At 37.5% G+C, this 72,089-nt stretch overlaps 2 protein-coding genes and 1 non-coding gene across 3 annotated transcripts; all 3 read left to right on the top strand.

Moving 5' to 3' along the window:
• Positions 1–11,657: 11,657 nt before the first annotated feature.
• Positions 11,658–45,666, top strand: LOC112734091 (uncharacterized). The gene is made up of 2 exons (XM_025783293.1): positions 11,658–11,816; positions 45,154–45,666. Exons 1-2 carry the CDS (start codon positions 11,658–11,660, stop codon positions 45,664–45,666), a joined length of 672 nt encoding a protein of 223 aa, XP_025639078.1.
• On the top strand, positions 34,290–34,397 carry LOC112738796 (small nucleolar RNA R71). The gene has a single exon (XR_003169747.1). It is a non-coding gene; the product is annotated as a small nucleolar RNA R71 (small nucleolar RNA).
• Positions 45,667–48,295: 2,629 nt separating the features above from the next.
• On the top strand, positions 48,296–52,880 carry LOC140177597 (uncharacterized). Its single transcript, XM_072210727.1, has 3 exons — positions 48,296–51,257; positions 51,612–51,952; positions 52,188–52,880. Exons 1-3 carry the CDS (start codon positions 48,296–48,298, stop codon positions 52,878–52,880), a joined length of 3,996 nt encoding a protein of 1,331 aa, XP_072066828.1.
• The last annotated feature ends 19,209 nt before the right edge of the window (positions 52,881–72,089 follow it).

Below are 72,089 nucleotides of genomic sequence, written 5' to 3'. Positions count from 1 at the left end.
CATTATGGGCATCATTAATTAAGTCTAACACTTCTGTTCTAGCCCAACTTCATTTGACACGCTTTTACCCAACTTAAAATAGGCCAATAAACTTCGGTTTGGACTAATCTCATCATGCACAAAATGTTTTTTTTTCTTATTATTAATAAGTGGAGAAGATGCCCAAAATTTATTTTTTTTCCCATCTCATTTTATAGTTATAACTTATAACTCACTATATTAACTCAACAAATAATAAACTTATTATAAGGCTTTTTATATTATAACTTGGGATTTCATTTTCTTGCTCAATGATGATGAAACTCTTTTAATAAAACAGAAAAAAAAAAAAAATCACGCGAATGTGACTGGTTCATTATTCGGTCTCTTAAGTCTTAACTGAGAAATTAAGAATTCAAAAATAGGTTAGTGTGTTAGACATAAAAAGAATCTATCACTAGATATTTGTTTATCTTTAAATAAATGATAAATAGGCAAATAAAATCCATCTTTATATAGAACTTGTTTTAATGCCATTAAATTATTAAAAAAAAATTGTTTCAATAAAAAATATATTTTCTTTATTTTGTAGTGTGTAACAAAATTTTAATAGTAAAAATAAAAATAATAAAAAAACATCTTTTTTTAGAAGTTACAATTTATATATTTTTTAAAAAAGTTTATTTAAAAAATATTTTAACATAATAAATAAATAAATAATATTTTTATATTGTTATATTCAAATATAATCGTTAAATAAAAAGATATTTTTACATAAAATATCCAAATATAAAATTATTTTTATTTTAATAAAAAAAATTTTAAAATTACTTGAAAAAATTTATTTTTTTAAAAATTCATCCATATAAGCCTATAGAGATAAATATCAAAGTCCAAAACAAACGAGATTACTCTCAAGCCACTCAGTAAGTGGATTAAGGTTGGATCTCTTTCAAAAGAAGTATATATTCTTTTACGACGTTAGATTGTTGTTTAAACACTTGTCCAAAAAAAAAAGTGATTGTTGTTTAAAAACTTGGTTGTCACCATATTGATATTAAATGCCCCTTTATAGCCAAATTACTTTTTGATTATGTGATGCCCTATATATTCCGAATTTCAAATAGTTTTCTTTGTAGTGAAGAAGTTTAACAATCATTGGTATGTATTCTGTGATGTTGGAGCTCCTCCCTTGGGCAGTGGAAGGACTAATCACACTCCCTCAATACCCAACAGTGGCATATGTTTCCCATGGCGACACATTGGTCACCACACAAGAAGTTAGCTCATGTTAATTGGTTGGTGACGTCATCAGCAAGTAATTCCTTGAGCCAAGTCACTTCTGAATTTTATTCATCATTGTACTTGTTGTAACACATGTTTATTTATGAAAACGCTAAAAATTTGAAAAAGAAAAAGAATATTTCCGCAGCCAGGATTTGAACCTGGAAATTCAATCTCAGAATTTTCCAAAGTGCTACTGCGGATGTTGTGTTAATCAACTGCAAAACAATTTTTAAGAGTTCATAGTTGTAGAGTCAAATCCAGTTATTAGTTTGTTACACTTACCCTTCTGAAAATTAAGATGGAGCAAACCACACAAAATGCCATTGGATTATTAAGTAGCTAACAAAATTATCTTCTAGATTTAGTAATTTTGCACCAAATAGATTTTTTTTTGTGATTGTTTTGTTAACAACCAATAATACTTTTAGAAAATAAAAAAAATTATATATATAAAACTTTGGTTTGTATTTTTGTATGTTTTTGGAGTTTGTTAAATACAAAAGTCATTTGTTATTTATAATTTTTTTATTTTTGTTGTATCTCAAAATATTTTGAGAATATTTTTATTATATTTTTAAATAAAAATATTAGAATATTATCAAAATTTATTATTTTTTGCTATTACTTAGTCATTAACTCAATTCTTTTAGTCTAGTTTCTTTAGCCTAGTAATCCAACAATATATTTTATCTCATACTTTTAAATATTAATTACTAACATGGCCAAAAATAATAAATTCTAATAGTCATCTAACATTTTTTTTTAAATATTTCGAAGGCAATTTTGTTATTAAATTTGGAGAATAATTCTGTGACTTAATAATTCAAGGATGTGTGATTTACTAAGTTAAATTGAGGGAATTAGATTATGAGCGGGTTTTGTTAGATTTTAAAAAAATATCTTTTAATCTTTTACTATAAAAAACAGTTTTATATTTTTATAAAAAAATTTAATAAAATCTTCTTAAAATTTTATATTTTAGAAAACAAGATATTACTATTTAAAAAAATCCTTTTAAAACTTTATTCAACACTTTATAATTATAAACATATACTTTTTAAATAAATAAATAAATAAAGCATTTCTTTCGTAAACAAAACCAATTCAAATGGACACTATTTCGTATATCATCGTCATTCGTCAAAATTTCAAAAGGTGTGGACTGTGGAGCATATTGGTTTTGAAAAGGAATATAAGTTCTTTAAAGTATAGATTGCAAAACAATAGCCCAACATCCGCAATTTCCAGGTTCGAATCCTAGCTACAGAAATCATTTTTCCCTTTTTCATTTTTTGCCAAGTATTCCACTTCTGCCCTATATGACACCAAAACGTTAAATGGGTGAGTGATAAACCCAAATTTATTAAGCATACACAAAATCAGAAATTGCATTCTTATCTCATCTTTAAAAAGGGTTGTATGAGTTACTTTCCATTCTGCATATAAATGAACATGTGTTACAAGTTACATCAAGTACAATGACGAATAAAACTAGCAAGCTTCACATCTAATTTGAAGAGATCACAAAGGAGAAGAGCTTGATCGCTGTTTTTACATATATTAATGTCATATTTCAGAAGTTTCGGCATAGGCGAGCTCTTCAAATCCACGATGGTGTCGTCTTTCTCCTTCTTCGGACGCATCAACAGCACTCTACTAGTGCGTGGACTGGTAGACTTGGGGGAGCTGATCACTTTACTCAATAGGGAACTTAGTCGACATCTAGAGTAGTGGGACGCGCGATAGAGAAAGATGTATGTAGAGTTGGAGACACACTACCTTCCGGAGTAGGAGCAGTGGAGATAGTCTCATTAGAGGCATCAGGGAGAGATCACTCGCCTTGAGCAGAGCTTCGACATGCAAAATGCTGATTTGATTGATTTGAAGAGCACCATGAGCGACTTGTACAAATTTGTACAGCCGAAGCAAAGCGGCTCTTACAGTAGTGTACCGATGTTCCATTTAAACATTTGAACCTTCAAAACACTCACACTAGCATGGTTAAACCCAACAATAACATTGTTCTGCATTAAATGATTACTGTCTTGTGTATTATATATATACACACACATAGACACACGCATGCATTTTTTATTAAGAGGTATACTAACTTTTACAAAAAAACTATTGAGTGGTGAGGACACACCTATAAATAGAGATAGGAATCCGATAGTAGAAGGTTTCTAGAAGTATGTACGTTTGTATCATTCATTATATATGTAGCAGTTCTTGCTGCTCTCTTTCAGGCTTTCAACAGCGAAATTCTGAGTTGTTATATTAATTGGATCGATGGTTTGATAAGTGTGATTGATGTTAATTATTTTAAGGGTTATACTACGGTGATGATGTTTATTTTTTTCCTTATGTGATGAACTGAGTTGTCATAGCAATGGAGATGACACCTTTTATGTTTTTTCAAAAGAGTCGGATATAGTTTCAGAAGAATTCGATTCAAATTCCCTTCTAAGAGAATTATACGGTAAAGATGAAGTTGGTATAGAGAGAGATTGAGACAATGAAGAGCTGATAAGTATGGCTGTGAAACTGCTGTTGGTGTCATGGTGTGAGATGAAGCAGACCGAAGGCAGTAACTTGTCGGCAGTGGGCGGCTGGTTCGTTATGAGCCGTGAGCCGCTCTTTGTTAGCTTTTTTTTTTGTCATGCTCCTTGTTGGTTTAAAAGGATGGATCATGGGCCAATGTTTTATGTGGGTCACCAGTTTGATTGGGCATTCAATTTTGCTATTTGGACAATCATTGCTTCAAAAATAAATAACGAGCCTTCAATTGTTTGAAAGATGGGGTAACATCTTTTTTTTATTACTTCTCTAAAAATTGGATTTATGGATAAACCTTTAAATTATGTATAATTAAAAATCAATACATTTTGTACCTAAAAAAATGGGAATGGATCCTCTCAATTGTTAAAAAAAATTGACAATGTAAAGTGTGATCTCTAACCCTTCATTGCTCCCTCTCTCATTTATTCTTAGTCCCACTTATAAAATTAATGGTGAGAGATCACACTTTACTCTCTCAATTGTTAAAAAAATGGAGAGGATCTATTCCCCTAAAAAAATCAACAAGTTGTTATGTGTGATAAAATGAAGATGAAAATTTACATAGTTATAGATAAATGTTATTAGTTTTATTTATTTTCTAAATTATATTTAATTTGAAACAAAGAACCAATCTCAACAGGTGGAAGCAAAACTTCGGGTATGCGGCTACGAAAGCTGGCATATTGTTAACTCTGCAGGAGTGGCAGGAGGACTTGTGCTAGCTTGGAAGGACAGCATCAGTGTTCAAATTATTAGCAGTGGAGAATTCTTTTGGCAGCCGAAATTAAGGAAGTCGGAAGCAGTGAGGTATGGGAGTTCATTGGTGTCCATTTGAGTTGTTCGGAACAAATTCGATCCTTACAGTTTGAGGAGCTTACAACAATGAGCCAACACCTGGAAGGAAAAGTGGTAATAGAAGGCGATTTTAATGCTATAACAAGTCAAGGGGAAAAGGAGGGTGGAGGCCAAAAATCAGCAACCACCATTGCAACATTCACTAATTTTATTGACAGTAACGAATTAGTGGATATTGGAATGGTGGGGCGCCCTTTCACGTGGACAAATCGAAGACAAGGAGAGGATTTGGTGAAGGAGAGGCTTGACCACTATTTAGTTGGGATGTAATGGAAGTTGAAGTTTCCGAATGCAGTGGTGCCAGGCTCACAGAGTCAGGCTCGGATCATGCTCCAATTTTGATGGAAATCGAACCTCAATCCTGGCATAGTAAAAGGCGGTTTAAATACCAGGAATGTTGGTGTGGAGAAGATGATGTTAAGAGAATTGTTAGTGAAGTGTGGAGAATGGAAGTTGTAAGCTCGGCTATGTTCTCTGTGGCCCAAAAGTTGAAAGTTTGTAGACATAGACTAGTTCAATGGCAGAAAACTCACAAAGCAAACTCCCGGAAAGAAATTGAGGGCCTTCAAGCTAAACTAGAGGAGTTGCGGGTGGATGGAATCAATGGGGGATAGGAGGTTATCAGTTTGGAGGAGAAGTTGGAGCTGGCATATTTGAAAGAAGAGAGCTATTGGCAAGAAAAATCTAGAGTCAAGTGGCTAAAAGAAGGAGATCAGAACACTAGATTCTTTCACCAGAAATTTCAATCAAGGATGCGAAGGAACAGAATTTGGAGATTAGTGGGGAGGAACAATAAGATTGCATCGAAACCGGAGGATATTGCAAAGGTAGCTGAAGACTACTTTTGCGATATTTTTACTTCTTCTTGTTCGGCTGATCCGAGTCCATACTTAGAGGATTTGGAGCCTAAGGTTACAGATTCCATGAACCGTAGGCTCCAAAGGCCAGTAACTATGGACGAGGTCAAAAGAGCTACATTTAGTGTTCATGCTCAGAGTGCTCCTGGTGATAACGGGTTTACAGCTAAGTTTTTTCACTTTTTCTGGGATATAGTTGGAGGTGACGTTTTTAAGGCAGTGAGAAGTTTCTTTCACAGTGGCAGAATTCTAAAAAGTTTCAATCATACTCAAATTTGTTTGATTCCAAAGGTGCCAGATGCCAGTGATATGACTTAGGTACGACCGATCAGTTTGTCTTCAGTTATGTATAAAATTATTTCTAAAGTTATGGTGCACCGATGACGAACGGTTTTTCTATCAGTAAAGAAATATAAAAATATGATCGCATTGTAAGTATAGCTTCTAAACCAACAGAAAATCCTTTAGTACAAATGTTTTGGTTGTCACCAGTAACAAACCCCTTTAAAATTGATAACCGAAGTATTTAAACCTCGGGTCGTCTTCTCAAGGAACTGCAGGGAGGTGTTCTTATTATTGGTTATGAGTTTTGTAAATTGGGAGTTTTGAAAGCAAGGAACAAGTAATTTAAATGACAAGTAAAATAAATAAATAACTGTAAAATAAACTCTTGGCAAGGTATAAAAATTCGGAAGTCCTATCCTAGTTACTCCTATGAGAATTGAAGTTAATCCCACTTAGTTAACCTTTACGAAAGCAAGGGAAAGTCAAGTGAACTAATTAGTTAGATTCCCAAGTCCTAGCCAACTCCTACGGAAAGACTAGAGTTAGTGGAATTCCAGTCAATTAGCCGACATAACAATCAATCACGATAAGTTGATAACTCAAGAGCCTCCAGTTAATCAATTAAAGCCAAGAATATAAAAAGCTAAACAAGAATCATAAATCTGAAGCACCTCAATTGCATTAATAAGAGAAAATCAATCTAAACGTAGAGAGTTCATAAGCCAATTTGGCAACATAAGTAATTAAATGAGAGCATTAAAGTATCTGAAGGTAAAAGAGAAATATAAAGTAAAAGAAATATTGAACCTGATGAAGAGTTGAAATCCTAAATCCTGTAAGAGGATCCTAATCCTAAAACCTAAGAGAGAGGAGAGAACCTCTCTCTAAAAACTACATCTAAATCATGAAAAGTGAATAATTGAAGGCCTTCCTATGAATGGATACATTCTCCCACTTTATAACCTCTAATATGTGCTTTCTGTACTTGGATCTGGGCCAAGGGTTTCAGAAATCGCTGGGAGCGCTTTCTGCAGTTTCTGGTGCGTAACGTCTGTCACGCGTCCACGTGGGTCACGCGGTCGCGTCATCTGGGAGTTTTCCTTGTCACGCGTTCGCTTCGGTCACGCGTACGCGTCATCTGCATTCTGCTCAAGGCGCGCGTTCGCGTCAGTCACGCGTTCGCGTCACTTCCTTTTCGCGCTAGGCATGCGGCTGCGTCGTCCATGCGTTCGCGTCGCTGCCAGTTTCTTCAAAAACTCCATTTTGTGCTTTCCTTCCATTTTTGTATGTTTTCTTTCTATCCTTTAAATCATTCCTGCCTTAGGAGATCTGAAAATACTCAACACACAAATCACGGCATCGAATGGTAATAAAAGGTAATTAAAATCATTATTTTTAAAGCATAGGAAACATGTTTTTCACATATATCACATAATAAGGAAGGGAAAGTAAAACCATGCAATTTCACATGAATAAGTGGGTGAAGGATTGAATAAATCACTTAAATTAAGCACAAAATATATCATAAAATATGGGTTTATCAACCTCCCCACACTTAAACAATAGCATGTCCTCATGCTAAATCCAAGATAAAGAGTAAGGTAAGGTTAAAGTGGTGGAATCTCATGCAATGCAATCTATTCTAAATGCAACTACCTAAATGAATCATGCAATTCTAATTGTTATTCACTTGTATATAAAGCTTACATGTAGTTAAATTAATTCATATTCTCAAGGAATCATATATGCATAGCCAAACCTTAGATAATGTTAAAGCACTTTTACAATTGAGATGGGTAAAAATATTTCACAAACTTGCAAGACAATTAACAATTTAAGCAGAGATATATGGTGATGAGCTATTGAACCCTCACTGGATTTTATGTTTACTCTCTAGTCACTCAGTTTTTATTGGGTTAATCACTCTATTCTTTTTCTATCCTTACTTTCTATAACTTTGTTCTTCATATAACCAATCAACAATTATAGAATACAGATATACAAAAATCATGAGGTCTTATTCAAGGTTGTAATGGGGCCAAGGTAAAGGTAAGGGTATATGTATAAGGCTAAGTGAGCTAATAAGCGAATCCTTGATTAGTCTAAGATCTCACCTAACATACATACTTTATAAATCAAAGTTTCTTAAACTATTTGCCCAAATTTTTCCACTTTGTATTGCAAGCGCATGCATTAACTTTAATTTTGTCCCATGTGCATTGATTCTTTTTATTTTGCATTTGGAAAATTTTTTTTGTATCCCCTTATTTAAATACTGGAAAAATATTTATATTTTTTTTATCAATGCACATGGTAATTCAATTGTTTTGATTTCACATGAGCATGCTTCCCAAATTTTTATTTTGAAACATCTTATTCTTTTTAAATTCCTACTTTGTTTCTATCATCCCATGTTCCCATAAAGTTTTCTACACTTAAATAATACACAATTTCTATCTTAAGCTAACCAAGGATTCAACTTGAGATTTTTATTTTATTTTTCTGCTTAAGGCTAGTAATGTGGTTATAGAATAGAAGGAAATTTTAAAAAGCTCAAGGGGGCTAACAAGGGTGATGTAAAAGGTAGGCTGATTTGGGATAAGTGAGGAAAAATTCAAATGATGGCCTCAATCATCTCTTAGCATGTATCTATATTCTATATTGGACATATAGATTAAAACAAAGTAAAGAACATCAGAATGAAAAAGAAGGGCAAAACACACAGGAATGAAATTTATGGTCTGAATGCAACCATACAATTAAGCTCAAAACTCACAGGCTGTGTGTTCTCCAGCTCAAAAATCATATATCAGTTATACATGTCATGCAAGTAAAAATTAAGAGTTCCCATTATTCTCAATGTAAATCTTAGGGTGGCCCTTAAAATCTTAGTGTTGTTCCTTGATGAAATGTTGTTAACTAACTAACATGTAATGCTATATATACAAGGTGTGTGGATTGTTTTAATTTACTAAAGTCTCTAGTTTACTCCTTTTATTTTCAATTAGATCAAACTATTATATGCTAAAAGGGTAAACTATACTAATGAATCCACATATTCTATAATTAATAAGTTTAGAATTGCAAACTAAGCTAAATAGATAAAATATGAACTAAAGTGCAAAATGCGGAAATAAAGTAAAAATATAGCAAAAGAATAATGTATAAGTACTGAAAAATAAAAATAAAAATACAGAAAAATAACAAAATAAGATAAAAGAGTCTGTAGTGGTTCACCAAAAAGATACGCCAGGGATGGCGACCTCCCCACACTTAAAGTAAAGCATTGTCCTCGATGCTCACTCAAGCTGGGTGTGAAGAAGTGCCATCACCGGAAGGATGGGCTGCTGGAGTCTCTGAGGTGGCCTGAAGATCTTCAGACTGGATAAGTGTAGGAGGATCTGTCTGCTGCAGTGGAGGTGCTGACTGGAGACGGATCTCTGGGTCTGCGGCCTGAATCTGATGTGGCTCCTCATGTTGTGGTGCAGCCTGCTCTGGTCCTGCCTGCTCAGCCTCTCTCTGTGCATGTGTCTCATCCTCATGCTCGTCTGCCTCCTCCTCAGATGGCTCTGATGGTGTGTCAGGCTCGGAGGGGATGTTGCCGCCAGATCGGATCATCAACTTGAGGTGCTCATAGCGTTACTTGTTGCAACGCTTAGATCTCTCATATCGCCGCCGGTTGCGGCGCTCCATCTGGTCCAGCTGCTGAAATAAGCGGTGCACGAGGTGGTAAACGGGCTCTGAGGCAGGTGGAGGTGCAATGGTGGTAGCTGGGACAACAGTAGATGAAGAAGGGGCAGCTGAAGGTGTGGCTGTCTCATCAGAAGCGGTGAGGAATGGGGGACTATAACCCAAAGCCTGAAACTTCCTGCTGTGAGGAATAATCTTCTTGCAGTCTGCAGCAGGTGGCTTCTCATCAGCAAGCTCCCAAGGCATGTCAGCTCGACGGCCGAGCTGGGTAATCAGATAAGGAAAAGGGAGAGTGCCTCTGACATGGACCCTGGCCATGTAATACCGGATGAATCATGGAAGATACAGGTCCTTACCCTCCATCACACACCAAAGGAAGGTGATCATAGTAGCAGGCAGCTCCGTCTCATGAGTGCTTGGCATAACAAAGTTGCTCAAGATATGGTGCCAGAGCCGAGCCTCATCATTCAGATACATCAGCTTGATTCCCTTAGGCATTGTTGTGTTCTTTCCCATGACTCATGGGACAGTAGGATCAAGGGCTATCCTCTGCTTGACAGCATCCCAGTCAAATCTCAGAAAGTGCATGTCCTCTTCAGCCTTTTGGTAACCGTCAGGCTGATCTGACTTAGACTGAAGCTGGAGGATATCCTCAATAGCTTCCTCAGTGACCAGTATCTGTTTCCCTCTGAGGTGCACTGCATCCAGGAAAGTCTTGAAATAGTTACAGTAAAACTCTCTGACCTAGGAAGCATTGACCTCTGTCAAGTTTCTCTCTAAGAAGAACCAGCCTCTTTGTTTGATCTGATCGGAGGTGTACTGCTGTAGTTCTTCTGGAATTTTCAGAGTTCTCTCCAGGTATAGGTTCCTGGAGGTGGCAAACACTGGATACTTCAGCTCACAGTATCTGTTTGCAAATTTTACTGGATCATTAGCAGGGAGGAGCTGGTCAGCCTTCTCCTGCGGGGTAAAGTGCTTTTTCCGCCAGGAGTCATCATGCATAATGTCCAGGATAGACATAGAGGATTCATCTCTTTTCCTTTTACCAATGGTTGCCTTGCCTTTTCCTTTTCGTTGAGAGTCAGACATCCTGAAAAGCAGAAATCTAGGATATAAATGAAGAACAAAGCAGGAAAACAGGTAGGCAAATAGAATAATAGCAATATAAGCACATAGTGGCAAAAGAGCAGTAGAATTATGAAATGAGTTAAATAAATGTATATTTTGGATTGTTTCGGAGTTAAAAATCTGAGATGAGAAATCACAATCCAAAATATATTATAAGTAGAATACCTGTTAATTAGGAGAAACAATAATCATGCCATGAGTTAAAAAGTTGAAGGAGTTAGTTAAAAAGCAAAGGGAGAAGTTAAAAAGTTAAAAGTGGGTGAAAGTGAAAAAGAGGTTAGAAAGTGGAAAGCAGTGAGTTAGGAGAAAGAAAGTTAAAGTAAGTGGCATGATAAATGTTTCCTAGGTAACAAGAAATTCACAAATTTAAAGAATAATCAACTCATATTCAAGCAAGGATAACAGGTTGATGATGATTCATATAGATATAGAAATAACAAAAATTGAAATCGAATCATCAAAAGTGCAATTTATGAACCAGGAAATTGAAAGGAAAAAGAATGCTAGCCCGTGCATTCATGAATTGGGTTAGTTGTAGCTAAGTAGTGCAAAATTGAAAATTGCCAAAACCAATTCTTGAATGTAAAAATGAAACAATTTGCAGAAAATTGGGCAGCATTCCGGCTAAAATTGGATGTTCCCGGGAAATAAACAGTAAGAAAAACAGTTCATATGAATTTAAATAAAGCTGCAAATAGACACAGATAACAAGAGCATGAAAGAGCAGTGTAACAGCAGCATGAAACAGTAGAGAATAACATATGAACAGTATGAACACCACAGCCAGATCAAAAGTGCAGAATAAGTAAAACAAGCAACAAGTACGGCACAATTAATAGGCCTAAATCCACTAACCACATCCTAGCTACCTAACCACCTAGAATCCACTACAAACATGCATCTCTAACTAGCCTAATTTGAACATAATCGGAAAAATAAGCAACTAACTATGAAGGAAAGAGAAATGGCGTTCGGTGGAACCTGGTATGCGTATGAACTAAGGTAGGGATCAGAGAGATGGCGGTGGTGAAGTGGCGGTGCTGGGAGGGGGCACGGCAGTGCGGTGGCGGAACAGGGCGGCGCGGTGGTGGAGCAGGTTGGGTTGGAGGGTGGGGTTTGGGTTGGGTGAGGGGTTGTGATGATGGGAGGGGTGGCGCTGGTGGCGGGGTGGGCGGGGTTGGCCGCGGTGGGGGGGGGGGGGGGCAGTGGCGGAGGAGGGCGGAAGAGAAGGAGGGGAGAATGAAGAAGGAGGGGGTGTCGGCGTCGCGGTGGGTCTAGGTGGTTGGGGGTGGTGTGGCGGTCGGAGGTGGTTGAGGGTGGTGGTTTTTCGGTGGGGAGCAGGGGGGGTTGGGGGAAGAGAATAGGGGCGCGATGGGGTTAGGGTTTTGCGTGACTGGGGGTTAGTGGATTTAAACCACGCGAACGCGTGGGGCACGCGATCGCGTGGCTAGGGTGAAATAGGGTTGACGCGGTCGCATGGTTGACGCGATCGCATGGAATGGGTAAAAGATGAATGACGCGGTCGCGGGAGGCACGCGACCGCGTCGCTGGAAATTGTGCTAAACGCACGATTCCAGCGTCGTTTCAGCGCAACTCTCTGTCTCCATTTAGGGGGCCATAAGATCTACGCGACGCGGACGCATCACTCACGCTTTCATGTGGGATGAGTGTTTTTGCAAGTGATGCGTTCGCGTCAGGGACGCGAACGCGTGGGCCGTTTTGTGCTAAAAGCACACTAGCCGCACGATTCTAGCCCAGATTTCTGAGCGTTGGATTTTTACGCCGATTTCCAGATCACGCGTTCGCGTGAGTGACGCGGACGCGTGGGAGGTATGTCGCAACTGACGCGAACGCGTTAGCGACGCGGTCCCGTGGAACAATTTGTGCCAAAGGCACGCCTCCAGCCACGCTTTCACGTGACTTTCTGTTCACTTTCCTTTTCTTCCCAATGCACTTGTGACGCGGACGCGTCAGCGACGCTTACGCGTCGCGTATATATTTTTTTTATGCAATTATGCAATTATGCAGTATGCAATGCTAATGCAAATGCTACGAATAATATCCAGGTTCAATGAAAATAAAACAATATAAAAATAAACAAAATGAAATAAAACTGAAAAAGAAACGACCATACCATGGTGGGTTGTCTCCCACCTAGCACTTTTGGTTAAAGTCCTTAAGTTGGACATTGGATGAGTGATAAACCCATATTTTATGATATATTTTGTGCTCAATTTAAGTGATTTATTCAATTCTTCACTCACTTATTCATGTTAATTGCATGGTTTTACTTTCCCTTCCTTATTATGTGATGTATGTGAAAAACATATTTCCTATGCTTTAAAAATAATTATTTTAATTACCCTTTTATTACCATTCGATGACGTGATTTGTGTGTTGAGTAGTTTCAGATCTTCTAAGGCAGGAATGACTTAAAAGATGGAAAGGAAACATACAAAAATGGAAGGAAAGCACAAAATGGAGTTTTTGAAGAAGCTGGCAGCGACGCGAACGCATGGACGACGCGGCCGCATGCCTAGCGCGAAAAGGCAGCGACGCGAACGCGTGAATGACGCGATCGCGCGCCACGAGCAAAACGCAGATAACGCGGGCGCTTGACCGAAGTGAACGCATGACAAGGAAAACTCCAAATGACGCGACCGCGTGACCCACGCGGGCGCGTGTCAGAGGCCACGCACCAGAAATTACAGAAAATGCTCCCAGCGATTTCTGAAGCCCTTTTTGGCCCAAATCCCAGTCCAGAAGGCACAGATAAGAGGTTATGAAGTGGGAGAATGCATCCATTCGAAAGAGAGTCTCCAATCAGTTACTTTTGATGATTTAGATGTAGTTTTTAGAGAGAGGTTCTCTCCTCTCTCTTTTAGGATTTAGAATTAGGATTTCTTTTGCTTTCAGGATTATCTCTTTTCATCAGGTTCAATATTCCTTTTTATTTATTTTCACAATATTGATTTATGAACTTTTCTATGTTACAGATAATTCTCTTAATTAATGATATTTGAGGTATTTCCATTTATGATTGCTTTCTTTTATTTACATTATTGTTATTTCCAATATGAAGACATTTTTTTTATTATTCCAGCAGATTTATTTTTTTTCCTTTTGGTCTTGGTCAAGAAATCAGTAACTCAGGAGTTATCAAACTCAACGTGATTGATAATTGTTATCTTGTTAATTGAATTGAACTTCAATAATTCCAGTCTTTTCTTAGGGATTGACCAGAACCTGAAGTTCAGACTAATTAATCCACTTGATCATCCTTTGCTTTAGTAAAGGCTAACTAAGTGAGATTAAGACTCAATTCTCATCACCATTGATAAGGATAACTAGGATAGGACTTCTAATTTCTTATACCTTGCCAAGAGTTTATTTTACAGTTATTTATTTATTTTATTTTCCATTTAAATTACTCATTCCTTATTTTCAAAGACCCCAATTTACAATCTTCATAACCAATAATAAGAACATACTTTCCTGCAGTTCCTTGAGAAGACGACCCGAGGTTTAAATACTTCGGTTATCAATTTTAAAGGGGTTTGTTACTTGTGACAACCAAAACGTTTGTACGAAGAGATTTTCTATTAGTTTAGAAACTATACTTACAATGCGATTATTTTCATTCTTTACTGACATTAAATCTCGCTTGTCAAAATGGCGCCGTTGTCGGGGAGCTGCAATCGTGTGCCTTATTATTGGTTATTGTAAATATTTCTCTTTTACTTGTTTATTTGTTCTTATTTTCTTCTTTTATTTTTATTAGCTACTATGAATTCTCACCCCTCTCGCTTTGAGTTTGGTTCTAATATTGTTGAAAGGAGTGAAAGTTATAACAAGAACGTGCATCAAGGTCTGAACAATCAAAGATGGATGGAGCCAAGAGGATCTGATCAACCCTTTAGGCAACAACACCCTCCAAGATATCATGGGCAAAGACCATTTTACAATGGATACCAAGCTAATAGATGTGGTGGACAACCTTATAGTTACCAACAAGCCCCACCCTGTGCTTATAGACCATCCTCTCAACATAACTTCGAACCACCACACTCACAAGATCCTTTTCACCATTCACCACCATATGATCCTTATTTACCCCGATTCCAATCCAATTACTCCCAAACACCACCACTTCCCTATGTACCACGTCCAAATCTATCGCCTCCAGAGTCACAGGTTCGCCTCAAGGAAACAGTAGATCAACTTCAAACAACCCTTCATCAACTGGAGCAAGCAATAAGTCAGTTATCTTCTAGATGTTCGAACATTCAAGGACCTCCCACAGCCCCATGTGGACAATCTAATGAAGAGCGTAGCATGAAGGAGATACTAGAAACTCCAGTGGACAAGACAGAGCATGACTTCGTACTGGAACAAGTAGAGGAAGCTGTCATTATAGAAGAAGAAGAGTTAGTTGAAGACTTAGGAGACGCTGAACTTCCATGGGAATCCAGAGTTGTGGAGAATTCTGTCAAGGACATTACAATTGATGCTAAGGAGGATAGTACACAACCCCCAAGGCAAATCTTTTATGAAGAACTAGACGGAATAATCCAAGAAGCAAGTTTCCTTGATGATGATAATCTCAAGTCAAGTTCTCCCAATAATGAACTTGCATCCGCGAGTGGATTATTTGAGATCGAAGAATCTTCCCTAAGTGAATACGAAGATGATGCGGAGGTAAATTTCTTTTAACCTCCAGTTTATGACTTAAGTGATGAAGAAGACATAGAAGGCTTTGATTAGGACATGGATGCATTTGAAGAATTTTGCAAAGAAGTGGAGAAATTCACAGAAGAGCACAAGGGAGTAGAACTCACAAAACCACTGGAAACACCTATCCCAACGCCATTACCACCCAATACAAGCTTCAAGTGGGTACAATCCTTAACCTTTAACTTTATCTTTCCACTCGAATATGGGTTGCTTGAAACAGATGGCCAGCTTAGAGCTCTCTGCGGCTTTAAGAGTAAGAGGAAAATGGCTCGTACTCAGAGCTGGTGCACAAGGTTCAATAAGGTTCCACACTTCAACTCGAAGTGCACGGATTGGCATCATGATCAATCGAATGGATCTCGGAAAATGTTTGGTCATCTTGGTGAGAACCTAATTTTTAAACCGCCCGGATGGAAAAATATAGATCAAGACAGAGGCGGATCTAAAAGCAAAGTTTGGGATCCTGGAATCTATTCTGACATTCGTCACCCCGGGAGCCTGAGAATATGTTTGAAGCTGCTCAGAAGCTTTACATGCCTAGTTTGGGACCCCGGAGGCCGTTGGCATTCCAAACATTGGTGGAGATTTCTGGACGAGTTTAAGCATAAGCCGCCATAACAGGAAGCTCGCTGATAAACCCATATTTTATGATATATTTTGTGCTTAGTTTGAGTGATTTATTTAATACTTCACCCACTTATTCATGTTAATTGCATGATTTTACTTTCCCTTCCTCATTATATGATGTATGTGAAAAACATGTTTCCTATGCTTTTAAATTAATTATTTTAATCACCTTTAATTCCATTCGATGCCGTGATTAGTGTGTTGAGTAGTTTCAGATCTTCTAAGGCATGAATGACTCAAAGGATGGAAAGGAAACATACAAAAATGGAAGGAAAGTGCAGAACGGAGTTCTGAAGAAACTGGCATCCACGCGATCGCATGGACGACGCGATCGCGTGCCAAGCACGAATCAACAGCGACGCGGCCGCATGACTGACGCGACCGCGCGCCTTAAGCAGAACGCATATGACGCGGTCGCATGGCTGACGCGACCGCGTGGTAAGGAAAAGCTCCGAATGACACGACCGCGTGACCCACGCGGACGCGTGACAGAGGCCACACACCAGAAATTGCAGAAAACATTCATTGCGAATTCTGAAGCCCTTTTTGGCCCAAATCCAAGTCCAGAAGGCATAGACCAGAGGTTATGAAGTGAGGGAATGCAACCATTCACCAGGAGATTCCACTTTAGTTTAGTTTTCATGATTTAGATTTAGTTAAGAGAGAGATTCTCTCTCTCTTTAGGATTAGGATTTAGAATTAGGATTTTTATTCACCTTCAGGGTTATCTCTTTTGATCAGGTTCAATATTCCTTTTATTTACTTCTGTAAGCCACTTTATGAATTCTTTCATGTTACAGATTACTCTTTTATTAATGTTAGTTGAGGTATTTCAGTTTAATATTGATTTCTTTTGTTTATGCTATTGTTGCTTTTACTCTGAAGACGTCCTTATTCCAAGTAGATTTACTTTTCTCCTTTTGGCCTTGGTTAAGAAATCAGTAACTCAGGAGTTATCAAACTCAAACGTGATTGATAATTGTTATCTTTGTTAATTGAATTGAACTTCCATAATCCCAATCTTTTCTTAAGAAATAAATAGGATTCGAAGATCAAACCAATTAATCCCTTGACCTTCCTTTATCTTAGTAAAGGTTAACAAAGTGGAATTAAGATTCAACCATCATCATCATTGATAAGGATAGCTAGGATAGGACCTCTAATTTCTCGTACCTTGCTAAAAGTTTTCTTTACAGTTATTTATTTATTCTAATTACCATTTAATTTACTTGTCATCAATTTAGTCGTTCCTCATTCTTGAACCCCCAAATTTACAATCTCCATAATCAATAATAAGAACATACTTCCCTGCAGTTCCTTGAGAAGACGACCCAAGTTTAAATACTCGGTTATCAAATTTAAAAGGGGTTTATTACTTGTGACAACCAAAACGTTTGCACGAAAGGGATTTTTGTTGGTTTAGAGACTATATCTACAACGCGACTGTTTTTATGACATTCTTTACTGGCAAAAATCTCGCTCGTCAAAAATGGCGCCGTTGCCGGGGAACTGCTAACGTGTGCCTTATTATTGGTTATTGTAAATATTTTTCTTTTACTTGTTTATTTATTTTTGTTTTTCCTTTTTAATTTTATTTGCTACTATGGACTCTCACCCCGTCGCTTTGAGTTTGGTTCTAACTTTGTTGAAGGAAATAGAAGTTACAGCAGGAATATGCATCAAGGTCAGACCAATCAGGGATGGATGGAGCCAAGAGGATCTAATCAACCCTTCAGGCAACAACACCCTCCAAGATATCATGGACAACGACCATTTTAAAATGCATACCTAGCTGAGTAGATATGGTGGACAACCTTGTGACTACCAACAAGCCCCACCCCGTGCCTATAGACCATCTTCTCAACATAACCTCGAACCACCACACTCACAAGCTTCTTTTCACCATTCGCCACCGTATAATCCTTCCTTACCCCAGTTCCAATCCAATCACTCCCAAGCACCACCACTTTCCTATGTATCATGTCCAAATCCACCACCCCGAGAATCAGAGGTTCGCCTCAAGGCAACAGTAAATAAACTTCAAGCAACCGTTCAACAACTGGAGCAAGCAGTAATTCAATTAGTTTCTAGACGCGCGAACATTCAAGGACCAACCATAGCCCCATGTGGACAATCTAATAAAGAGCGTAGCATGAAGGAGACACTAGAGACTCCAGTGGACAAGACAGAGCATGAATTCGTACTAGAACAAGTAGAAAAAGCTGTCATTGTACAAGAAGAAGAGTTGGTTGAAGATATAGGAAATGCTGAACCTCCATAGGAATTCAGAGAGAACTCCGTCAAAGACGTTACAGTTGATGCTAAGGAGGATATTGCACAATCCCCAAGGTAAGTCGTTTATGAAGAACTAAACGGAATAACCCAGGACACAAATTCCCTTGATGATGATAGTCACAAGTCAAGCTCTCTTAGCAATGAACTTGCATCTGCAAGTGAGTTCTCTGAGATCGACGAATCTTTCCCAAATGAATACGAAGATGATGCAGAGGTAGATTTTTCTCAACCTCCAATCTATGACTCAAGTAATGAGGAAGACATAGAAGACTTTGACCAGGGTGATGATGCATTTGAAGATCCTTGCAAGGAAGTGGAAGAATTCACAGAAGATTATCAGGGAGTAGAACTCACAGAACCATTGGAATCACCTACCCCAAGGCCATTACCACCTAATACAAGCTTCAAGTGGGTACAATCCTTAACCTTTAACTTTGCTTTTTCACTTGAATACGGTTTGCTTGAAACAGATGGCCAGCTTAGAGCTCTATGCGGCTTTAAGAATAAGAGGGAAATGGCTCGTGCTCAAAGCTGGTGCACAAGGTTCAATAAGGTTCCACGCTTCAACTCGAAGTGCACGGATTGGTATCAAGCTCAATTGAATGGATCTCGAAAACCGTTTGGTCACTATGGTGAGAATCTACTTTCTAAATCGCCCGAATGGAAAAATATAGATCAAGACGGAGGTGAATTTAGATCCAAGACTTGGGATCTTGGAATCTATTCTGACATTCGTCACCCCGGGAGCCTGAAAATCTGTTTGAAGCTGCTCAGAAGCTTCACATGCCTAGTTTGGGACCCCGGAGGCTGTTGGCATTCCAAACATTGGTGGAGATTTCTGGATGAATTTAAACACAAGCCACCATAACAGGAAGCTCATCTAATGTCCAACTTAAGGACTTTAACTAAAACTGCTAGGTGGGAGACAACCCACCATGGTATGATCGTTCCTTTTTTCAATTTTAACTTTATTTAATTTTGTTTTTGAATTTTATTTTATTATATTGAACCTGGAGTTTTGCATAACATTCATATTAGCATTTCATTCTGCATTTTTTAGTTAAAAAAAAAAAAGCCACGCGACGCGACCGCATCAGCGACGCGTCCGCGTTGCAAGGAGAGAGGAGAAAATAAAAACGAACAGAGAGTGACGCTGGGGCGTGGCTAGAGGCGTGCCCGTGGCACAAATTGTCCCACGCGACCGCATCGCTGACGCGTCCGCATCGAGTGGGAATACTGGCCTCCCACACGACCGCGTGGCCCACGCGGCCGCGTGACTGGGATTTTGACGTAATAATGGTGCACAGCCGAAAGTTGTGCTAGAGTGGTGCAAGACTGGCGCTGGACGCGCAGTCCATCTCACGCGACCGCGTGCCACACGCGGTCGCGTCACATCCTACTAAGTGCCCACGCACGCGATCGCGTGTCCCACGCGATCGCGTCACCCAATATTTGGCAATCAATGATTTTTGAACAGAGAGTTGTGCGAGAGCGAGGCTGTCCTCGCGCCAGTAGCATAAAACGGGTCACGCGACCGCGTCAATCAGTTTAAGCGCAAGCCGCGCGACCGCATACCTCACGCGACCGCATCGCTTGCGCTGCACAGCTTATCCTAATTTGCCAAATCTCTTATCTTTTCTCCCCCAATCCTAATTTTTCCTCCCTCCTTTCTTACTTACTTCTTCTCCCCTTCTTTCCCTTCTCATTCTTCTCATCTTTTATTTTATTTTACTTAATTTATTTGCATATTTTATTCATTGCATCTTTATTTTGTGCATATTTTTATTTTTTTTCTAAATTTATTATTTTCCATTGGTGTTAAAAGTTCTTCTTCAACTGTTATATCCTTTCTGGTATTATCTTGGTGCTTCATGACTTGTTTCATTCTAATTGGGTATTATTATTCATAAGTCAAATGCTAATTTTTATAATACTGATATTCCTTTTGCATTGATATGTACTTACACTATTTTGCATTACCCACACTCTCTTCTCCATTGTTGCAAATTGTTGCACTCTTGATTTGCCATGTACTTCTATTATTTTCTCACTTGTATGTTGTAGCTACCATGTAATTGAGACCCTTATTATTTGGCATTAACCAACCCATGTTTTATTTGTTTTTTATCTTTGTTTTGGGTTACTTTTCTTCCCTTTTTCTTTCAGGATGGCCACCAGGAAGAGAACCGGAAGACGTTTACATGGGAGAGACAAACAAGTTCCTACGCACATTCCTCGATGAGAAAAGCATTAGTTGAAGCAACCCGTCCACTTGCACATCTTAGCATGCACTGAGGACGGTGCAATCTTTAAGTGTGGCGAGGTCGATACCGATCTCCATGGGTTAGTACCTTTCTGTTTCAACACCAATGTTTAAATTTTCTTTGTTAAATTAGTTGTTGCATTTGCATATTTAATTGCATGTTTATTTGATTTTGTGCATTTAAGTTACTACTTGGTTGAAGTAATATTTTCTTTTTCAAGAAATTTTTATAGTATTTCACTAATTTAAATTGAAAAATTTTTGTTAAATTTGCTTGAAGTTGTATTTGGAACATGGTTTTTGAGCCAAAGAATACACAACCTGTGAGATTTGAGCTTATTTATATGGTTACATTATTTAACCATAAATTTTTATTCTTGTGTGTTTTCTTCTCTATGATTGTAATCTATATTTTGTTCCAATCTATATGTCCATTATTTAGTGTATTTGCATGCTTGCATATGATTGAGGCAATTATTTGATTTTAGCTCACTTATCCCAAATAAGCCTACCCTTCAAATCACCCTTATCAGCCACTTTGAGCCTTTTAATCTCCATTTGTTCTATATTTTACCACATCACTAGCCTTAAGCGGAAAACAAATTAATTATCCCAATTGAATCTTTGGTTACCTTAAGATATAGATTGTGTATCAACTAAGTGTGGGGAAATTGTGGGAACATGGGTTAATAAGGGAATGTAACATATTTCTAATTTATTAGAATATTAGGAATTTGGGAACCTACTCATGAAAAACCAAAATAGAAAAATAATAGAAAATCCATGTGCATTGATAAGTTATGTTTATTTCTCTACAAAATAAAAATAAAAAAATTAAAAAAATTAAAAAAATTAAAAATTAAAAATTAAAAAAATTAAAAAAAAATAAGTAAATAAATAAGGGGACAAAATTACCCCAATGCTAAGTTAATGAAAATATCAATGCACATGTGACAAAGTAAAAAAATATCAAAAATTTGGTACATGAGTATGGGAATCATACAAAAGTGGGAATTATGGGTAGCTAGGTATGATTTTAAAGTTATATAGAGTATATGTATGTTAGGTGAAAGTTTAGGTTAATTAAAGATTCAAATTATAAAGCTCACTTAGCCATATATATACTTTTACCCTTACCTTAGCCCCATTACAACCATGAAAAAGACCTCATGATGTTTGCATTTGTATGCTAAATATTTGTTGATTGGTGAGATGAAGAACAAAGTTTAGAAAGCATGATTAGAGAAGAGTAGAGTGATTGACCCTAAACACTTGAGAGTTAGAGTGATATACACTACCAGTGAGGGTTCAGTGCTTGATTCTATGTTCCCTGCTTTTATGAGCTATCTTCTTACAAGTTCACTTGTCTTTTATTGTATAATTTGAATTAGTGAAATCTGATTTATGTTTGTCTTGAAAAGCTTATTTACTTTTGACCAAGTAGGTAGAAATATTTTGCATGTAGTTGCATTTTAGTATAGGTTACATTGCATGACATTCCATCACTTTAACCTTACTTATTACCTTGGATTTAGCATGAGGACATGCTATTATTTAAGTGTGGGGAGGTTAATAAACCCATATTTTATGATATATTTTGTGCTTAGTTTGAGTGATTTATTCAATACTTCACCCACTTATTCATGTTAATTGCATGATTTTACTTTCCCTTCCTCATTATATGATGTATGTGAAAAACATGTTTCCTATGCTTTTAAATTAATTATTTTAATCACCTTTAATTCCATTCGATGCCGTGATTAGTGTGTTGAGTAGTTTCAGATCTTCTAAGGCATGAATGACTCAAAGGATGGAAAGGAAACATACAAAAATGGAAGGAAAGTGCAGAACGGAGTTCTGAAGAAACTGGCATCCACGCGATCGCATGGACGACGCGATCGCGTGCCAAGCACGAATCAACAGCGACGCGGCCGTATGACTAACGCGACCGCGCGCCTTAAGCAGAACGCATATGACGCGGTCGCATGGCTGACGCGACCGCGTGGTAAGGAAAAGCTCCGAATGACACGACCGCGTGACCCACGCGGACGCGTGACAGAGGCCACACACCAGAAATTGCAGAAAACACTCATTGCGAATTCTGAAGCCCTTTTTGGCCCAAATCCAAGTCCAGAAGGCATAGACCAGAGGTTATGAAGTGAGGGAATGCAACCATTCACCAGGAGATTCCACTTTAGTTTAGTTTTCATGATTTAGATTTAGTTAAGAGAGAGATTCTCTCTCTCTTTAGGATTAGGATTTAGAATTAGGATTTTTATTCACCTTCAGGGTTATCTCTTTTGATCAGGTTCAATATTCCTTTTATTTACTTCTGTAAGCCACTTTATGAATTCTTTCATGTTACAGATTACTCTTTTATTAATGTTAGTTGAGGTATTTCAGTTTAATATTGATTTCTTTTGTTTATGCTATTGTTGCTTTTACTCTGAAGACGTCCTTATTCCAAGTAGATTTACTTTTCTCCTTTTGGCCTTGGTTAAGAAATCAGTAACTCAGGAGTTATCAAACTCAAATGTGATTGATAATTGTTATCTTTGTTAATTGAATTGAACTTCCATAATCCCAATCTTTTCTTAAGAAATAAATAGGATTCGAAGATCAAACCAATTAATCCCTTGACCTTCCTTTATCTTAGTAAAGGTTAACAAAGTGGAATTAAGATTCAACCATCATCATCATTGATAAGGATAGCTAGGATAGGACCTCTAATTTCTCGTACCTTGCTAAAAGTTTTCTTTACAGTTATTTATTTATTCTAATTACCATTTAATTTACTTGTCATCAATTTACTCGTTCCTCATTCTTAAACCCCCAAATTTACAATCTCCATAATCAATAATAAGAACATACTTCCCTGCAGTTCCTTGAGAAGACGACCCGAGTTTAAATACTCGGTTATCAAATTTAAAAGGGGTTTGTTACTTGTGACAACCAAAACGTTTGCACGGAAGGGATTTTTGTTGGTTTAGAGACTATATCTACAACGCGACTATTTTTATGACATTCTTTACTGGCAAAAATCTCGCTCGTCACTCGCCATATGTCCAACTTAAGGACTTTAACTAAAAGTGCTAGGTGGGAGACAACCCACCATGGTATGGTCGTTTCGTTTTCAGTTTTATTTCGTGTTATTTATTTTTATTCTTTTTCAAATTGAACATGAATATTATTCATTAGCATTGTATACTGCATAATTGCATGATTGCATTTCAGTTTAAAAAAAAAAGAGTAGGCCGTGCGACGCGATCGCATCAGTCATGTGATCGCGTCAGTTGCGTAAAACACTCCCCACGCATCCGTGTCATTCACGCGGCCGCGTGACCTGGAGATCGGCGTAAAGATCCAACGCCCAGAAAGTTGGGCTGGAATCGTGCGGCCGTTGTGCGTTTAGCACAAAACGACCCACGCGGTCGCGTCCTTGACGCGATCGTATCACTTGCACAACACCCATCCCACGCGAAAGCGTGAGCGACGCGATCGCGTCACGTGGATTGCACAACACCCCAAAAGAGACAGAGAGTTGCGCTGAAACGACGCTGGAATTGTGCGTTTCGCCCAATTTCCAGCGACGCGGTCGCATGCCTCACGCGATCGCGTCATTCACCATTTTTTCCATTCCATGCGATCGCGCCACCCACCCGATCGCGTCAACCCCCATTCCACCCCAACCACGCGACCGCGTGCCCCACACGATCGCGTGGGTTCAAATTTATTATCCCCCTCAGCCACGCGAAACCCTACCCATTTGCGCCCCCCAACCCCCTTCTCCTTTCTCTCTTCTCTGCAACCCTCCACCACCCAACTACCATCATCACTCCCAGCCACCACCTCCGACCGCTGCACCGCCAACCCCCCCAGACCCCATCGCAACGCCACCTCCCCCTCATTCTTCCTTCTTCTTCTTCCACCCCCTTCCCTTTCTTCCACCGCCGCGGCCAACCACCGACCACCGTACTGTTACCGCCGTGCCTCCGCGCCAGCCACCACCACCCTCACCCCCTCCCATCCTTCCTCCTTAACCCCTACCCCCATTACCCTACCCGAAACCCCCTGCCACCGGACAGCCGTTCACCGCCGCGCCAACCGCCTCAACCGCCGCATCAGCCACCCCCGCAACCACCCCTCCAGCCATCTCTCTGCCCCACTTTCATTCATTCGCCTACCAGGTTCCGCCGAATGCCACTCTTTTTTCCTTTCGCAGTTATTTGAATTTTTTTCCGCTTATGTTCAAAATTAGGCTAGTTAGATTTGCATGTTGTAGTAGATTCTAGGTGGTTAGGTAGCATAGGATGTGGTTAGTGGATTTAGGCCTTATTAATTGTGCTGTTCGTGCTACTTGTTTTATAATTTTTGCAATTCTGATGTTGCTGTGATCTAAGTATTGTTCATATGTTGTTCTTACTGTTCATGCTGCTATTGCAACTGCTCTTTCATGTTCAAATTATTTATATCTTTTTGCAGTTTCTTTTAATTTATATGAACTATCTGCTTGCTGTTTATTTTCCAGGACCATCCACTTTTAGCCGGAATGCTGCCCAAATTTCTGTAAACTATTTTGATTTCATTCATGTTTTGGTTTTGGCAATTTGAATTCTGCTTTACTCAGCTTTTACCAAACCAATTCACGTATGCACGGGCAAGCTTTCTTATTCTTTTCGATTTCTTGGTTAATAAATTGCCTTTTGGATGATTCAATTCCACTTTTTGCTATTTACATATCTATATGAATCATCATCAACTTCCTTGTTTGAATGTGAGTTGACTGTAGCTTCTAATTGTAAATTCTTGTTACTTAGAAAATGATCATCAGACCACTTACTCTAACCTTCTTTTTACTAACTCACTGATTTCAACTTCCTAACCTCTTTTTCATTCCTAACCAACCTAACTTTCACAACATCTCTTCTTGGTTTTTCACTATTCTCTTTAACCTTCTAACCAAGGCATGATGATAATTTTTCCTAATTAACATGAATTCTATTTATATCACATTTTGGATTGTGAAATTTTTCTCAGATTTCTAACTCCTATACAATCCATAATGCACATTTACTCAACTCATTTCATTATTCTACTGCTCCTTTGCCACTATGTGCTTATTTTGTTATTTGCCTACTTGTTTTCCTGTTTTTATTATATCCAGGATTTCTATTTTTCAGGATGTTTGACACTTAAAGAAAAGGAAAAGGAAAGGCAACAACTGGCAAACGGAAAAGAGGAGAATCCTCTATGTCCATCCTGGACATCATGCACGATGACTCCTGGCGGGAGAAACACTTTACCCTGCAGGAGAAGGCTGACCAGCTACTCCCTGCTAATGACCCCCATCAAGTTTGCAAACAGATATTGCGAGTTGAAGTATCCGGTGTTTGCAACCTCCAGGAACCTGTACCTGGAGCGGACTCTGAAAATTCTAGAAGAACTCCAGCAATACACCTCTGATCAGATCAAACATAGAGGCTGGTTCTTCCTGGAGAGAAACCTGACAGAGGTCAATGCTTCTTGGGTAAGAGAGTTTTACTGCAATTACTTCAAAACTTCCCTAGATGCAGTGAACCTAAGAGGGAAGCAGATACTGGTCACTGAAGAGGCCATTGAGGATATTCTGCAGCTTCAGCCTAAATTCGATCAGCTTGATGGTTACCAAAAGGCCGAGGAGGACGTGCGCTTCATGAGGTTTGACTGGGATGCGGTTAAGGCAAGGATAGCCCTTGACCCGACTGTCCCCTGGTTCATGGGTCAGAACACCACCATGCCTAAGGGAATCAAGCGGATATACTTGAATGATGAGGCTCGGCTCTGGCACCAGTTCCTGAGCAACTTTGTTATGCCGAGTACTCACGAGACTGAGCTATCTGCCGCTATGATCACCCTTATATGGTGTGTGATGGAGGGTAAGGACCTGTACCTGCCACGATTCATCCGGTACTACATGGCCCGGGTCCACGTCCGAGGCATTCTCCCCTTCCCATATCTGATTACCCAGCTCGGCCGTCGAGCTGACGTGCCTTGGGAGGATGCTGATGAGAAGTCACCTGCTGCAGAATGCAAGAAGATTATCCCTCATAGCAGGAACTTTCTGGCTTTGGGCTACAGACCTCCATTCCTCACTGCTACTGATGAGACAGTCGCACCTTCTGTCGGACCTTCTTCATCTACAGCTACCCCAGCTATCACCACTGCACCTCCACCTGCCTCAGAGTCTGTTTATCACCTCGTACACCGCCTGTTTCAGCAGCTAGACCAGATGGAGCGCCGCAACTGGCGCCGATATGAGAGATCTGAGCGTCGCAGCAAGCGACGCTATGAGCACCTAAAGCTGATGATCCGTTCTGGTGGCGACATCCCCTCCGAGCCTGACACACCATCAGAGCCATCTGAGAAGGAGGCAGATGATCATGAGGCAAAGACCCATCCACAGAGAGAGGCTGAGCAGGCAGGCCCGGAGCAGGCTGCATCACAGCAGGAGGCCCCGCATCAGATTCAGGCTACAGACCCAGAGGTTCCTATTCAGTCAGCACCTCCTCTGCAGCAGACAGATCCTCAGACGACCACTACAGAGACTCCAGCCACCCATCCTTCCGGTGATGACACTCCTTCACACCCTGCTTGAGTGAGCATCGAGGTCGATGCTTTATTTTAAGTGTGGGGAGGTCGCCATCTCTGGCGTATTTTTCTTGGTGAACCACTACAGACTCTTTTTATTTTATTTTGTTATTTTTCTGTATTTTGATCTTTATTTTTATTTCTCAGTACTTATACATTACTCTTTTCATGTATTTTTACTCTATTTTTGTATTTTTCACTTTAGTTCATATTTTAGCCTTTTAGTTTAGTTGTAATTCTAACTTATTAGTTATAGAAAATGTGGATTAATTAGTATAGTTTACCCTTTTTAGCATAAGATAGCTTAGTTCGAATTGAAAATACAAAAAGGAAGTAAACTAGAGACTTGAACAGAACAGAAACAATCTACACACCTTGTATATATAGCATTACATGTTAGTTAGTTAACAACATTTCATCAAGGAGAAACACTAAAACTTTAAAGCCACCCTAAGATTTACATTGAGAATAATGGGAACTCTTAATTTTTACTTGCATGACTGGTGCACGAAATTGTGATGTCTAGGCTCAAACAATCCCTGGCAACGTGAGCAACTTGGTACGCGCAATCGTGATTACACTTTGATTATGTAAAATTTACGGCTCTTTCTTTCCCTGGAAATGGCGCCAAGAACATGGTGCCAATACCATGGTTCACAACTTCGATACAACTAACCAGCAAGTGCACTGGGTCGTCCAAGTAATACCTTACGTGAGTAAGGGTCGAATCCCACGGAGATTGTTGGTATGAAGCAAGCTATGGTCACCTTGCAAATCTCAGTTAGGCAGATATAAATTGATAATGGTGTTTTCGAATTTAATATAATAAAATAGGGATAGAAATACTTATGTAATTCATTGGTGAGAATTTCAGATAAGCGAATGGAGATGCCTTCGTTCCTCTGAACCTCTGCTTTCCTGCTATCTTCATCCAATCAGTCTTACTCATTTCCATGGCTGGCTTTATGCAAGGGCATCACCGTTGTCAGTGGCTACATGCCCTCCTCTCAGTGAAAAATATGCTCACATGCTCTGTCACAGCACGGCTAATCATCTGTCGGTTCTCGATCATGCTGGAATAGGATTCACCCTCCTTTTGCGTCTGTCACTAACGCCCAGCACTCGCGAGTTTGAAGCTCTTCACAGTCATTCAATCATTGAATCCTACTCAGAATACCACAGACAAGGTTTAAACTTTCTGGATTCTCTTGAATTCTGCCATCATTCTAGCTTACGCCACAAAGATTCTGGTTAGGAGATCTAAGAGATATTCATTCTAGCTTATTTCATGTAGAACGGAAGTGTTTGTCAGGCACGTGTTCATAGGGGAGAATGGTGATGAGCGTCACACATAATCATCACCTTCATCACGTTCTTGGGTGCAAATGGATATCTTAGAAGCGAAATAAGATGAATTGAATAGAAAACAGTAGTACTTTGCATTAATCTTTGAGGAACAGCAGAGCTCCACACCTTAATCTATGGAGTGTAGAAACTCTACCGTTAAAATTACATAAGTGAAAGGTCCAGGCATGGCCGAGATGGCCAGCCCTCAAATGTGATCTAAGATAGCATACAACTGATCAAAGATCGCATACGACTGATAAAAGATTCCTAATACAATAGTAAAAGGTCCTATTTATAATAAACTAGCTACTAGGGTTTACATGAGTAAGTAATTGATGCATAAATCCACTTCCGGGGACCACTTGGTGTGTGCTTGGGCTGAGCTTTGAGTGTTACACGTGCAGAGGCCATTTGTGGAGTTGAACGCCAGGTTTTGATCCATTTCTGGCGTTCAACTCTGGTTTTGGATCCTTTTCTGGCGCTGGACGCCAGATTTGGGCAGAGAGCTGGCGTTGAACGCCAGTTTACGTCATCTATTCTTGGCCAAAGTATGGACTATTATATATTGCTGGAAAGCCCTGGATGTCTACCTTCCAACGCAATTGGAAGCGCGCCATTTAGAGTTCTGTAGCCTCAGAAAATCTACTTTGAGTGTAGGGAGGTCAGAATCCAACAGCATCAGCAGTCCTTCTTCAACCTCTAAATCTGATTTCTGCTCAAGTTCCTCAATTTCAGCCAGAAAATACCTGAAATCACAGAAAAACACACAAACTCATAGTAAAGTCCAGAAATGTGAATTTAACATAAAAACTAATGAAAACATCCCTAAAAGTAACTAGATCCTACTAAAAACATACTAAAAATAATGTCAAAAAGCGTATAAATTATCCGCTCATCACAACACCAAACTTAAATTGTTGCTTGTCCCCAAGCAACTGAAAATCAAATAGGATAAAAAGAAGAGAATATACTATAAATTCCAAACTATCAATGAAACATAGCTTCAATCATATGAGCGGGACTTATAGCTTTTTGCCTCTTGAATAGTTTTGGCATCTCACTTCATCCATTGAGGTTCAGAATGATTAGCATCTATAGGAACTCAAATTTCAGATAGTGTTATTGATTCTCCTAGTTCAGTATGATGATTCTTGAACACAGCTATTTTATGAGTCTTGGCCGTGGCCCTAATCACTTTGTTTTCCAGTATTACCACCGGATACATAAATGCCACAGACACATAATTGGGTGAACCTTTTCAGATTGTGACTCAGCTTTGCTAAAGTTCCCAATTAGAGGTGTCTAGGGTTCTTAAGCACACTCTTTTTTTTGCTTTGGACCTTGACTTTAACCGCTCAGTCTCAAGTTTTCACTTGACACCTACACGCCACAAGCACATGGTTAGGGACAGCTTGGTTTAGCCGCTTAGACCAGGATTTTATTCCTTTAGGCCCTCCTATCCACTGATGCTCAAAGCCTTGGGATCCTTTTTATTTGCCCTTGCCTTTTGGTTATTGGCTTTTTCTGCTTGCTTTTTCTTTTTCTTTCTATTTTTTTTTTCGCCTATTTTTTTTTTCTCTCTCTTTTTTTTTTTTTCTGCAAGCTTTGCTCTTTGCTGCTTTTTCTTGCTTCAAGAATCATTTTTATGATTTTTCAGATTATCAAATAACATGTCTCCTAGTCATCATTCTTTCAAGAGCCAACATATTTAACAATCTTAAACAACAACTTCAAAAGACATATGCACTGTTCAAGCATACATTCAGAAAACAAGAAGCATTGTCACCACATCAATATAATTAAGCTAAGTTCAAGGATAAATTCGAAACTCATGTACTTCTTGTTCTTTTGAATTAAAACATTTTTCATTTAAGAGAGGTGATAGATTCATAGGACATTTATAACTTTAAGACAAAGTTACTACTACTAATGATCATGTAATGAAGACACAAACATAGATGAGCACATAACATAGAAAACAAAAAACAGAAGAAATAAGAACAAGGAATGAATCCACCTTAGTGATGGTGGTGTTTCCTTCTTGAGGAACCAATGATGTCCTTGAGCTCTTCTATGTCTCTTCCTTGTCTTTGTTTCTCCTCCCTCATTGCTTTTTGATCTTCTCTTATTTCATGAAGCATGATGGAGTGCTCTTGATGTTCCACCCTTAGTTGTCCCATATTGGAACTCAATTCTCCTAGGGAGGTGTTGATTTGCTCCTAATAATTTTGTGGAGGAAAGTGCATTTGAGGCATCTCCGGGATCTCATGGAAATGAGCTTCTTGCACCTCTTGAGCTCCATGACTGGGCTCTCTTGCTTGCTCCATCTTTTTCTTAGTGATGGGCTTGTCCTCTTTAATGAGGATATCTCCCTCTATGTCAATCCCAGCCGAATTGCATAGGTGGCAAATGAGGTGAGGAAAGGCTAACCTTGCCATGGTGGAGGACTTGTCAGCCACCTTGTAGAGTTCTTGAGGTATAATCTCATGAACTTCCACCTCTTCTCCAATCATGATGCTATGGATCATGATGGCCCGGTCTATAGTAACTTCAGACCGGTTGCTAGTGGGAATGATTGAGCATTGAATAAACTCTAACCATCCTCTAGCTACAGGCTTGAGGTCCAATCTTCTTAGTTGAACCGGCTTGCCTTTGGAGTCAATCTTCCATTGAGCTCCTTCCACGCATATGTCCATAAGGACTTGGTCCAACCTTTGATTAAAGTTGACCCTTCTAGTGTAGGGGCGTTCATCTCCTTGCATCATGGGCAAGTTAAACGCCAACCTCACATTCTCCGGACTAAAATCTAAGTATTTCCCCCGAACCATTGTAACATAGTTCTTTGGATCCGGGTTCTTACTTTGATCATGGTTTTTGGTGATCCATGCATTAGCATAGAACTCTTGAACCATTAGGATGCCGACTTGTTGGATGGGATTTGTTAGAACTTCCCAACCTCTTCTTTGAATTTCATGTCGGATCTCCGGATACTCATTTCTTTTGAGTTTGAAAGGGACCTTAGGGATCACCTTCTTCTTGGCCACAACATCATAGAAGTGGTCTTGATGGGCTTTGGAGATGAACCTTTCCATCTCCCATGACTCGGATGTGGAAGCTTTTATCTTCCCTTTCCCCTTTCTAGAGGATTCTCCGGTCTTAGGTGCCATCAATGGTAATGGAAAAACAAAAAGCTTATGCTTTTACCACACCAAACTTAGAATTTTGCTCGCCCTCGAGCAATAAAAGAAAGAATAGATGAAGAAGAAGAAGAAATGGAGGAGAGGGAGAAGGTGAGTATTTCGGCCAAGAAGGGTGTAGAGGGGTGTGTTGTGTGAATTTGATGAATAATGGAGGGCTTTATATAGGGAAGGGAGGGGGGTTAAGGTTCGGCCATATGGGTGGGTTTGGGTGGGAAATTGATTTTGAATTTTTGAAGGTAGGTGGAGTTTATGAGGTAGGTTTATGGGGAAGAGTGGATGGATGTGAGTGGTGAAGAGGTGATGGGAAAGAGTGTTTGAGGTGATTGGTGAAGGGTTTTTGGGGAAGAGTGTTTATGGGGTTGTGTGAAAGAAAGTGGTGAGAAGAAGTGAGTGGAGGTAGGTGGGGATCCTGTGGGGTCCATAGATCCTGAGGTGTTCAAGGATTTACATCCCTGCACCCATTAGGCATGAAAAAATGCCTTTGCACACAACTCTGGGCGTTCAGCGCCAGGTTGGTGGCCATTTTAGGCATTCAACGCCCATTTGTGTGCCATTTCTGGCGTTGAACACCAGAACCATGCCTGTTCTGGCGTTCAGCGCCCAGAAGCTGCCCATTTTGGGCGTTCAGCGCCAGCACCATGCTTTGTTCTGGCGCTGAACGCCAGACAGATGCTCCTCCAGGGTGTGATTTTTCTTCTGCTGTTTTTGATTCTGTTTTCAATTTTTATATTTATTTTGTGACTCCACATGATCATGAACCTACAAAGACATATAACTAAGGAAAATATAGTTAGATAAATAAAAATTGGGTTGCCTCCCAACAAGCGCTTCTTTAATGTCAATAGCTTGACAGTGGGCTCTCATGGAGCCTCACAGATGTGCAGAGCTTTGTTGAGACTCTCCAACACCAAACTTAGAGTTTGGATATAGGAGTTCAACACCAAACTTAGAGTTTAGTTGTGGCCTCCCAACACCAAACTTAGAGTTTGACTGTGGGGGCTCTGGTTGACTCTGCTTTGAGAGAAGCTTTTTCTGCTTCCTCTCCATGGTTGCAGAGGGAGATCCTTGAGTTTTAAACACAAGGGAGTTCTCATTCCATTGAAGGACTATTTCACCTCGGTCAACATCAATCACAGCTCTTGCTGTGGCCAGGAAAGGTCTTCCTAGGATGATGGATTCATCCTCTTCCTTTCCAATATCCAGGACTATGAAATCAGCAGGGATGTAAAGGCCTTCAACCTTTACTAACACGTCCTCTACTTGTCCATAAGCCTGTTTTCTTGAACTGTCTGCCATCTCTAATGAGATTTTAGCAGCTTGCACCCCATAGATTCCCAGTTTCTCTATTACAGAGAGGGGCATGAGGTTTATTCCTGAACCAAGGTCACACAGAGCCTTAAAGATCATGGTGCCTATGGTATAGGGTATTATGAACTTTCCAGGATCCTGTCTCTTCTGAGGCAATGTCAGTTGATCCAGATCACTTAGTTCATTGATGAACAAGGGAGGTTCAACTTCCCAAGTATCAATGCCAAATAATTTAGCATTCAGCTTCATGATTGCACCAAGAAACTTGGCAGTTTGCTCTTTAGTAACATCCTCATTCTCTTCAGAAGAGGAATACTCATCAGAGCTCATGAAGGGCATAAGGAGGTTCAATGGAATCTCTATGGTCTCTAGATGAGCCTCAGAGTCCTTTTGTTCCTCAGAGGGAAGCTCCTTATTGGTCACTGGACGTCCCAGGAGGTCTTCCTCCTTGGGATTCACGTCCTCCTCTCCCTCATTGGGTTCGGCCATTTTGCTTATGTCAATGGCCTTGCACTCTCCTTTTGGATTCTCTTCTGTATTGCTTGGGAGAGTACTGGGAGGGATTTCAGTGATCCTTTTACTCAGCTGGCCCACTTGTGCTTCCAAATTTCTAATGGAAGATCTTGTTTCATTCATGAAACTTACAGTGGCCTTAGACAGATCAGAGACTAAGTTTGCCAGATTAGAAGTATTTTGTTCAGAATTCTCTGTCTGTTGCTGAGTGGATGATGGAAAAGGCTTGCTGTTGCTAAACCTGTTTCTTCCACCATTATTAAAGCCTTGTTGAGGCTTTTGATCCTTCCATGAGAAATTCGGATGATTTCTCCATGATGAGTTATAGGTGTTTCCATAAGGTTCACCTAAGTAATTCACCTCTGCTATTGCAGGGTTCTCAGGATCATAAGCTTCTTCTTCATGAGAAGCCTCTTGAGTACTGTTGGATGCAGCTTGCATTCCATGCAGACTCTGAGAGATCATATTGACTTGCTGAGTCAATATTTTATTCTGAGCCAATATGGCATTCAGAGTATCAACTTCAAGAACTCCCTTCTTCATAGGCGTCCCATTACTCACAGGATTCCTTTCAGAAGTGTACATGAACTGGTTATTAGCAACCATGTCAATGAGTTCTTGAGCTTCTGCAGGCGTTTTCTTTAGGTGAATGGATCCACCTGCAGAAGTGTCCAGTGACATCTTTGATAGCTCAGATAAACCATCATAGAATATATCTTGGATGGTCCATTCTGAAAGCATGTCAGAAGGACACTTTTTGGTCAACTGTTTGTATCTTTCCCAAGCTTCATAGAGGGATTCACCTTCTTTCTGTCTGAAGGTTTGAACATCAGCTCTAAGCTTGCTCAGCTTTTGAGGAGGAAAGTACTTGGCTAAGAAAGCCGTGACCAGCTTATCCCAAGAGTTCAGGCTGTCTTTGGGCTGAGAATCCAACCATAATCTAGCTCTGTCTCTTACAGCAAAGGGAAAAAGCATGAGCCTGTAGACTTCAGGATCTACTCCATTAGTCTTAACAGTATCACATATCTGCAAGAATTCAGTTAAGAACTGAAAAGGATCTTCAGATGGAAGTCCATGAAACTTGCAGTTCTGCTGCATCAGAGAAACTAATTGAGGTTTCAGCTCAAAGTTGTTTGCTCCAATGGCAGGAATGGAGATGCTTCTTCCATGTAAATTGGAATTAGGTGCAGTAAAGTCACCAAGCATCTTCCTTACATTATTATTATTTTCGGCTGCCATCTCCTCTTCCTGTTCGAAAATTTCTGAAAGGTTATCTCTGGATTGGTGTATTTTAGCTTCTCTTAGTTTTCTCTTCAGAGTCCTTTCAAGTTCTGGATCTGCTTCCACAAGAATGTTCTTATCCTTGCTCCTGCTCATATGACAAAGAAGAGGGCACAGAAATAATAATAATAATAATATGGATCCTTTATACCACAATATAGGGATCTCTTTGTGAGTGGAAGAAAAGAGGGAGACAAAGAGTGTGATGTAAAGAAAGAAACACAACTGTGAGGATGGCAGAGATGTGAGATGAGATGTTAGTAGATGAATAAATAAATAGAATAAGATGAGAGAGAAGGAATTTTCGAAAATAATTTTTGAAAAAGAGTTAGTGATTTTCAAAAATGGTTTTTGAAAAAATGTTAGTATTTTTTCGAAAATTTTTAAAATCAAAAATAAAAATAATTAGTTAATTAAAAAAATTTTTGAAAAAGAGGGAAGATATTTTCGAAAATTAGAGAGAGAGAGTTAGTTAGGTAGTTTTGAAAAAGATAAGAAACAAACAAAAAGTTAGTTAGTTAGTTGAAACAAATTTTGAAAAGATAAGAAGTTAGGAGGTTAGAAAAGATATTTTGAAACCAACTTTTTGAAAAAGGTAAGATAAGAAGATATTTTAGAAATTAGTTTTGAAAAAGATTTGATTTTTAAAATCTCAATTAATGACTTAATTCATAAGAAATCACAAGATATGATTCTAGAACTTAAAGTTTGAATCTTTCTTAACAAGCAAGTAACAAACTTCAAATTTTTGAATCAAAATATTAATTGATTATGTTATTTTCGAAAATTTGGTATAAAAATAAGAAAAAGATTTTTGAAAAATATTTTTGGAATTTTCGAAAATAACTAAGAATTTTGAAAAAGATTTGATTTTTGAAAAAGATTTTGAAAAAGATGAGATTTTCAAATTGAAAATTTGATTTGACTCATAAGAAACAACTTTGATTTTTAAAAATTTTTGAAAAAGTCAACTCAATTTTCGAATTTGATGAGAGAAAAAGGGAAAGATATTTTTTTGTTTTTTGAATTTTTATGATGAGAGAGAAAAACAACAAAAAGACTCAATGCATGAAAATTTTGAATCAAAACAATGAATGCATGCATGAATGATATGAATGTCAAGATGAACACCAAGAACACTTTGAATGTCAAGATGAACATCAAGAACATATTTTTGAAAAATTTTTGATGCAAAGAAAACATGTAAGACACCAAACTTAGAAATCTTTCATGTTTAGACTCTAAGAAACGAAAAATGCACATGTAAAACAAGAAAAGACACAAAACAAAAATTCATCAAGATCAAACAAGAAGAGTTACCAAGAACAACTTGAAGATCATGAAGAACACTATGAATGCATGGAAATTTTCGAAAAATGCAAGATGCATATGCAAGTGACACCAAACTTATGACATGACTCATGACTCAAACAAGAAACACAAAAAATATTTTTTATTTTTATGATTTTCTAATTTTTTTGGATTTTTTTCGAAAATTATATGAAAAAGAAAAATAAGGATTCCAAAATTTTTAACATGAATTCCAGGAATCTTGCATTCTTAGTCTAAAGCTTCAGTCTAGGAATTAGACATGGCTCACTAGCCAGCCAAGCTTCCAATGAATGCTCCGGTCCAAAACACTAGACATGGCCAATGGCCAGCCAAGCTTCAGCATGTAATTCAAACATGACACGCCTGACATACTCATTCCCAAAGGAATTAGACATGGCTTTACAGTCAGCCAGGCTTCAACATGCTTTATGAAACACTAGAATTCATTCTTAAAAATTTTGAATAAAATTTTTGAAAACATTTTTTTTATTTTCAAAAACAGATGAGAAAATTTTAGAAATATTTTTTTTTTGAAAAAATTTTTTTTTGAAAATAAAATAAAAAAAAATTACCTAATCTGAGCAACAAGATGAACCGTCAGTTGTCCAAACTCGAACAATCCCCGGCAACGGCGCCAAAAACTTGGTGCACGAAATTGTGATGTCCAGGCTCAAACAATCCCTGGCAACGTGAGCAACTTGGTACGCGCAATCGTGATTACACTTTGATTATGTAAAATTTACGGCTCTTTCTTTCCCCGGCAACGGCGCCAAAAACTTGGTGCACGAAATTGTGATGTCCAGGCTCAAACAATCCCTGGCAACGTGAGCAACTTGGTACGCGCAATCGTGATTACACTTTGATTATGTAAAATTTACGGCTCTTTCTTTCCCTGGCAATGGCGCCAAGAACATGGTGCCAATACCATGGTTCACAACTTCGATACAACTAACCAGCAAGTGCACTGGGTCGTCCAAGTAATACCTTACGTGAGTAAGGGTCGAATCCCACGGAGATTGTTGGTATGAAGCAAGCTATGGTCACCTTGCAAATCTCAGTTAGGCAGATATAAATTGATAATGGTGTTTTCGAATTTAATATAATAAAATAGGGATAGAAATACTTATGTAATTCATTGGTGAGAATTTCAGATAAGCGAATGGAGATGCCTTCGTTCCTCTGAACCTCTGCTTTCCTGCTATCTTCATCCAATCAGTCTTACTCCTTTCCATGGCTGGCTTTATGCAAGGGCATCACCGTTGTCAGTGGCTACATCCCCTCCTCTCAGTGAAAAATATGCTCACATGCTCTGTCACAGCACGGCTAATCATCTGTCGGTTCTCGATCATGTTGGAATAGGATTCACCCTCCTTTTGCGTCTGTCACTAACGCCCAGCACTCGCGAGTTTGAAGCTCGTCACAGTCATTCAATCATTGAATCCTACTCGGAATACCACAGACAAGGTTTAGACTTTCCGGATTCTCTTGAATGCCGCCATCATTCTAGCTTACGCCACAAAGATTCTGGTTAGGAGATCTAAGAGATATTCATTCTAGCTTATTTCATGTAGAACGGAAGTGTTTGTCAGGCACGTGTTCATAGGGGAGAATGGTGATGAGCGTCACACATAATCATCACCTTCATCATGTTCTTGGGTGCGAATGGATATCTTAGAAGCGAAATAAGATGAATTGAATAGAAAACAGTAGTACTTTGCATTAATCTTTGAGGAACAGCAGAGCTCCACACCTTAATCTATGGAGTGTAGAAACTCTACCGTTAAAATTACATAAGTGAAAGGTCCAGGCATGGCCGAGATGGCCAGCCCTCAAACGTGATCTAAGATAGCATACAACTGATCAAAGATCGCATACGACTGATCAAAGATTCCTAATACAATAGTAAAAGGTCCTATTTATAATAAACTAGCTACTAGGGTTTACATGAGTAAGTAATTGATGCATAAATCCACTTCCGGGGCCCACTTGGTGTGTGCTTGGGCTGAGCTTTGAGTGTTACACGTGCAGAGGCCATTTGTGGAGTTGAACGCCAGGTTTTGATCCATTTCTGGCGTTCAACTCTGGTTTTGGATCCTTTTTTGGCGCTGGACGCCAGATTTGGGCAGAGAGCTGGCGTTGAACGCCAGTTTACATCATCTATTCTTGGCCAAAGTATGGACTATTATATATTGCTGGAAAGCCCTGGATGTCTACTTTCCAACGCAATTGGAAGCGCGCCATTTCGAGTTCTGTAGCCCCAGAAAATCTACTTTGAGTGTAGGGAGGTCAGAATCCAACAGCATCAGCAGTCCTTCTTCAACCTCTGAATCTGATTTCTGCTCAAGTCCCTCAATTTCAGCCAGAAAATACCTGAAATCACAGAAAAACACACAAATTCATAGTAAAGTCCAGAAATGTGAATTTAACATAAAAACTAATGAAAACATCCCTAAAAGTAACTAGATCCTACTAAAAACATACTAAAAACAATGTCAAAAAGCATATAAATTATCCGCTCATCAATGACATACATAACTGATATATGATTTTTGAGCTAGAGAACACACAGCCTGTAAGTTTTAACCTTAATTGTATGGTTACATTCAAACCATAATATTTTATTCCTGTGTGTTTCGTCATTCTTTTTTATTCTGGTGTTCTTTACTTTGTTTTAATCTATATGTCCGATTATAGAATATAGATACATACAAGAAAGTGATTGAGGCCATTGTTTGATTCTAGCTCACTTATCCCAAATTAGCCTACCTTTTACATCACCCTTGTTAGCCCCCTTGAGCCTTTAAAATCCCTCCTGTTCTATAAACCACATTACTAGCCTTAAGCAGAAAAACAAAATAAAAATCCCAAGTTGAATCCTTGGTTAGCTTAAGATAGAAATTGTGTAATTGTTTAAGTGTGGGGAACCTTATGGGAACATGGATGATAGAAACAAAGGTAGAAAGTTAAAAAGAATAAAAATATTTCAAAATAAAATTTTGGGAAGTATGCTCATATGAAATCAAAGCAATTAAATTACCATGTGCATTTAAAAAAAATTATATATTTTATTTCAATACCCAAATAAGGGGATACAAAAGAATTTTCCAAATACAAAAAAAAAAAAAAAATAGCGATGCACATGGGATAAAAATTAAAATTAAGGCATGAGCATGTAACATAAAAAGTAGGAAAAATTAGGTAAATAGGTAAAGAAACCTTTGAATTACAAAATATGTATGTTAGGTGAGATCTTAGACTAATCAAGAATTCACTTATTAGCTCACTTAGCCTTATACATATACCCTTACCTTTACCTTGGCCCCATTACAACCTTGGAAAAGACCTCATGATTTTTTTATGCATATATTCTATAATTGTTGATTGGTTAGAGGAAGAACAAAGTTATAAAAAGTAAGGATAAAAAGAAGAATAGAGTGATTAACCCAATAAACACTGAGTGACTAGAGAGTAAACACAAAATCCAGTGAGGGTTCAATAGCTCATCAACATATATCTCTGCTTAAATTGTTAATTGTCTTGCAAGTTTATAAAATATTTCTCTTTCCCATCTCAATTGTAAAGGTTATTTATCATTATCTAAGGTTTGGCTATGCATATATGATTCCTTGAGAATGTGAATTAATTTAACTACATGTAAGTTTTATATACAAGTGAATAACAATTAGAATTGCATGATTCATTTAGGTAGTTACATTTAGAATAGATTGCATTACATGAGATTCCACCACTTCAACCTTACCTTACTCTTTATCTTGGATTTAGCATGAGGACATGCTATTGTTTAAGTGTGGGGAGGTTGATAAACCCATATTTTATGATATATTTTGTGCTCAATTTAAGTGATTTATTCAATCCTTCACTCACTTATTCATGTTAATTGCATGGTTTTACTTTCCCTTCCTTATTATGTGATGTATGTGAAAAACATGTTTCCTGTGCTTTAAAAATAATGATTTTAATTACCCTTTTATTACCATTCGATGCCGTGATTTGTGTGTTGAGTAGTTTCAGATCTTCTAAGGCAGGAATAACTTAAAGGATGGAAAGGAAACATACAAAAATGGAAGGAAAGCACAAAATGGAGTTTTTGAAGAAGCTGGCAGCGACGCGAACGCATGGACGACGCGGCCGCATGCCTAGCGCGAAAAGGCAGCGACGCAAACGCGTGAATGACGCGATCGCACGCCACGAGCAAAACGCAGATGACGCGGGTGCTTGACCGAAGCGAACGTGTGACAAGGAAAACTCCAAATGACGCGACCGCGTGACCCACGCGGACGCGTGTCAGAGGCTACGTACCAGAAATTACAGAAAACGCTCCCAGCGATTTCTGAAGCCCTTTTTGGCCCAAATCCAAGTCCAGAAGGCACAGATCAGAGGTTATGAAGTGGGAGAATGCATCCATTCGAAAGAGAGTCTCCAGTTAGTTACTTTTGATGATTTAGATGTAGTTTTTAGAGAGAGGTTCTCTCCTCTCTCTTTTAGGATTTAGAATTAGGATTTCTTTTGCTTTCAGGATTATCTCTTTTCATCAGGTTCAATATTCCTTTTTATTTATTTTCTCAATATTGATTTATGAACTTTTCTATGTTATAGATAATTCTCTTAATTAATGATATTTGAGGTATTTCAGTTTATGATTGCTTTCTTTTATTTACATTATTGTTATTTCCAATCTGAAGACATTATTTTTATTATTCCAGCAGATTTACTTTTTCCCCTTTTGGTCTTGGTCAAGAAATCAGTAACTCAGGAGTTATCAAACTCAATGTGATTGATAATTGTTATCTTGTTAATTGAATTGAACTTCAATAATTCTAGTCTTTTCGTAGGGATTGACCAGAACCTGAAGTTCAGACTAATTAATCCACTTGATCTTCCTTTGCTTTAGTAAAGGCTAACTAAGTGGGATTAAGACTCAATTCTCATCACCATTGATAAGGATAACTAGGATAGGACTTCCAATGCCTTATACCTTGCCAAGAGTTTATTTTACAGTTATTTATTTATTTTATTTGCCATTTAAATTACTCATTCCTTATTTTCAAAGACCCCAATTTATAATCTTCATAACCAATAATAAGAAAATACTTCCCTGCAGTTCCTTGAGAAGACGACCCGAGGTTTAAATACTTCGGTTATCAATTTTAAAGGGGTTTGTTACTTGTGATAACCAAAACGTTTGTACAAAGGAATTTTCTGTTGGTTTAGAAACTATACTTACAACGCGATTATTTTCATTCTTTACCGACATTAAATCTTGCTCGTCAATGAGCTTCCTGTTATGGTGGCTTATGCTTAAATTCATCCAGAAATCTCCACCAATGTTTGGAATGCCAACAGCCTCCGGGGTCCCAAACTAAGCATGTAAAGCTGTTGAGGAGCTTCAAACAGGTTCTCAGGCTCCCGGGGTGACGAATGTCAGAATAGATTCCAGGATCCTAAACTTTGCTTTTAAATCCGCCGTTGTCTTGATCTATATTCTTCGATCCGGGCGGTTTAGAAATTGTATTCTCACCAAGATGACCAAACGTCTTCCGAGACCCATTCAATTGAACTTGATACCAATCCTTGCACTTCGAATCGAAGCGCGGAACCTTATTGAACCTTGTACACCAGCTCTGAGTACGAGCCATTTCCCTCTTACTCTTAAAGCCGCAGAGAGCTCTAAGCTGGCCATCTGTTTCAAGCCAACCATATTCAAGTGGAAAGGTAAAGATAAAGGTTAAGGATTGTACCCACTTGAAGCTTGTATTAGGTGGTAATGGCCTTGGGACAGGTGTTTCCAGTGGTTTTGTAAGTTCTACTCCCTCGTATTCTTTTGTGAATTCCTCCACTTCTTTGCAAAATTTTTCAACTGCAACTGCATCCTGATCAAAGTCTTCTATGTCTTCCTCGTCACTCAAGTCATACGTTGGAGGTTGAGAGAAATCTACCTCGACATCATCTTCGTATTCACTTGAATAAGATTCTTCAGGCTCAAAGAGTTCAGTTGCGGATGTGAGTTCGTGATTAGGAGAGCTTGATTCATGATCATCACTGCCTATGGAATCAACCTCTTGGTCTGTTCCGTCCAATTTTTCACAAGGTATATGCTTTGGAGGTTCTGCACTGTCCTCTTTGGCATTAATTTCGAGCTTCTCAGCAGAATCCTTTATAGCTCTCAATTCCCATGGAGGTTCAGCATCTCCTAAATCTTCAACCACTTCTTCCTTTACAGCTATCATGGCTTTCTCTACTTGTTCTAATACAAAGCCATGCTCCTCATTGTCCACCGGAGTTTCTAGTGTTTCCTTCATGCTACGCTCTTCTTTTGATTCTCCACATGCAGCCATGGGAGTATTTTGAGCGCTCAGATGTCAGGAGGCTATTATATTTACTACCTCAGTTAAGGCAGTAGTGAGTTCCAATACGCCCTTTTGCATCCTCGCTTGCCCTTGAAGAAGAACACGAAGTTTGTCATTCATTGGAGGTTGGGGTGGGTATGAGGGCTCATTGGTTGGGAGAGAGGGTTCAAAGTAAGAATGTGGTGGTTCTTGGGAGTAATCGAATTGGGATTGTGGTGGATAAGGGTCATACGGTGGTGAATGGTGAAAAAAAACTTGTGAGTGTGGTGGTTCAAATCTACGTTGAGAGGATGGTCTATAAACATAGGGTGGGGCTTGTTGGTAATTACAAGGGGGTCCACCATGTCTATCAGCTTGGTATGCATTGTAGAGTGGTCCTTGCCCATGATATCTTGGAGGGTGTTGTTGCCTAAAGGGTTGATCAGGGCCTCTTGGCTCCATCCATCTTTGATTGCTTAGACCTTGATGCATATTCCTGTTGTAGCTTCCACTCCTTTCAACAAATTTAGAACCAAAATCAAAGCGAGAGGGGTGAGAATTCATAGTAGCTAATAGAAATAAGAGGGAAAAACAAAAAAAAAAACAAATAAACAATTAAAAGAAAAATATTTACAATAACCAATAATAAGGCACACATTTGCAGTTCCCCGGCAACGGCGCCATTTTGACGAACAGTTTTTCTATCGGTAAAGAAATATAAAAATATGATAGTGTTGTAAGTATAGCTTTTAAACCAACAGAAAATCCTTTCGTACAAACTTTTGGTTGTCACCAGTAACAAACCCCTTTAAAATTGATAACCGAAGTATTTAAACATCGGGTCGTCTTCTCAAGGAACTGCAGGGAGGTGTTCTTATTATTCGTTATGAGTTTTGTAAATTGGGGGTTTTGAAAGCAAGGAACAAGTAATTTAAATGACAAGTAAAATAAATAAATAACTGTAAAATAAACTCTTGGCAAGGTATGAAAATTCGGAAGTCCTATCCTAGTTACTCCTATGAGAATTGAAGTTAATCCCACTTAGTTAACCTTTACGAAAGCAAGGGAAAGTCAAGTGAACTAATTAGTTAGATTCTCAAGTCCTAGCCAACTCCAACGAAAAGACTAGAGTTAGTGGAATTCCAATCTATTAGCCGACATAACAATCAATCACGATAAGTTGATAACTCAAGAGCCTCCAGTTAATCAATTAAAGCCAAGAATATAAAAAGCTAAACAAGAATCATAAATCTGAAGTACCTCAATTGTATTAATAAGAGAAAATCAATCTAAACGTAGAGAGTTCATAAGCCAATTTGGCAACATAAGTAATTAAATGAGAGCATTAAAGTATCTGAAGGTAAAAGAGAAATATAAAGTAAAAGAAATATTGAACCTGATGAAGAGTTGAAATCCTAAATCCTGTAAGAGGAATCCTAATCCTAAAACCTAAGAGAGAGGAGAGAACCTCTCTCTAAAAACTACATCTAAATCATGAAAAGTGAATAATTGAAGGCCTTCCTATGAATGGATGCATTCTCCCATTTTATAACCTCTAATATGTGCTTTCTGTACTTGGATCTGGGCCAAAAAGGGTTTCAGAAATCGCTGGGAGCGTTTTCTGTAGTTTCTGGTGCGTAGCGTCTGTCACGCGTCCGCGTGGGTCACGCGGTCGCGTCATCTGGGAGTTTTCCTTGTCACGCGTTCGCTTAGGTCACGCGTACCCGTCATCTGCGTTCTGCTCAAGGCGCGCATCTGCGTCAGTCACGCGTTTGCGTCACTGCCTTTTCGCGCTAGGCATGCGGCTGCGTCGTCCATGCGTTCGCGTCGCTGCCAGTTTCTTCAAAAACTCCATTTTGTGCTTTCTTTCCATTTTTGTATGTTTCCTTTCTATCCTTTAAATCATTCCTGCCTTAGGAGATCGGAAAATACTCAACACACAAATCACGGCATCGAATGGTAATAAAAGGTAATTAAAATAATTATTTTTAAAGCATAGGAAACATATTTTTCACATATATCACATAATAAGGAAGGAAAAGTAAAACCATGCAATTTCACATGAATAAGTGGGTGATGGATTGAATAAATCACTTAAATTGAGTACAAAATATATCATAAAATATGGTTTTATCAACCGATTACAAGGTATTATGAATAAAATTATAAGCCCAAATCAGAGTGCGTTTCTCAAAGGTAGACTTATTTCAGATAATATTCTAATTGCCCACGAATGTATGCACTATTTGAAAAATAAGAGAAGTGGGGCAGAGCATGAGATGGATATTAAACTAGACATGAGCAAGGCTTATGATAGGGTTGAATGGTATTTTTTATGGTATATTATGGATAAGCTGGGTTTTGATGCTAAATGGATTAACTGGACTAAGGAATTGGTAACGACTGTTTCTTACTCTGTCGTTGTGGAAGGTCAACCTTTTGGCTATTTTAGGCCAAATAGGGGCATCCGATAGGGTGACCCCCTATCTCCATATCTCTTTCTTTTTTGTGCAGAAGGGCTTTCCTTCTTGCTACACAAGGCAGAGCAAAACAGATTAATTCAAGGAGTTCAAGTTAATCGAAGATGCCAAACAGTTAATCACCTTTTATTTGCTGATGATTCAATCCTTTTTTGCAAGAGCGCACCTAATACAAGCCAAAGTATTCTAGAATTGCTAGAGATCTATGAGGGTTTCAGTGGACAAAAAGTCAATTTGAATAGGTCGGCTATCTTTTTCAGTCACAACACACCTCAGAACACAAGACTAGCAGTTGCTCAGACACTAAATATTGAACATATCGGAGCACAAGACAAATACCTGGGACTGCTCTCTATAGTTCAAAAATCAAAGAAAGCAACCTTTGGAGCTATCAAGGATAAAGTTCAGAAGAGGATTATGGGTTGGAAAAGAAGTCTATTGTCATCAGGTGGCAGGCACACGCTATTGAGAGCAGTGGGGGAGGCGATTCCTATATATACACTCTCTTGTTTCAAGCTCCTGGACACGCTGTTGACTGAGATTCATAGCATGCTCTCGCAATTTTGGTGGGGTCAAAAAGACGCAGAACGAAGAATGGTTTGGATTAAATGGGACACAATGACGAGACCGAAGAAAGATGGAGGGCTGGGGATCAAGGACCTAAGGGCGTAAAATTTGGCTTTATTGGGCAAGCAATGTTGGCGTCTAATGAAATACCCTAATTCAACTCTATCAAGAATGCTCAAAGCTAAATATTTCAGATATACAGATTTCCTACATGCAGAAATAGGAAGCGTACCGTCGTGGGGCTGGAGAAGTGTTCTTGAAGGGCGCAAGGTGATCGAGAAAGGCTTGTTATGGAAAATAGGCTCTGGCACTAATGTTCGCATCTTCCATGACCCCTGGCTCCCATCACCAGTGCCTCTTAATGTCCCTCAAAATACACTCACAATCCTGCCAAATCTGCAAGTGTATTACGTTAGTGCGTTACTAAATCCTGATAGAACTTGGAATAGAAATCTGATTGAGTCGATTTTTTTAGTTGATATATGCAATAAAATTTTTTCAATCAAACCAACAGAGGAGGAGGATGAAGTTAATTGGTGTTGGACAAAATCTAGTATATATGAAGTTGGGTCAGGATACAAAATTGCTTATGGATTCTTTTATTCTCCTACTTCATTGAGGCCCTAGAACATACACAGCAGAGTCTGGAATAGCATTTGGGAGTTGAAATTACCACATAAAATTAAGATTTTTCTATGAAAAAGTCTTCATGAGAAGCTTCCGGTGTTGCAACAAGTTCAAAGCCGGTTCGCATCCACTCCTGCCACTTGTCCAAGATGCATGTTGAAGGCTGAATCAATTTCTCATGCTTTGTTCCAATGCCCCCTGTCTTCAATAATATGGAGTCTAAACTTAATAACCCCTGACCTATGGATGAGAGAAGAAGAGACCTTTTTCAATTGGTGGCAACGAGTCTTATCCTGGGCAGCGGCTCAATTCGACGGTAGACAAAAGACCCTCCTCATAGCGGCGCTGTGTTGGAGCACTTGAAAAGCGAGGAATCGGTGTATTTTTGAGAAGGTAATAAGCCCGGCACCAGAGATAGTGAAAGAAACTAGCAATTTAGTGCGTGAACTCGTGAGCCATACCTGATAGATGCTGCTAATTTTCTTTACTCTTATTTTACTCTTCTTTAAACTCTTAATCTTTCAGTCACAGTTGGTGATAAATGGGAATACCTAATTCTTTTGTACTTCCTTATGGAAACACTTTTATTTTATATTAATAAAATAACATTTATCTTTGAGAAAAAAACTATATTTAATTTGAAACAAATATAAAAAATTATAAATCAAAAACTTTTGATGACTATGAATAATTTTCTTAGATAAAAAATTACTTTTTCTATAAAATTAAGTTATTTTTTCATTATTTTTTCAAATTTATTAATGTTATTTTTATTAAATTTCATATTAGACCATTTTTTTTTATTATTATCATTTGTTAATACACAAATTTTACTACAACTAAAAATTAATATATAATTTATTACTTGATTACCACAAATTTTTTCTATATGTTATAATTTTTTAAATTTTTAAATTATTTTTAATTGTCTCTGTCCATTCAAGAGTTTCTACTAACACTATCTTCTAATTAATTTTAATGATGAATTTGATTAATAACCTCTATTCTAACTTAGAACTGGATTTCGAAATATAGTTCGTCCATATCGAAAAAGGGTTCCTGCAATGCCTCTTTCATGTGTGTTGTGCTATGAATTTCTCTTTAGTCCGACCAGTGCGTGAAATTTGTAAAAAAGACTACGATGCTCAAGTTAGTGTCAAACCTCAGAATGTTTAATCTCTAAAGTCAGAGTGTTTTCTTTTTTTTATGAGTATTGTTATATGTGATGCTCCTCTATAACTCGCATGAGTCTTTATTTATTGTCATCTTGCGGCAATCAATTTATTTACGTAGTCCGAGATTTATGTACTACCATAGAAGTGTGAAACGACCTTTTGTTTAAACCGGTTTTATCTCGAAATTTGAATAAGTAGTTCTGAAGTATAACATTGTACATCCCAAAATATTTTAAATCTAATTAATAGTTGAAGTAAAAGTATAAAAAAAAATATAAATTGTTGGATTTAAAATACAATTAGTTTATTTATTAATACTATGGTATTAAAATGGTCACATATTTAATTTTAAATAATACCAACTAAAAAAAGAAGTTAATTTCAGTATACTATCAGTATAAAATAATGGTTTAATTACTCTGTTGGTCCCTATAGTTTCACCAAATTTTTAATTAGGTCCCTATACTTTTTTTCCTTTCAATTGGATCCCTACACTACTATAATTTTGTAATTAAGTCCTTCCTAGTGTAAAAAATATTAGAGTTAACTGAATATTTATTCTCAAAACGGCACAACAAGAAACCGACAATTTATTGCTGAAAATATAAACGGATGGAAAGCTCTCCATATAAAGGAGGGAAAAATATCTCGTTAAGGTAGGTTTTATTGAATTCCGAATACTGACTTAAGCATCGGAGTGCCTTTGCAGGTACACTCCCCCCCCCCCCATTTTTCATTGCCCGCACTCTCACATAACAACAACCGCAAGAAGCTCGGATTCCAAGGGACGGACGTACAACTTTGGGGCATATAGCTCGGTTGATTCCAAGGAGTTGAAGCCGACCTCTTTCCCAGGCAAGACCAATTGGCGCCCACCGTGGGGCCGAGGAAATCGTATTTTTTCTTTTGGTCCCATCACCTCCTCTGCATCCATGGCTGACGTACCGCCTCCCTCACTGTCCGAACTTATGCGAATGGTAGCCGAACTACAACAAGCCAATCAGCGAATGGCCGACGAAAACCAAATAATGGCTGCCCAAATTGCTGAACTAAATCATGCTCGGATCGAGCACAACGATGCTCATCGCCAGCAGGCAGAAGATGAAGAGCATCAGTCCCAACCAACTCATGTTTCGGAGACCGCTCGAGGCGAAGAACAGCAGCCCGAAGATGAAAAAGAAGAGTCCGACGACCCTGTAGGTCCCTTCATAGAAGCAGTGATGAACTTCGAACTGCCGAAGAGGTTCACTCTGCCGTTGACCCTCATGCCTTATGATGGACTCGGAGACCCGAGAAAGTTTCTAAAGAAGTTCCGATCAATAATGATCGTCAATGGTGCATCAGATACAGTTTTATGTCGTTGTTTTTCGAATTATCTAGACGGCCCTGCACTTGATTGGTTGTGTGCTTTGACTGCAGGTTCTATTTCGCGGTTTCACCAGTTGGCGAAGTTATTTGAAGAGCATTTCGCCGGATCCGCAATTTACTTGCACGATTCTGATTACTTGAACACTATCAAGCAAGGACCAAATGAAAGCTTAAAGGACTACATGACCCGATTTACCAAGGTCGCGATCAACATACCAGACCTCCACCCCGAGGTCCATCTACACGCAATTAAAAGCGGCCTCCGACCCGGAAAGTTCCAGGAGACAATCGCAGTAGCCAAGCTGAAGACTCTAGCAGAATTTTGGGAGAAGGCAAAAGGACAAATTGACATTGAAGAGCTCAGACAAGCTCGGAAGTCTAACAAGTCACACTTCCGCGAAGAAGATAAGAGCTCAACCACTAAGAAAAGTTTTAAACTAACACCTCGATTTGATTCTTATACGCAGTTTAACACTAAGAGAGAAGACATAATCAAAGAGATCTTGAACTCAAAACTAATCAAGCCACCAAGAAAGGTAGGTACATACCAAGATGCAAAGAACGTGGACAAATCGAAATACTGCGCTTTCCACCAGAAACACGGCCACAATACTGACGATTGCGTGGTTGCCAAAGACCTTTTAGAACGACTAGCTCGACAAGGATACCTCGACAAATACATTAGTGGTCACATCCAAAAGCGCGGCCCAAGCTCCACAACAAACGACCTCTCTGAACAAAACCGAGAAAAAGAGAAGACATCTTCAAGCCAATATGAAAGACCACGAGGTATAATCAACTGTATTTCAGGAGGATACGCCAGTGGAGGATATTCAAATTCGGCAAGGAAAAGATCGTTCAGAGCCATATGTTCGGTAAACGGACCACAACAAGGTGAAGCAATCACTAATCCACAACCAGAAGTCACTTTCACAAACGGCGACTTCAACTCCAGTATACAAAATTTGGACGACCCTGTGGTGGTCACCCTTCAGCTAGGGGATCTATTGGTGAAAAAAGTGCTCTTAGATCCCGGGAGCAGCGCCGATGTTCTATTTTACTCCACATTTCAAAAGATGAAACTCAGCGACAACATGCTACAGTCAACAGGAGGAGATCTGGTCGGCTTCTCAGGAGAACGAGTTCCAATACTCGGATCAGTGTGGTTACAAACCACACTGGGTGAGCATCCTCTTTCAAAAACTAATGATATTCAATATTTAGTAGTTGATTGTTTCAGTCCATATAACCTAATTCTTGGCCGACCTTTTTTAAATAAGTTCGGCGCCATTGTGTCTACCGTTCATCTCTGTGTAAAGTTTCCACTGCAGGGTGATCAGGTTATAACAATCCATGGAGATCATAAAGAGGCACGACAGTGTTACAACATCAGCATGAAGTTCCAAAATCACTCAACTCAACAAGTCAACAATGTCGACCTCAAACAAAAGGGGGACACACTGGCCGACCTGGACCCAAGAGCTGATTTTCTCGAGCGCCCAAAACCATCCGACGAGTTACAAAAAGTATATTTCAATAATGACCCTAACAAATTTACATATGTAGGTACATCAGTCAGCATAGCCGAGTTACAGGCCATAACGACCTTCCTGCAAGAACACGCCAATCTTTTTGCTTGGACACCTTCAGACATGCCCGGCATCGACCCACAAATTATCAGTCATAAACTAGCAATAAACTCGGCAGTCCGACCAGTGCAGCAGAAGAAACGAAAACTCGGCGAAGAAAAAAAGAGAGCGTCACTAGAAGAAACACAAAAGCTCATCAACGCCGACTTTATCAAAGAGATCAGATTCACTACCTGGTTAGCCAATGTGGTAATGGTAAGAAAACAAAATGGTAAGTGGCGCATGTGCATCGACTTCATCGATTTAAACAAAGCATGCCCAAAGGATTCCTACCTCCTACCCTCCATAGACTCTTTAGTAGATAATGCATCAGGCTACACTACTTTAAGTTTTATGGATGCGTATTCAGGGTATAATCAAATACTCATGCACCCCTCCGATCAAAATAAAACAGCTTTTATCACTGACTTCGGTAACTATTGTTTTAAAGTTATGCCATTTGGATTAAAGAACGCAGGTGCAACTTACCAACGCCTTATGGATAAAGTGTTCGCCAAACAGATCGGCAGAAATATCGAAGTTTATGTCGATGATATGGTCGCCAAAACACAAATCGGACATAATCACATCAGCGACCTTACAGAAATCTTCGGCCAGATCCGCCAGTACAACATGTGCCTCAACCCCGAGAAATGTGCATTCGCCGTTCAAGGGGATAAGTTTCTGGGGTTTCTGCTAACATGCAGGGGAATAGAGGCAAATCCAGACAAATGCCGAGCAGTGCTGGACATGGCAAGCCCTAAAACAGTCAAAGAAGTTCAGCGCCTCACAGGACGACTTGCCGCACTTTCCAGATTTGTTCCTTGCCTAGCCTCAACTTCTATTCCTTTTTTCCAAACAATTAAAAAGAAAAACATATTTGAATGGAACGACGATTGTGAGAAAGCCTTTTCGAAATTAAAAATAACTCTCTCACAACCACCGATTTTACAAAAACCCCTACAAGGGGAAGATTTATTTCTATACCTATCAGTTACTGATTGGGCGATAAGCTCGGCCCTTGTTACAGAAAGAAACAAAGTTCAGAATCCGATATATTTTGTCAGTAAGACTCTCCAGCATGCCGAGCTCAATTATCCGAGGATTGAGAAGCTCGCACTGGCACTAATATTCTCGGCGCGACGTCTCCGACCTTACTTCCAGAGCCATGTTATCCACGTCAGAACCGATCACCCACTAAGACAAGTGTTACACAAACCAGAAATTGCAGGATGACTTATAAAATGGGCAGTCAAACTATCTGAGTTCGATATCAGGTACCAATCCAGAGGGCCGATCAAATCTCAATTTCTGGCAGATTTCATCGCCGAGCTTACCATACCATCAGAGGAAGATCATGCAAAACAATGGACCTTATATGTAGACGGCTCTTCAAATAATGGGGGCTGTGGAGCAGGAATACGTCTGGAGGCCGATGATGGATTCATACTAGAACATTCAATACACCTAGCCTTCAAAGCCAGCAACAACCAATCCGAATATGAAGCACTAATCGCCGGATTGCGACTTTGTCTAGACCTCCAAATCTCGGCAATCAATGTATATTATGATTCATTATTAGTGGTACAGCAGGTAAATGACCTTTTTCAGGTAAAAGATCCACTACTCTCTAAATATCTGCTATTAGTCAAGAAATTATCAAACAAAATTTGCCAAATTTGATATACAACATATACCACGCGAACAAAATCAAAGAGCAGATATCTTATCTAAACTCGGCAGTACACAGTCCGAGTTATCTACACTACAACAGTTTACAATAACATCACCCATTGTTACTCTGACAAACATGTTGAGTGTTACACAGGGAAAAGATTGGAGGGACGACTTTATACACTATCTACAAACAGGTGCTATACCAGAAGGGGTCGAAAACAATAAAAAGTTTCGACGACAAGCATCCTACTTCACAATACTCAATGGAAAACTGTATCGACGAGGTTATACTCGGCCTCTACTCAAATGTCTCAACAGGTCAGAAGCTGACATAGCTTTAGCAGAGGCACATGAAGGAATCTGTGGAACACATACAGGAGCTCAAAGCCTAACATCCAAGATCCTCCGAGCTGGATTCTTCTGGTCAACTTTGAAACAAGACAGCCAACAAAAAATCAGGTCATGCAACAATTGCCAAAGACATGCACCACTGATACACATACCTGCCGAGCAATTACATCATTCCGACATTAGTTGGCCATTTAACCAATGGGGTTTAGATATACTCGGGCCGTTCCCTACGGAACCGGGCCAGGTAAAATTTCTTATTGTCGGCATTGATTATTTCTCCAAATGGGTGGAAGCCCAACCTTTAGTAAAAATAACATCACAGCAAATGATTTCATTCGTTTGGAAGAACATTATTTGCCGTTTCGGCATACCTCAACATATCACAACTGACAACGGTCGCCAGTTCGCCGACCAGAAATTTCAAACTTTTTTGCAGAATCTCAAAATAAAGCAAAACTTCGCCTCTGTTGAAATCCTCAAACGAACGGACTAGCTGAGGCTGCGAACAAGGTCATCCTGCATGCACTAAAGAAGAAGCTAGATGACGCCAAAGGACTCTGGGCCGAACTAATACCTGAAGTCCTTTGGGGGTACAACACCACCCCACAAACATCAACAAAGGAAACGCCATTCAAGACGAAGGCCATGATACCCCTGGAGATCTCCCAGAACTCCATCCGAACTTACATCGACAATCAAGACGAAGCTCGGAGAACCGAGCTCGATGTCATCGAAGAAATAAGAGACATCGCCACCTTGAAGCAACGTGCAGCACAGCAAGCAATCGCCCGACAGTACAACAAGTCGGTTAGAAGCAGATTATTTGTGAAAGGAGACTTAGTCCTCCGCAAAACCGAAACTGCTCGGAAACCACCCTCACATGGGAAGCTCGCTGCAAACTGGGATGGTCCATACCGAATATCAGAAGTACTCGGCAACGGAGCATACATACTCGAACTAATCGATGGTAAAGTATTACCCAATACCTGGAATGTTTCATCCCTAAAGAGTTTTATAGTTAAAAATCAGGGACAGGCTGGTACTCTTTTTCCTACTACCAAGTTTTTGTCCCAAAGGGTTTTACTTGGAGAGGTTTTAACGAGGCTAGCCTACCTGAAAGTCTGTATTCAAACAATTACGAATTTATAATCAGCATCATCTCACTCTAGTCAATTATGCAATTTATATTTCCCACCATTATCAATTCTCAATATAACTCGGCAAATGGCAATGCTCGCCTAAATATACAACCTGCCACTACCCGGCAGTATCTCCAAAAACACAGGAATGACAACTCACCAAAATCATTTCTGTCAATCAACAAAACGCTTTGCCCCAAAAGGAAAGCACTGACTTCCAATAACGTTCAAACAATACGACAATTCAAAAGCAAAATATCAAAGTTCAAATATCTACCAAGTTACAAAATAAAACAACAAAATACCAAACAAAGTAACAAACTAAACATTTTCTGCTTGATCTTCAACATCACCATCATCCTCAACCATCTTGCCATCACGTACAACTTTCCCAGGATCCATGCCGGAAAGATCAGCTTCTGGTGCCAAAAACTTTGCTTGCAACAACGCCCCTTCAAATCCCTCAACAAAAGAATCCAGAATTTCATCAGCCTTTTTCTTCTGCACATCCTTTAATTCGGCAGTTACCTCAATAAGACGAGTTTGTACGCTCGCCAGATCACTCTCCTTCTTCTTCAAATCCTCCACATCCCGAGCATAACTATCTTTCGTCTCCTTCAGTAACTTCTCGGCGTCAGTTAACCGTACCTGGAGCTCGGCAGCAACACTTTTACTCTTAACTAACTCTTCCTTTAGAACAGAAACCTCGCCTCTCTCCGCAGAAACTTTCTTATATTTCAATTCTTGGCTACGCCCAAGACTGGCAAGACGCAGACCAACAACCTAGACAAAAGAACACAAGAAGCTTGTAAGAAATTCACAAAAACAACAAATGAGGATAAAAGGGTCACCCTTTACCTGCATATACTGACGAATCACCATGTCTCCAACCTCCTTCGCAAGCGAAACATCGGCCGACGATTGACAATACTCGTCCACTACAGCCATATAAGGATATTCTCTCCCCCAAACAGAAAACCCCTCACTTTGTTCAGAAATTTCATGAAGCCTTTTTTGATTACCCATAAAAGCTTGTATTTCCTCGACAGGAACCCCAAAGGACTTCTCCTCGGAGTCATCAGACAATTCAACAAGATCGGACTTCCTCTTCCTTTTAGCAATGACCTTCCTCCGACCTTGCCGAGGATGGGTAACCTCACCAGTCCCAGCAACTTTCTCAGCATTAGAAGACGAAACCTCCTTCTCCAAGTTCTTATTCTTGAAACGCATCCTCAAGGACGCAGCTGAAACACTAGGATATTTACCACCTACAAAAATAAAGAACATCAGATATCTGAAAAGAAAAAGCAACTACATCACAAACAACCCTACCACTCACCTAAATACTTTAAAACAGCATCTTTATCCTCTTCCCACTTCAGAAGCTCATACATTGAAATCAGGTCTCCCCGACCGATGTTCTCAATAAGAAACTCAATCAAACAGGCATTTCTCGGAGGAATAACTTCTGGTCCGAGTATATTCTGAGGTTCCGAGCACCAATACAATGGGAACTTCTCAGCCAAGTTTTCATCTACGAAAAATGGAAAATCCTTTTCCAAACCCCTAACCTTAAAATACATCTCTTTAAAATCTTTGAAAGAAGATTTATACAACCTGAAAATGCCAAATCCAGTGGTGCTGTTGAAATTTATCCAACCTCCTTTCCACACCCCTTTGGCTTGAAACAGTGAGAAGAAAAGGTCAACAGAGGGTACCTCTTCCAGAAATTCCATTAGAATTTCAAAAGAACGCAAGAATGCCCACCCATTTGGATGAAGCTGCGATGGAGCACAGTTCAACTGTTTCAGGATCTGACACTCGAAATCTGTAAAGGGTAACATCACTCTCAGTTCCTCCAGAACACAGCTGTGCATGAAGAAAAATTCAAAACCACTCCTACGGTGGTAAACCCTATCATTAACACTACATGGCAGTAACTCAATCCCAACTCCAGAGCCCCGCCTCACTACCTTACTTACATCCACTTCCCTCACGGCCGCCTCATCACAAAATAACGACACCCGAGACCTCACATCATCCCCAACCCAGTCGTAAGACCAATCTACTTTATCTTTCTTCTCCCTCTCAAACCCCATCAAAAAAACAACAAAACAAACATGCAACCAAGAAACAGAAAAAGGAAGAGGGAAGACAAAAATCACAAATACACAGACATGGCCATACCTCTCTTGCTCATTCTTCACAGAGAAGGAGAAAATCAAAATGCCCAAGTTCCAATAAGTAAAGGTTATTGATCAAAATAAAAACGTTTGAAATATCACCATTGCATCAATCACACGAAAAGACGAACGGCACATTGGAAACTAACAAAACATTAATGAAGCATCCACTCATTCTCTCTCTTCAATACAAAACAAACACGTTGTCCAATGTGGCAAAAAAAGTCCCTTTAATGAAGTACGTTGAACTGGGGGCCCACTCAGGCATCCACTCAACCAAGTTATAACTCATCACAAAAAGCTCAACCTGCTTCATTAAAAAACTTTCCTCAGGCTAAGCTTGGGGGCTGTGATATGGTCATCATTAATACGAGTTATAACTCGGTCTCCTGACCGTTATCAGCAGGCATCATAACTCGTCATTATCCGTTATTACTCGGACTTAATGAGCTATAACTCGGTAACATCAGTATTTTTATCATAACCGACGTCTCAAAACGGCACAACAAGAAACCGACAATTTATTGCTGAAAATATAAACGGATGGAAAGCTCTCCATATAAAGGAGGGAAAAACATCTCGTTAAGGTAGGTTTTATTGAATTCCGAATACTGACTTAAGCATCGGAGTGCCTTTGCAGGTACACTCCCCCCCCCCCATTTTTCATTGCCCGCACTCTCACATAACAACAACCGCAAGAAGCTCGGATTCCAAGGGACGGACGTACAACTTTGGGGCATATAGCTCGGCTGATTCCGAGGAGTTGAAGCCGATCTCTTTCCCAAGCAAGACCAAAACTATTAACAGTTATCCATTTGAAAAAAAAGTCATTAACAGTTTGGTCAAGCCATTGCGCTGCGCGGTTTCCTAGCAAATCTGACTCCTGAAAGAAACAATTCAGACCACGTGTTGCTATTCTGATCATTGGTCATATCATTAGTGTTGGATTAATAAGGGTGTATGGCCAACAAAATACTATCATGAATTATCATTATTATTATTATTATTATTATTATTATTATTATTATTATTATTATTATTATTATTATTATTATTATTATTATTATTATTATTATTATTATTATTATTATTTTATAAGAATAAACTTTTATAATTGATAATAGTGTCTTTAATTAAAATTAGAAACGAATAATTACGATAGGAATTATAATACTGAGATATACGTTTTTTGAGTACTTTTAATTTAAATCGTTCTTAATCGTAGAATCACTAAAATTGGGACATTAGTGATTCGAGTAGATTAATATATATATATATATATATATATATATATATATATATATATATATATATAAAGATATAACCATTGAACTGGCTCACTCTAAGAATTCCTAATGGTTAAAGTTACCGTATATTTGTCAATAGGATATGCTTATGATGAACATAATATTAGAATTTTTCTTTGACCTACGACTATCATAATAATTGACAATATATTTATTATATTTTGATTCTGGACACCTAATACCTTACGGTGCTAATTGAATGGACATTGAATATGATTTAAATACTTGTAAAATTCATAATTAGTCAATTTAAAATTCATCAACTATGGTAATGAGTTTGATCTCTACGATTATAATGAATGAAATAAACAATGCCTTGGCCAACGGGTTTGAATGAATTAAGAAATGAATTTCTTAAGACATTCATAATTCATTATAATAATGGTAACAAGTTAGAGTTTGACAATCAAACCGTACTCTAAAAGTTAGCCAAGAGCTGAAAAGATGGAAGGAGTTATATTTTTTATTCATTGTCGGGCGAAAAAATGCCGATTAAGAATTTATAATGGAAATAACGTTGCAAGTACAGTTCTTAACCGACGAAAATTCTACTTATCAATTTAAAAAGAGTTGTCACAATTTAGAATCAATTAACTGGGAGTAGAATTTTCAGGTCATCTCCCAACGAGTTGACAAAAGAGTGCAATTTATTGGTCAGGAATTTTCTGAGAAATTTTAGAGTTGGGAATAGAGAAATAAATGACTATCAATTAAAGCAATAAAAATTAACAAGAGATTTTATATAATTAAAATAAAAGCCTTGACTAGGAGAAAATTAATCGGAATTTCTATCCTTGTTGAATGTTCCCAAGTATAATAGTAAAAGGGTTGTTGCTTCTACTTAGTTATCCCCTAACGAATAAAGAAAAGTCAAGTAACTAAACCAACTCTAGTTCACAAGTCATAATCCCTTCCTAGAGAAGGATTAGAGTTAGTGAATAGAGAATCAGCCAACAACTTCCAATTACAGATTAACACTTGAGTATTCCAACTCAAGGGTTTCCTGTTAATCAACTCCAAAGTCAAGTTGGGAGTCTACTCCATTGACATGGATGCCATTTTCGCAAACATGTAAAGGAAGTAGAAAGGAGACATGGTAATTAAAATTAATTTAGTAAAAGTAATTTTCGAGCTAATAAATTAATTGGAGATAATCAAACAAATAATGGAATTAAATGTAAAAATAACTCTTTGCATTAATAAATTCCAAAATCAAAGATATCCATATATGACTCTAAACAAACTGAATGGAAAACAAAAGAGTAAGGAAATAAGAAAGCAAACTGTAGTGACAAAGACTTCAATTGAAGGTAGTAACTCTCAAGATCCAATCCAAAAGCATAAAACTAGAAATCTATGAATGTGAAGAACCCTAGAGGAAGTAGTGTTTTCTCTCCCGGATTCCAAAGTAAAACTAAAACTGAGTAAATGTGAATGTGTGTTGAGTCTCTGCTTGTCTCCTGACTCTAGTCTGTCTTTCTGGGCCGAAAACTGGGTTCAAAACCAATCCAAAATCGCCCCTAGCGTCTTCTGTAGTTGCAGCACGTGACGCACGTCACGCGTACGCGTCAGTCACGCGTACGCGTCTCTGTGAAAAAGCTCCAAGTCACGCGCACGCGTGAGCCAGGCGTGCGCGTCGATTCTCGCTGGTCATCTCCTTTGTTTCTTGTGTTCCTTCCACTTTTTGCATGCTTCCTTTCCATCCTCTAAGTCATTCCTGCCCTATAAAGCCTGAAAACACTTAACACACGGATCACGGCATCGAATGGTATAAAGGAAATTAAAAATTAGCAAATTTAAGGCCAAAGAAGCATGTTTTCAATCATAGTACAAAATTAGAAAGAATTTGTAAAACCATGCAATTTGTATGAGTAAGTGTGTGAAAAACTGATAAGAACCACTCAATTTAGCACAAGATAAACCGTAAAATAGCGGTTTATCAATCTTCCCACACTTAAACATTAGCATGTCCTCATGCTAAGTTCAAGGAGACCAAAAGAATGAATGGGAGAAAGTAAGACTCATGCAATGCAACCTATGTATATGAATGCAACTATATGCTAAGATGTGTCTATCTACTTAGTTAAAAGTAAACAAGTTCTCCAAGACAAACATATATTCCAATTCTTAGTGAAGAATTGCTAGTGCAAGGAGTTGTCGAAAGTTTCTCAATTAAATCCATTGGTTAAAGAATTGACAACAAGGATCAGTTTTGGTATGGATACTACTATCGAATGAGAAAATTTTATTCACTGAGGTACTCAGGTATTGGCATCTGACCCATCTTATTGAAATAAAATTTTAAGCACAAAATAGATAAATAGGATTACTTTATTACTTCCGTCGCGTGTTATGAACACATGTAATCCTATAGTGGTATATGAATCATGGCCCTTTTATGTTTAAAATTTTATTGCCAAAAATTACAAATTAATAAGATTAATTTAAGTTTTATTATTATAGTGAATGTGATTCGTAATCCATGGTATGAGATGCTATTGTCAAAATTATAATTTTATATGGGATAAAATTATATGTATGTTAAGGAACATACTATTATTTTTATTTTTATTTATTTATGAAATAAAGTTGAAAGAAAAAAAAGATAAATAAATTTTATACTTTGTTTACGAGGCTCTACCTGACAATTAGGAGATTCGTACTCAAGAATAAAATTTATATATGTATTTGATACATGGAATGAATTAATTTTTACTTAAACTTAGACAACCTAGGAGTATAAAATATAATTCAATTAAATAATAACCTGACAACCAGATAATTGTTTGGGATTAAAATTGTATATGATAAATTTAATCATCTATTTAAAAAAATGTATGAGTAATGACTTGACACCAAGACACTCATTCATGATTTTTTTAAGCCAAAAATTGTATATGATTTTAACACTTAATTTAAGAAATAAAGATTTTTTTATTTTTTATAATCTTAATTATTGTGAAAAGTGTTATTTGTATGTGTGATTACGTACTTATATTTATTTTTTGGTGCACGAAATTGTGATCTCAACGGCGCCAAAAATTTGGTATGCACTTTCATAATCTCAATTCTTTTTCACAACTCCGCACAACTAACCAGCAAGTACACTGGGTCGTCCAAGTAATAAACCTTACATGAGTAAGGGTCGATCCCATGGAGATTGTCGGCTTGAATCAAGCTATGGTCATCTTGTAAATCTCAATCAGGCAGATTCAAATGGTTATGAGGTTTTGATAATTAAAATATAAATAAAATATAAAATAAGATAGAAATACTTATGTAATTCATTGGTGAGAACTTCAGATAAGCGTATGGAGATGCTTTGCTCCTTCTGAATCTCTGCTTTCCTACTGTCTTCATTCAATCATTCATACTCCTTTCCATGGCAAGCTGTATGTTGGGCATCACCGTCGTCAATGGCTACCTCCCGTCCTCTCAGTGAAAATGGTCCAAATGCACTATCACCGCACGGCTAATCATCTGTCAGTTCTCACTCATGTTGGAATAGGATCCGTTGATCCTTTTGCGTCTGTCACTACGCCCAGCACTCGTGAGTTTGAAGCTCGTCACAGTCATCCCATCCTGGATCCTACTCGGAATACCACAGACAAGGTTTAGACTTTTCAGATCTCAAGAATGGCCGCCAATAATTCTAGTTTATACCACGAAGACTTTGATCTAAACCAGGAGCCCAAGAGATAAACGCTCAAGCTATTGCAAATAGAACGGAAGTGGTTGTCAGGCACGCGTTCATAGGCGAGAATGATGATGAGTGTCACGGATCATCACATTCATCAGGTTGAAGTACGAGTGAATATCTTGGAATAAGAATAAGCTTAAATTGAATAGAAAAACAATAGTACTTTGCATTAATTCATGAGGAACAGCAGAGCTCCACACCTTAATCTATGGGGTGTAGAAACTCCACCGTTGAAAAATACATAAGTGAAAGTGGTCCAGGCATGGCCGAATGGCCAGCCCCCTAAACGTGTACAATATGATCTAAAGATTAACAAAAGATCTAAAGATTTTCCAAAAGATCAAAATACAATAGTAAAAAGTCCTATTTATACTAAACTAGTTACTAGGGTTTACAGAGATGAGTAAATGATGCAGAAATCCACTTCCGGGTCCACTTGGTGTGTGCTTGGGCTGAGCATTGAGCTTTTATGTGTAGAGACTCTTTTTGGAGTTAAACGCTAGGTTGTAGCCTGTTTCTGGCGTTTAACTCCAGAATAGGGCAGAAAGTTGGCGTTTGAATGCCAGTTTGCATCATCAAAACTCGGGCAAAGTATGGACTATTAAATATTGCTGGAAAGTCCTAGATGTCTACTTTCTAATGCAATTAAAAGCGCACCAATTGGGTTTCTGTAGCTCTAAAAAATCCATTTCGAGTGCAGGGAGGTCAGAATCCAACAACATCTGCAGTCCTTCTTCAGCCTCTGAATCAGATTTTTGCTCAAGTCCCTCAATTTCAGCCAGAAATTACCTGAAATCACAGAAAAATACACAAACTCATAGTGAAGTCCAGAAATGTGATTTTTATTTAAAAACTAATAAAAATATACTAAAAAGTAACTAAATCATACTAAAAACTATGTAAAAACAATGCCAAAAAGCGTATAAACTATCAGCTCATCATTTTTCCTTTTAGATTCATGAATAACATGTCTGCACTATCACTGTGTGGCATACTTGAAAATAACAAATTAGATAGAGCCAATTACGATGACTAGTATTGCAATTTGAGAATTGTTCTCATGCATAAAAGGCTAATTGATATGATCGATAAGCCTGCTATTACAGTCCCAGTTCCTAAAGAGGATGGAAGTATTGATAATGAGGCAACCAAGGCTTATGAGAAGTACTTGAAAAATTGTCTTACTGCCAAATGCATCATTTTGGCATCCATGTATTCTAATATTCGGAGGCAACATCAGGATATGGATCCATCAACTATTGTTGAACATCTTAAGAAGATGTATAGTGCGCAAAGTAAGACAGTTCGATATCAATTGTCCAAAACTTTGTTTAGATCCACACATGATGTGGACTCTCCTGTTGGACCCCATGATTTTAAGATGATTGATCTTATTGAACAATTTGAGAGGTTGGGATGCAAATTGGACGAAGAACTTTTACAAGATTTGATCTTGCAATCTCTTTCAAAAACTTTTTTACAATTAATTGTTAGCTTTAATATGATTAAAGTAAGCTGTGATCTTTATAAAATGCTCAACAATCTAATTGATTATGAGAATCAAATTACATCTGAGAAAAAAAAAAGTTGCTATGGTAGTTGACAAATATTATAAGAAGAAAGAAAAGTGGAAAGCAAAAGAAAATGGAAAGAATAATTCTAAAAGAAAACCCATGGCACCTAAGGGTGGTGTGACCAAATCCAAGGGCAAGCAAGAAAAGACTGACAAAAATGATGCTGAATGCTTTTATTGTAAATGCAAAGGTCATTGGAAAAGAAACTGTAAGGAGTACCTTGCTTCTTTAAAAATCAAGGAGAAAGGTGAGACATGCTTGAAAATTATTTTCATGATTTCTTTATCTACTATTAATTCTTCTATATGGGTATTAGATACCGGAAGTTCTCATAATATTTGCAATTTGTTGTAGGGACTACGAGTAAGTAGATGGTTGAAGAAGAGAGAAACTTACCTTCAAGTCGGGAACAGAGCAAATGTTACTGCTGTAGCTATAGGATCTATTTCTTTAGCAATACTTACGGGCAAGACATTAATGTTGGACAATTGTCATTATGTTTCTAATTTTATTGCAAATGTTATTTCTATTTCTATGTTTGATAAATGTGGTTTTTATTTTAATATTAGAAATAGCATTTGTGCTACTTATTATGGTGATGACTTATACGCAAATGACTATCTCCAATATGGCATTTATATTCTTCCCGATTTAAATAGTAATTCTATCATGCATGTTTCTACTCTTAAAAGAGAGATGAATAATCAAGTAAATGAATCATATCTTTGGCATTGTAGACTTGGTCATATAGTAAAAAAAGGATTTCTAAGTTACATAAAGAAGGTTACCTTAACAAATGTGATTATGAATCATATGAAACTTGTAAATCCTGCCTCAAAGAAAAAATGACCAAAACTTCATTTATGGGACATGGAGAAAGAGCTACAGAATTATTGGGACTAATACATATAGATATTTGTGGACCCATAAAAATTCAAGCCAAAGGAGGATATTCTTATTTTATCACTTTCACTGACGATATATCTATATAGGAATTTGTGTATCTTATGAAACACAAATCTGAGTCATTTGAAATGTTCACAATTTTTCGCAGTGAAGTTAAAAACCAAACAGGTAAAAACATTAAGGTTCTTAGATCTGATAGAGGAGGAGAATATCTAAATGATAATTTTCTTGAGTACTTAAAGAAGAATGGGATTCTTTCTCTATGGACACCTCCTGGTACTCCACAACATAATGGTGTTTCAGAAAGGAAGAATCAAACTTTATTAGATATGGTTCAATCCATGATGGGTTTTACTAATCTTCCATTGAATTTATGGGGCTATACTTTAGAAACAGCAGCATATTTGCTAAATAAAGTACCCACTAAAGCAGTTTCTTCAACACCATATGAGATATGGAAAGGACGAAAACCAAATCTCAAACACATTAGAGTTTGGGGATGTCCAGCATATGTTAAGAAATTGCAAAGTAATAAACTTGATGCTAGGTCCGATAAATATAGATTCAATGATTACCCTAAAGAAATAATGGGTTATTATTTCTATCACCCTTCTGACCACAAAGTGTTTGTGGCAAGAGGTGGAACCTTTTTAAAAAAGAAATTTCTTTGTGAAGGAAGACAAGGTGAAGAAATAGAACTTGATGAAGTTCAAGAAACCAATGAAATAGTACAAGCTCAAGAATATGAAATTCAAGTTGAGCAACCAACTTTGGATGTACTCAAACTAACACCAAATTTATCATCTTCAAGAATTGAGGATAACGAACCGATAGTAGTTCAAAGAGAGGTTAATGAACCTATTCTTGAACTACCTTTGGAACCGGTTCAGCAACCTCCAAATTTGGTACAAGAACTACCTCTTCGACGGTCTACATGAGAACATCGTCCACCATTGAGGCTAAACCTAATGGTGCAAGATGATGTGAAAAATGGGATCGATTATGATGATAATGATCCTAAGACTTATGAAGAGGCAATGCAAAGTTCCGAAAGTCTAAAATGGCAGAGTGCCATGGAATTTGAAATAGAGTCTATGAGGATCGAAAATGTTTAGACTTTGGTTGAACCCTCAAAGAATATAAAATCTATTAGTTGTAAATGGGTTTACTAGAAAATGATTTGAGTTAATGGTAAGGTAGAGACCTCTAAAGCCCGTCTAGTTGCAAAGGGATACTGTCAAAAGGAGGAAATAGATTATGAAAAAATATTTTCTCCTGTGACAATGCTAAAATCTATTCGGATTCTTCTTGCTATAGCAGCATACTATGATTATGAAATATGGCAAATGAATGTGAAAATAGCTTTTCTTAATGGAGAACTCAAAGGAAAAGTGTACATGACACAACCTGAAGGTTTCACACTCCAGTCTGATCATAGCAAAGTTTGTAAGCTGCAACGTGCCATTTATAGGCTAAAGCAATCTTCTAGAAGTTGGAACATTTGTTTTAATAAGACGATCGAAAAGTTCAATTTTGTCCGGTGTGAAGAGGATCGTTGCATCTACAAAAAATTTAGTGGGAGTACAATCATTTTCTTAGTACTCTATGTTGATGACATATTACTAATAGAAAATGATACACCAGCATTGCAAAATACCAAAACTTGGCTATCTCAACAATTCTCCATGAAATATTTGGGAGAAGCAACCTATATTCTAGGAATAAAGATCTATAGAGATCGATCTAAAAGGTTGTTCGGACTCTCATAGTCTATGTAAATTAATACCATATTAAAAAGATATAACATGAAAAATTCTAAAAAAGGCTATTTACCAATAGGTATTGGAATTATTCTCAGCAGGAAGGATTATCCTAAAACTCCTGAAGAGAGAGTATGTATGAGTAAAATACCATATGTAAGTGCAGTGGGAGCTATCATGTGTACCATGACATGTACACGTCCTGATGTCACATATGCGCTAGGTGTAGGCAGTCGATATCAAGCAAATCCCGGTGAGAAACATTGGAAGGAAGTTAAATCCATTCTTAAATATTTAAGAAGAACCAAAGACCAATTCCTCATCTATGGAGATTCTAAACTTATACCAAAAGGGTTCACTGATGCAAGTTTTTCCTCAGACAAAGATGATAACAAATGTACTTCAGGTTATGTTTCGCCTTAAACAGTGGTGCAGTGAGTTGAAAAAGTTCCAAAGAAGCTACTGTAGTTGATTCAACGACTGAAGCTGAGTATATAGTAGCAAGTGAGGTTGCTAAAGAAGCTGTTTGGATGAAGAAGTTCATAAACGAGCTTGGGGTGGTGCCTTCAATTAAAGAACCAATTCCATTACTGTACGACAATAATGGAGCCATTGCACAAGCAAAAGAGCCAAGATCACATAAAAAATCTAAGCATATATCTTGAGAAGGTATCATTTGATAAGAGAGATCGTTGAATGTGGAGACGTTGAAATTCAAAAGGTTGTTGGGAAGGATAATGCAGCAGACCCATTCACTAAGGCGCTCAGATCAAAAGAGTTTGATAAGCACATGTGGAAATTGGAATTGAAATATATGACTGATTGGCTCTAGTGCAAGTGGGAGATTGTTGGAGATAAGTGTGTATGTCCAACAAAATACTATCATGAATTATTATTATTATTCCTTTTTATAAGAATAAACTTTTATAATTTATGATAGTGTCCTTAATTAAAATTAGAAACGAATAATTACGATAGAGATCGTAATAATGAGATATACATTTTTTGAGTACTTTTAATTTAAATTGTTCTTAATCGTAAAATCACTAAAATTGAGTACTATTATATATATATATATATATATATATATATATATATATATATATATATATATATATATATATATATATATATATATATATATATATATATAACCATTGAACTAGCTCACTCTAAGAATTCCTAATGGTTATAGTTACCGTATATTTGTCAATAGGATATTCTTATGATGAACATAATATTAGAATTTTTCTTTGACCTGCGACTATCATAGTAATTGACAATGTATTTGTTATACTTTGATTCTGGATACCTAATACCTTACGGTGCTAGTTGAATAGACATTGGGTATAATTTAAATACTTGTAGAATTAATGATTAGTCAATATGGAATCCATCAACTCTGGTAATGAGTTTGAGCTCTACGATTATAATGAATGAAATAAACAATGCCTTGGCCAAGGGGTTTGAATGAATTAAGAAATGAGTTTTTTAATGCATTCATAATTCATGTTATAATGGTAACAAGTTAGAGTTTGACAATCAAACCGTACTCTAAAAGTTAGCCAAGAGCTGAAAAAATGGAAGGAGATATATTTTTTGTTCATCTGGGGTTCTTAGTAAAAATATTATTACTTCATACTATCGGGTCGTCAAGGAGTGTTGCTAGACGCCAACCTTGATTAGTAAATTTAGTACGACTAATTTACTACCCGCTTAGTATTGAATCTATGGGGTCACACACTAACGAATGTTCTAATCCTTGGTAAATAATTATTTAATTATTATTTTTATTTGATCAAATAAATAATTATATTAATTTAATTAAAATATTATTATATTCTTTGCTAACACCATGAATATAATAATATGATAATTGAGAATATGAAATAATTAATTATTTATTTTATGATGAGTTTTAAATATGGATAAGATCCTAACTGATTCTATTTCAAATTAAATTATAATTTGATTCATAAATCAGTCACCAATCTCATACTATATATATATATATGGTAAAAGAAAATAGTACAACCTTTTTTCTTCTACCTCCACATACACATATATTCCAATTCTTAGTGAAGAATTGCTGGTGCAAGGAGTTGCTAAAAGTTTTTCAGTTAAATCCATTGGTCAAAAAGTTGACAACAAGGATCAGTTTCAATGTGGATACACATAATACTTTCGTACTATCGAAGGAGAAAATTTTATTCACTGAGGTACTCATGTATTGGCATCTGACCCATCTTATTGAAATAAAATCTTAAGCACAAAATAGATAAATAGGATTACTTTATTACTTCCGCTGCGTGTTATGAATACATGTAATCCTACAATTAGTACTATTAGAATAATTAGCAAAATTTATAACTTTTTTTCAAATTTTGTAAATATGGGTCTCAGAGTTCATTTTTTGTATTTTTTTAAGTTATTTTTTAAAATAATGCTACATGTTTAAGTTTTTTTTTTTTTGTTAATCAAGTCCAATCAAATTGAAAATCTCGATAACTTTAGGATTTAGGAATTATGAATTTGAATTTAGGATTAGTTTAGAAGTCAAGGCTAGATAATTAGATTTGATTTAGTAAATTTTTTTATAGGAGGTGAAAATATAAATTCTTAGTTTTATGTTAGTAAATAAAAAAAATTATGTGTTTGTATTTGTAGTTTTTAAAAGATAGAGATATTTTTAAAAGTAGCTAACATGGAGCTTTTTAAAATTAGTTTGTGTTTTCTCAAAATAAAAAAGTCTATATAGTTAGAAGACTAGAGGAATGTCTAGATTTTCTAGAACCTCTAGACACTTCAAGAAAAACAGCCTTTTGTCACACTTTTAAAGCATGCCAAAAGTGCGAAGCCACAGCTTGTGGCCACGCTTTTGCAGGGTTCATGTTCACAAGCATGCCGGTTGCTCTATAGACATGCTTTCAATGAGTTATGACTATGTTTTCTTTGTTGGCATGCTGTTAGCTATTACCATACTTTAAAAGCGTAACTGTATGTATCATCCTATAGCCATATTTTCTAAGCTGCTTTCTGGGGACACACAACCACGCTTGGAAAGTGTGCCAATAGTTGAAGATATGGCTACGCTTTTGAAGCGTGCCAATTGTTTGGTTATGGCCACGTTTATTGGGCGTGGCTGTCGATGACTATTGTACAATGTGGCCACACTTTTTAAGTGTGGCTATAAGTTAGCTCAAAAAATCTATTCTTCTTCTTTTTCATTAATCTTCCTAATAAAACCTTCGAAAATTCATATATAATTTTAAATCATAGTTTCGGATCACTACCAGTTATCATGAGCTACTTCTCAATTAAACTAAAAAATCTCTCTCTCTCTCTCTCTCTCTCATATACAACCTTCCAAAAACCTGGTCCATGCAGCAAACTCCTAGGCTGGTATCCATATTAGCATCCTTCAAAAGACACTACTAAGGTGAGGAAAAACAAAGTCTAAGAAACAAAGACCCTCTATCCTACAGCCCTTATACTGTCGTGGCACAAGGTCGAACTCGCCATCTCAGGGCTAGTCTCGAACATCGTTAGCAACACTTTCGCTGCTACCAACACCTATAATCGACTCTGTGGCCTCATCGGACCTCTAGTCTGGATCCTCATCGGGGTCCTCCTTAGAAGAAGCAGAGAGGTAACCAGCTCTAACTGGCTTCGCCAGTTCAAAAATCTCCCTTAACGGGTCCTCGAACACATGCTCTTCGAGTATCTCTATGAATATCACTCCAACAGTACCAATCAAGTCAGGGTCCTCCATCTATGGAAAAAGGTAGGGAGAAGGAGTGAGAACCTATATGGTTTCCAACAAGGTACTAATGTGAAAACGTATCTTTCTCATCATTCCTAGGGTTCTTGGCTCTAGCGTCGTGAGTTATTTGATTATTTAGACTTTTAACCTAGTTGTTTCACTAAGGTTCTTCTCTCCTTTTCATATTCGTATCTTTCAGAATATCTTACTTAATCTCTTCCTCTTATCTTTATCATCATTTTTTATATTACTTAAGGTCACAGAAATATGTACACAAACACACAAAGCACATAGCATATAGCAAACAGAGAGAATAAATGGTAAATAAACACACACAAATGCGCAAATAATATGATGCATGTTTGTTCCTAACGCGGGCCATGAGCTCACGTATCGATTGGTTGTCTGCAACTCAACAATGCTTTTCCGAAATAAGCATCTCTTAATGTGGTCCTTATCTTGGAATAGTTCCCTCCATGAATGCTACGCCTCGCCGTCCTCATGGCAAAACCACACTTTCAGCCTCAAGTGAGCGCTATGTGTCGCCGTCCTCATTAGACCATACTCAATGTCTCAAGTGAGCAGTTCGTATCACTGTCCTCATGCTACTGTACGCAACATCTCTAGTGAGTGCTTTGTATTGCCGTCCTCACGAGATTTAACTATGAGTGGGACAAGGCCACCATCCTCACTGTGAGCAAGACAAAACCACCATCCCCATATTTGCAAGCTCTATTTGCTTTGGTTTCGTTGAAGTACAACCTCTTCCTTCCCAGATAAATCGTTTTCGGCCAGTATGTTTTTTCTGATGGGAATCTTTTACTTGGCCAATACGTTTTCCTTGATGGTGATACATCATCTTAGGGCTTAACTCTAAATTTAAATGTGGGGAGATTGATAAACTCTATTTTTTTCATTCTAAATTGTGTTAAAAAGTATAGAATTTATCAACAAAATTACATAATTTTAGTTTAATTAATTAAGTTTTTTTTTCAAATCTTACTTTCGATAAAGTATGTGTGAAAAAGATGTTTCTTGTGCTTCTAATAATTAAATTCTTAATCTCTTTTATGTCATTCAATTTCGTTATCAATTTTATTCAGGTGTTACATCAATGGCTTTATCGAAAAGAATGGAGCGAAAAAGCGAATTCAGGAAGAAGTGCGGGAGTGGAACTTTCACCGCGTGCATGAGACGACTCCACGGACCTTATTTAATAAATACATGCATTCTTATTTTTTGGCCCAAAATGTCCAAAGAGGCTAAAAAGGCTTCTAAGCATCTATTTAAGGATAAAATGTAAGGAAAAATGAGAAATTTTTTAAGGAGTCTTTGTTTTAGTTTTATTATCATGTTTTAGTGAATTTTAGAGAGAGAAGTTCTAACTTCTTTATAAAATTCTTAGGGTTTCTACTTTAATTTTCTTTTGTTTTAGTTTAGTTTTATTTACTTTTTTTGTTCTACTATCTTAGTTTGATAGAATTTTCGTGTTAGTTTTTTCTTATTTGTCATTTTAGTTTATAAACTATTGTTAAATTTTTAATTTTATATTAATATAATTTAATATTTTATGTTTTATTCATAGTTACTTGAGTTGTTATTATTACTTTCTTGAATTGGATAGTTGTAGTTTTTATTATTCTTACAATTTATCTTTTTTGTTTATTCACACCAAGTGTTTGATAAAATATTTGAACTAGTTATAGAGTAAATTTTTACCTTCTTGGCTTGGAATTGAGAAATTGAGTGACTTGAGTTACTAATGTCCAAGTTGATTGATAATTTAGCGATTTTAATTAATTTTATTTCCACTAATGCTAATATTTTACTAATTCAATTAGTAAGCACCTATTTAAGGAGAAAATGCAAGGAAAAAAAGGAGAAAATTTTTAAGTAGTCTTAGTTTTAGTTTTATTATTATGTTTTAGTGAATTCTAGAGAGATAAGTTCCAATTACTCTCTAGAATTCTTAGGTTTTCTAATTTAATTCTCTTTTGTTTTAGTTTTTAATCTTGTTTTAGTTTAGTTTTATTTACTTATTTTTTATTCTACTATTTTAGTTTGATAGAATTTTTTTGTTAGTTTTTTTTTATTTATGACATTTTAGTTTATAAACATTTGTTGAATTTTTAATTTTTTATTAATGTAATTTAATAGTTTATGTTTTATTCATGCTTACTTGAGTTGTTATTATTGCTTTCATGAATTGGGTAGTTGTAATTTTTATTATTCTTACAATTTATGATATTTTTTATTTATGCACACCAAGTGTCTGATAAAATGCTTGAACTAGTTATAGAATATATTTTTTACTTTCTTGACTTGGGATTAAAAAATTGAGTGACTTGAGTTACTAATGTCCAAGTTGATTGGTAATTTAGAGATTTTAATTAATTTTGTTTCCACTAACGCTAATATTTTACTAATTCAATTACTAAGCATCTATTTAAGGAGAAAATGCAAGGAAAAAAAGGAGAAAATTTTTAAGTAATCTTAGTTTTAGTTTTATTATAATGTTTTAGTGAATTCTAGAGAGAAGCTCCAACTTCTCTCTAGAATTCTTAGGGTTTCTACTTTAATTCTCTTTTGTTTTAGTTTTTAATCTCATTTTAGTTTAATTTTATTTACTTTTTCTTGTTTTACTATCTTAGTTTGATAGAATTTTCTTGTTAATTTTCTCCTGTTTAGGTCATTTTAGTTTACAAACCATGGTTGAATTTTCAATTTTCTATTAATGTAATTTAATATTTTATGTTTTATTAATGCTTACTTGAGTTGTTATTATTGCTTTCTTGAATTGGGTAGTTATAGTTTTTATTATTCTTATAATTTATGATATTTTTTGTTTATGTACACCAAGTATTTGATAAAATGCTTGAACTAATTATAAAGTAGATTTTTACTTTCTTGGTTTGGGATTGAGAAATTGAGTGACTTGAGTTACTAATGTCCAAGTTGATCAATAATTTAGAGATTTTAATTAATTTTGTTTCTACTAATGCTAATCTCTTACTAATTCAATTAGTAAATTGGTTAGGACTTGTAGATTAGGATTAATTAAACCTAATTGAGTTTTCTCGATTTGTAGAGGTTGATGAATTGAGTTTGTTCTTTGTAATTATCATGTTGTAATTAGTGATGTTGTAATTAGTGATAAGGATAGTGATTTTTAATCCTCAACTTTTGCCAAGATCTTTTTAGTATTTGCATTTACTTTTATTTTCTCAGTTAATTGTCTTAATTGTTTCTAGTTTAATTCATTTTGCTTTATTTATTGCTTGCTCTTTTGATTTCTTGCTATTTAAATTCTCGTTTATTGCGATCCAAACACTCTTTTTTCATAGCCAATAATTGAGCACTCGATTGTGAT

This window comes from Arachis hypogaea, chromosome 13 (assembly GCF_003086295.3).
Source record: "Arachis hypogaea cultivar Tifrunner chromosome 13, arahy.Tifrunner.gnm2.J5K5, whole genome shotgun sequence".
Lineage (NCBI taxonomy): Eukaryota > Viridiplantae > Streptophyta > Magnoliopsida > Fabales > Fabaceae > Arachis > Arachis hypogaea.
Note: the sequence above shows the minus strand (reverse complement) of the source record. Positions and strands in the feature narration are given on the sequence as shown.

Coding starts and splice junctions, on each gene's coding strand:
- LOC112734091 (XM_025783293.1), top strand. CDS start 11,658: ATGGCGGTGGTGAAGTGGCGGTGCTGGGAGGGGGCACGGCAGTGCGGT. Junction 11,817..45,153: donor CTGGTGGCGGGGTGGGCGGG/GTTGGCCGCGGT, acceptor CTTTTTTGCAAG/AGCGCACCTAATACAAGCCA.
- LOC140177597 (XM_072210727.1), top strand. CDS start 48,296: ATGGCTGACGTACCGCCTCCCTCACTGTCCGAACTTATGCGAATGGTA. Junction 51,258..51,611: donor ATTTGAATGGAACGACGATT/GTGAGAAAGCCT, acceptor TAAAATGGGCAG/TCAAACTATCTGAGTTCGAT. Junction 51,953..52,187: donor CATTATTAGTGGTACAGCAG/GTAAATGACCTT, acceptor AGTGTTACACAG/GGAAAAGATTGGAGGGACGA.